General features: G+C 42.0%; 2 protein-coding genes across 3 annotated transcripts; both read left to right on the forward strand.

Annotated features, from left to right (window-relative positions):
* Positions 1–201: 201 nt before the first annotated feature.
* Positions 202–43,012, forward strand: BRWD1 (bromodomain and WD repeat domain containing 1). Of its 2 annotated transcripts, none has more exons than XM_039553357.1 (41): positions 202–305; positions 427–485; positions 631–660; positions 837–896; positions 3,970–4,120; positions 4,940–5,038; positions 5,251–5,411; positions 5,620–5,841; positions 7,215–7,315; positions 7,915–7,985; positions 9,049–9,149; positions 9,762–9,802; positions 10,525–10,623; positions 12,044–12,194; positions 12,647–12,781; positions 13,640–13,768; positions 14,943–15,168; positions 15,486–15,671; positions 16,582–16,765; positions 17,529–17,619; positions 18,558–18,698; positions 20,117–20,202; positions 21,093–21,288; positions 22,488–22,604; positions 22,704–22,811; positions 23,150–23,274; positions 23,382–23,464; positions 23,823–23,934; positions 26,929–26,990; positions 27,768–27,923; positions 28,524–28,644; positions 29,973–30,098; positions 30,645–30,720; positions 31,186–31,230; positions 31,328–31,474; positions 32,138–32,290; positions 32,563–32,732; positions 34,137–34,375; positions 35,140–35,331; positions 35,803–36,780; positions 39,276–43,012. In XM_039553357.1, exons 1-41 carry the CDS (start codon positions 248–250, stop codon positions 40,400–40,402), a joined length of 6,915 nt encoding a protein of 2,304 aa, XP_039409291.1. In that variant the 5' UTR covers positions 202–247; the 3' UTR covers positions 40,403–43,012. The 2 variants fall into 2 exon arrangements, with proteins under 2 accessions (XP_039409291.1, XP_039409295.1); XM_039553361.1 differs by having other exon boundaries at positions 35,143–35,331.
* A 626-nt stretch (positions 43,013–43,638) lies between these two features.
* PSMG1 (proteasome assembly chaperone 1) lies at positions 43,639–50,813 on the forward strand. The gene is made up of 7 exons (XM_039553372.1): positions 43,639–43,925; positions 44,185–44,282; positions 45,480–45,631; positions 45,982–46,044; positions 48,017–48,215; positions 49,075–49,211; positions 50,275–50,813. Exons 1-7 carry the CDS (start codon positions 43,654–43,656, stop codon positions 50,347–50,349), a joined length of 996 nt encoding a protein of 331 aa, XP_039409306.1. The 5' UTR covers positions 43,639–43,653; the 3' UTR covers positions 50,350–50,813.
* Positions 50,814–70,291: the final 19,478 nt, after the last annotated feature.

Below are 70,291 nucleotides of genomic sequence, written 5' to 3' on the forward strand. Positions count from 1 at the left end.
GCGCCCGGAGCGCTCGGTACAGTGGGCACTATTTTCCCCACCCCCCCGCGGGCACTCCCGGCGGAGGTGTCGCGGTGCCGTGGAGGGTGCTGCGGCGGCTATGGCGGCGGCGCCGCCGAGGCTGCGCTGAGGGGGGAGAGGGAGGGAGGGAGCGCTGAGGGGAGCGGGGGGGCGGCCGTGAGGGGAGGGAGGGAGGGGAGGCGCTGACAGCGCCGTGCCGAGCCGGGCCCGCCGCCCTCAGCCCGCCATGGCCGAGCCTGCGGCCTCTTCCAGCTCCGGCGCGTCTCTGCCGCTCATTGAATCAGGTAACACCGCGGGCTGGGGTGAGGAGGTGCCACCCGTGCCGCCATCTTCCTGCCCCCCCTCAGGATGGGTCACGGCCGCCCCCCGGCTCATGCCCCCTGTCTCTCCCCGTGTCTCTTACAGAGCTTTACTTTCTCATCGCCCGGTTCCTGAGCACCGGGCCCTGCAGGAGAGCACTGAAGGTGAGTCTGGGGCTCACCGGGGCGTGGGGACCCCGCGCTGCCCGCAGAGGGTCGGGGGAAGGTGGGAGCAGCCGCGCCCCCCGCTCTGGAGAAGCCAGATCGTGGCTTGTTCCTGACTCTTGTGTTTTTTCCCTTCCCTCTGCAGGTGCTGGTACAGGAGCTGGAGCAGCACCAGGTCTGTGTGAGCTCTGATGAAATCTTGCTATAGTCAAAAGTTTCCTTTGCAAGTCATTCAAGTTTCTGCCGCTGTCTCAACTTTTCCCCCCTCAACACACATTGTTTTGGATGTGGTCTGTAATCCCTCCTTTCCCCTTTAACCGCTCACGTTTTTTTTATTTTTCCTTTATTTAGTTGCTTCCTAAAAGGTTGGATTGGCAAGGAAAGGAGCATTATAGAAGTTATGAAGAATTGGTGAGACTTTTCTCTTTAAAAAAACCCCTTTTATTTACGGTGATAACACTGGTGTTGGACCCTCTACCTTTAAGAGTAGGCCCAAAGCTTCACCTTCCAGTACCATTCTGGCTCTGAACACTGGAGTTACTTCAGAAAGGGCCTTTAATTTCTTTACATTAGACTAACAAAAACACAAGCGGTGGTTTAAATTGAGGATATTGTTTACATAGCAGAGGTGGAGCTTGGCGTTGTGCAGTGGTACATGCCACTGCCTACATGCAGGCAGGAGCCAATCTCCAGCGAGGTTTCATTTCGGCGTCTCAGGGGCCAGGTTGTGAGGCACGTTGTGATTTGTCGGTATTTATTTTCTGGTTGGTTTCTTTCAGCCCCCTCCAACAGATTAGGAAATGAAATCGCTGTTCGGAAACCGAGGGTTGGCGGTTCTGGTGCCTGTGAATGTGCTCATATCGCCGGCTCCTCGCTGGTCATGGCTTTGTTTCTAACGTGCTGGAAAGATGGGGTTGATCTCTCCACAAAATGTACTTTCTGCCCTTCTGCGGCTGGCGTTTTATGTTCTGAGTTGTCTTTACAGGAGGCAGAGCTGTGTTTTGGGGCTTAAATTTTGCAGCTTCTTAAATGGCAAAGAGTTTGAATCCTAGGGAGTGATGGCCTGGTGGTGCCTGCCCTGCCCGGTGTGGTTTTTATCCTGCTTTATTGTAGTTGATACTTTTCCTTTAAAGAGGTGTTGATCTTTGCTTTTTCTCACCTAAGGTTCAGGCATTCCAGGTTAATTGACTGATTGTTGCAGTGAACTTCCTCTTGTGAAGCACTTAAAGATCTCAGGATCATGTTTGCATAGAGAAGGAATTAAATGTTGCTTAAAACAATTTCTTAGTTATTTAAGTGTTGCTTAAAATGATAAGTTTGATTTCATTTCCTCTACTTGTCGTTGTGGTCAGTTGAGCACGGAAGATTTAGGATTAGTTTTTCTTAAGTCACTAAGAAGCCTGGCCTTGCTAAACAGGAATATTTTCAAGCTCTGACTTGAATTTAGCAAAGGTGAAAGTAGGATTAAGCTTAAAAAGAATTGTTGGGAGTTTTTTTTTGTTGGTTCATTGTTGGTTTTTTACCCCATTTCTTCTGAGAAAAAGCAGGGTGTTGGGAGACACCGCATATGGATTCTTCTGATTTCAGAGCTGGATTTTAGCTGTGATTGTTCTGCATATACAATTGTCAGATTAATTCTTTAATATGTGCTGCTTCTACCTCTTTTTCCTGCACAATTTAAAGGAAATCTCTGCACAGGGTAGTACTGTTTCAGAATATCTAAATTAATCTTCTCAAGGTTTTAGTTTCTGCTTCTTGAGGGGCTCTGGGAACCTCTTGTCCCACTGCTCTCACTCTAAATTTGCAGAGACTGCAGACAAATGCAGTCATGTGGTGTAATTATTTCTATTCCACTTTGCTCATCATGGAATTGCAAATCTTTAAAATAACTGTTCCTTCCAAAATCTGAGAAAAACTACTTAAAAAGGAAAGGAGTTGCAAGGTTTTGTATGCGAGGGTTGCATTTGGAAAATATACTTATTGCTGATGGCATGCAAACAAAAAGAGTTCTAATGTTTGGCAGAAAGCACGCTGACCTTTCTGTCCTGAATGTTGTGGCTGGTACTGCTCTATACCAATTCAAGAGTCAAAATTGATAAGGAAATGATGTCAAACTGCATCTTGTAATCTTTGGGCTACCAGATAGGTTTCTTGTAATCAATCTGAAGCATCTGATGAACTGATTGCTTGGATAGATTTACCTGTGGGGTAATGGGAACTATTTTACTGGTGTATCACCTCCCACCCCACCAGGAATACAACCTGTGTCCCACAAGCTTTATACCTGGATTTTATTATTAAAAACAAGTGTAAGACTGTGACTTAAATTGCACCTTCTGAATTCTCAGTGTGCATTTGGGCAACTTTTTGGCAACGTGTGGTATTTTTATTCCCGCTGTTGTGATGAGGAGATCAGCCTTGTTAGGACACTTTGCTCATCCAAGCTCAGTCATTCGGCCAAGGGAGCAGCATCAGCAGCACAAGCTAGTTCTGCCTGTGTTCTCAGCTACCTGGGCAGGAGGCCACATACCTGAGCTGGTGTGGCCCTGTGCCTCTCCTGAATGGATTGGCTGGGAATGCTCTGGCTGCTGCAGGAGCGGTGTGGCTGCTGGAGCTGACTGGTTTGTTCATGGCCAGGTCACAGTGGAGGAAGCATGGGGTTCTTTATCCCAGCTGCTTCAGACCTCTGCAGTAGCTTCAGTTTGTGATTCTGATGGTTTGCTCTACTCAAGACTGTTTAAATTCTTACTTTGTGTCTTTAACTTCTGCGTTATTGTGGTTGTCTTTATAAGAATAAGGAATTTTTAGATTGAACTCCCAGAAAGAAGAGGGGGGAAAAATAATCAGAACTCGCACATATCTGTTCTTGTCTGAGACATCTGAGTGTGTGTGTGGGGGTGTATTTTTTAGGTTGCTTGATGCAGAGAGTGTGGGATCATTCCTGAGTGTAGGGATGACTGGTTTGATCCTCTGCTTTAAGGAAGTAGGGCAGACTTAGGCTATGTAGTACTGGTTCTTCAAGGAAACTGTTTCCAGAGAGATTGTACTCAAACCTGCTGGTTTGCAGTTCACTGAACAAGTACAAGTAGTAGCTGCATAAATTCTTGTGCTTGATTGCAACCACATTTTCCGTGATCTCGAGTTATGAGGGTTTGAATTTTACGTCTTATTTTTAATACAAATAGTAGGGCAAATTGGGCAAAGATGCTCAGTGCAGGGTGCCTCACAAGTGGGTGCCACAGGGGTGATTCCTGCAAACTTCCAGTAATAAAATACTGATGTGCAGTGAGTAACTTTACTCCAGTTATTTTTTTTTACTACAGCTACTCCCTAGCTTGCAGAGTACCCACTGAATTTACTAGATCAGAGCTTATCAGAATTGATTTTTCTCTGTAAGGTGAACTTAAAAAAAAACCTGATATACCTGTAGATTCATCTGTTCTGGATGTGCCATCCTTATTTTTAAACCTTAAATTTCTGTCAGGTGCTATCCAACAAACATGTGGCTCCAGATCATTTATTACAAATTTGCAAACGTCTTGGCCCTATCCTGGATAAGGAGATCCCACCCAGCATTTCCAGAGTGAATTCCTTACTTGGGGCAGGGAGACAGTCCTTGCTACGGACAGCAAAAGGTATGATTTGTTCTTTATTTGAAATGGGTGTGATACACTGTCGTGTGTGCAGAGTTAAAGTTTGGGGAATAGTGTAAGAAAGGCAGAACTGACTCTTTGCAAGTGACCTCTTGGAATCACAGAATGGTTTGGGTTGGAAGGGACCTTAAAGATCATCCAGTGCCACTCCTTGCCATGGGCAGGGACACCTTCTGCTGTCCCAGGCTGCTCCAAGCCCCATCCAGCCTGGACACTGCCAGGGATCCAGGGGCAGCCACAGCTTCTTTGGGCAACCTGTGCCAGGGCCTGCCCACTCTCACAGGGGAGAATTTTTTCCCAATATCCCACCTAAACCTGTCCTCCTTCAGCTCGAGGCAATTCCCTCTTGTCCTTTCACTCCAAGCCTTTGTGAAAAGTTCCTCTCCAGCTTTCTTGTAAACTCCCTGTAGGTACTGAAAGGGTCTTGAAATCATCTCATTAAATAACTTCATACCAATAAATACTCCTTACATTTCTGAATAAATATTCATGAAAATGTTAAAGTTCAGTTGAAATGTTGGTTTTGCGTCATGTGAACTGAAGGGGTACCATCATTTAGGAGTAATTTCAAAGTTTGGTGGTTGGTTGTGTTGGTTTTTCCTCCTTCTGTTACTATTAAATGGATTTTTCTCTTTGTGTCTGCACTGTTTGTGAGAAGTTTTGGGGCAGTTGGTGCCTGGTTTTTTTGGAGGATTCAATCCTGTGTTTGAGACCATCTTAGATGGGCTCTTTGCTTTGTTTTGGAACTGCAGCTCTCTTGGCATTTTTAACAAATACAATGAACTTCAACCGTTTTTACAGATTGCAGGAACACTGTTTGGAAGGGCTCTGCATTTGCTGCTCTTCATCGAGGCAGACCCCCTGAAATGCCTGTGAACTATGGCACCCCACCAAATCTTGGTAAGCTCCTCTCACCTCTCCCCACTGCTGCTGAGCACATCTAAAATACTGTTTTTACACACAGAAAAAAATTCAGTTACAAGGAAAATTTATGAAAATTTATGAAATCTCAAAGTAATTTCTAATAACTCTTTAATATTAATGGCAGTTGAATAAACCCAAGTTTTAGAGGAGACATGTTTGAAACATGATGTGATTTCTCTGTGTTCTAGTGGAGGTGCATCGAGCAAAGCAATTAACTGGGTATGCCAAGTTCAGCACCTCATTCCCAGGAAGTATGTACCAGCATGTCAAGATGCACCGAAGGATCCTTGGCCATCTCTCTTCTGTATATTGTGTTGCATTTGATAGGACTGGACACAGAATATTTACTGTAAGTTGATGAAATATATCCAACCCTGAATATAGTTTTAGATGATACAAGGAAAAGAGCTTGGAAATGGGTGTTAGGCTAAAACTTCTGGAGATAAATATCAGTGCTGTTAAATGTAGCTCCCTTGCTGTGCTTAAGTGGAACAATTTGCTGTAATTAAATGTCAGAAGCATGTCAGAAGCTGTCCTTAATGAATATTTCTCTCTAGGGCTCAGATGACTGTCTGGTGAAGATCTGGTCCACTCACAATGGCAGATTATTTGCCACTTTACGAGGACATTCAGCAGAGATTTCTGACATGGCTGTGAACTATGAGAACACCATGATTGCAGCTGGGAGCTGTGACAAGATGATCAGAGTGTGGTGTCTGAGGACTTGTGCACCGGTTGCTGTCCTCCACGGGCACACAGGGTCCATTACCTCATTGCAGGTATGGGGCTTTTTCAGTGTTTCTGCATATTAAAAACTGAAATTGTTTCTGTGTGGCTGCGTGTGGGAGTAGTGAAACCTGAATATGCAAATATTCGTGTCAAAAATTAATAAAATCACAGGATAAACCTATTTAAAAACAAATAAATTCCTTGTCTCTCTGGAATAACCAAAGATAATGCCAGGAGTTCTTCCCCTAAAGATCATTACCTATAATATTTGAGTTGTTGGAACCAAAGGGAGTTTCTGGGAAATACCATGTCCTCCTTTTGTATCTTACTGGAGACATGATATGCTGGTTTGTGTGGAGGAGTTCCTGATCCACTGTGTGATTGCTACAACTTCCATGATGTGGATATTTGTATTAATCTCAAAAATAGGAGTTATTTCAGAAGCACAAAGGTGTAACATGCAGTGTATTTAAATTTGAAGGTGGTTTGATACACCATGTGCTCTTGGTGGTCCTTTGGATTTGGTCTGGTTTTGGCCTTTGTAATTCCTTAATTAACACAGAAATTAGTAGCTCATTATCCAGGTTTGGGGTGTTTTCCAGTGAGACCAACAGCTTGTGTTGAGGGGTGAAGAGTGGCTTGTGAAGCTCAGTACAAACAAATAATTTTGCATTTTTCTCAATAATGCTGCCTCTGAGAGTAATCTTCATAGCTGCACTTTCTGTGGCATTCATAGTATTTTTAAATTTTGGTTGGTTTTTAATGCCAAAATATTTTTGGTGCTTCTTTTATTGTAGGGTGTGGGCTTTTTAATTTAAGCTTTCTTAATAATACCATAATGGCAAAATTTGCAATTTTTATGACTGCTTCCAGTGTTAGTAATTGATGAGCAGTTTAAACAAACTTGTGTCTGTAAAGTTTTCTGAAGTGTACCCCTGGGCATAGCAATAAATCCATGTCTTGAAGAAGTATTTCTGAGGAATCACTATAAAATTTCTATAAAATTACATGTGATGCTGAGTTACACATTCAAACTATCTCATATCTCATGCTCTGCTTAATTATGGATTTTTAAAGTACACCTGTCTAGTCATACTTCCCTTTTTTTCAGTCTGCTCTGCTCATTATTTCATTCATTGACAGGATTTTCAGTGAATGATTGTGGTTAGTGAATACATCAAGCCCAAACCACTGAAGGAATTGGTTTTTTTAATGCAGTAATTGAAACAGAGACCACAAACTTACCTTAGTGCAGGGGAGATATTACTTTGTAAACACTAAAAACGAGAATTACCAAGAACTGCTCCAGCAGTTTGGGGTGAAAATCCAAAGTAAATCAAGGTTTTACATTAACTTTCTGAGAATTTGGTGAATAGTTCTTAAATCTCTGTTTCTGTGTCTGGCTTTACTTTCCTCTCTGTAGTTCAGTCCCATGGTGAAAGGCTCCCTGCGATACATGGTCTCAACTGGTGCAGATGGAACTGTTTGCTTTTGGCAGTGGGATACAGATTCCATGAAATTCAAGTATGTGTATGGTTTGCTGATTAACCTTTATGCCATCCTAGGCTTGAGTAAAATAAGTGCTTTACACTCTGCTGGGTTTTTGTGCTAATGAAAATGCTGTGCAAATAACATACTCCATCATTATTTTAAAGCACCATCACTGGCTCTCCTTTATAGATTTATGTTGTTCCATTGACTTGGGAGATTTGTTGGGAAATACGTTTATTTCTTTCTTCACTAAAAGTACAAATGTAGTACAAGAGGAATGGCTGGAAATGTAAATAATGTTGGAAAGTATAATAAAGCTTGTTGTTGGTGTTGGTTTTCAACAGTCCTGTAGTTTTAGGATGTTTCTTACAGAACTTGCATGCAGGATACATATGTTCAGGATAGTTTTAAATGTTCAATATGTGATTACTCTTTGTTTGTACCAAAAAAAAAGAATTACTACCATAAAGAAGAGCTCTGGGATGATCTCTGTGTGTCTGGTGTTGTGCCACATCATGGTAGTTGGTAGAAAATGATCCATGTTTGAAGAAACATCTCTTTACATTTCAAATGTTGCTAAAAGGCCGAGTTTTGTGTGGTGCAGCCTATTTCAAACATCTTTTCTTTTTAAGCACCAAGCCAGTGAAGTTCACAGAGAAACCCAGACCAGGGGTTCAGATGCTTTGTTCTTCCTTCAGTGTGGGTAAGTCAGATGGAGTTTAGCACTGTGATTTCTCTCCTTTCCTCTAAAGTGTTCTTGTAATACTTGGTTGTGACAGCTTTACAATGGACAAAACTTGCAGCTCTGAGTAAAGAACTGCACAGATGTGTATTGTTAGCTGTGACAATTAAATCATGGGACTTCCTTAGCTAACAGTGAAAGGCTGTTGAAGAAATTGGTGATTTCACAGAAGTAAAAGTCACCTGATGCCTGTTTCCTTTTATCCATCTTTACTCGCCTCTTTAATCCCTTGGTGAGATCTCAAGGATTGGCAAAATGTGTTCTTCAAGATCCCACAGTCACCAGCAGTGGAAGTGGTTCCTGCCAGCAGGAGCTCCTGATCCAGTGCCAGTCATGGTCATGAGGATCCTTCTTTCTTGAGGATCCAGAAATGTGTCTTCAACATACTTCACTCCTGGCTTGTAGTTTTCCTTCACTCAATCCATGTGAATTTCAGAAATAAAAAGCAAATCAAAGTGTAGCTTGTTAACATTGTCAGGATAGAGCCTTGGTTTATGTTGGGAGGGTGTTTTTAGAGGTTTTGCTTGGTTGGTTTAGGGTTTTTTTGATAGCACTTAGAGGTGCCAAGAGGCAGATCTTGGATCAGCTAAATACTGGTGTGCTTATACTGGTTGTTCATCACTTAACTGGTTTACTCACATTTCAACCCAATTTTGATGCAGTTCACTTGCACAAATGAGGCAGAGGCTACAGGGAGAGTCATCTACATAATTCTGATTATCCAGAGCCATATTCCCCACCATTGAAGGCTTCTCTCTGCAATTTGATATTAAAAGTTCCAGTATTGCCCTAATTACGTATTTTAAAATCTTTGTAACACTAATTTATTTTTATTGTGGCTGAGAACACTTTCTGGGGCAAGAAAGGGATTTCCTTCCACATGTGTGTCAGTGGAAGAGCATAAAAAATGTGTCATTCTTCAAATAGTTGTGGAGGTTTTTTATTTAAACCAGGCCTCTGAGAAATGGTGGTGACCTGTTTTAATTTCTTCCACCGTAGGTTAATTATTGCTTGATTTTTACAGGTGGTATGTTTTTAGCAACTGGCAGCACTGACCATGTCATCAGGATGTATTTTTTTGGCTCTGAAACACCTGAGAAAATAGCTGAATTGGAAAGTCATGCTGTAAGTAATTAGTTAATTAGTGATTTGAAGCAGTATTGAAGTCATAAGGTGATAGTATGAGTGGGTTTTTAGCAGTGCTCTTAATTAAAAATTTCTTTCTCTAGTACTGAATCTGACTTTATTTTTGTTGCATTGATAAGGCTTGATCAGAAGACTTTAAGCTCTGAAGATAAAGTGTGTTACTTACTTCCCCTGCACTTTTTATTGTGATAAAAATGAATAATACTTTATTTCTTTAAGGAAAGTGTAAGTAAGAGTAGGAGCAACAGATTCCTCACCATTGTAGTTGACTTATTTACTGTTTTATTACTTATTCCATTGTACTGGGAATTTATTTAAATATGATTCAGTTGTCAACCAGGTTATTTAATCTGTTAATCCTTCATATTTAATTCAGGCAGTTTTTAAAAGATGCATTTTAAATGCATTAATGGTTAGGGAATTCTGGGAAGTGTTTGTTGGACTTGGTTTGCCTTGCAGTTAAAACTCTTAGAAATTATGCAGCATTTTATTTTTGCATTATTTCAGATTTTTCTAAACTCAGAATTGTCAACAAACATATTTCCTGTTTAAAAAAATAAAATTTCTAACAAACTGTACTTTTTCTTACAGGACAAAGTTGACAGCATTCAGTTTTCTAATGGTGGGGACAGGTATGTTGAAAGATGCTAAAATATGGACAAGAAAAATACTTGTTTTGGAATTAAGAATCTATTACTGGATGTTTCCAGTAAGAAAAATCTACTTATTTAGAAGGGAAATTTCAGAAGGGAAATTTGGACTGATGCAGGAGCATAATTAAGCTTCAGCTGTTCCAGCTTTCTGTTGATCTGTGTTAGATGATATTTTTGGCCTGGCTGGGGTTATATTTACCTGGAGGAATTGTTAACACTTTTTAATATACCCAGTGTGTTTGTGGCTTCATAAATCTCCTTTTCCCTCTCATTTCCTTTAATTGTCAGTAAGTTTTGTATAGGAAGTAGGAAAAATGCAGTGAAAATGGTTAAAAATCAATTACAGTCCTTTTCATCTGATTGGTTCTTCCCTTACTTCAGTATCTGAAACTCTGGAATTACTTAAAATACTGTGCTGAGGAGGAGTTGAGGATGGATTTGTGAATTGAGTTAAACTTTGGAACTTGCTTCTCTGTTCTTCATATTTTGACAACTTTATTCAGTTTTTCAGTTCAAAAAAATTCTTTCCTGATTTTCTGGAAAGAAAGCTAATGGACAGAATTCTCTTGAGCACAGACTGAAGATTTCACTTCTGTCAGTCTTCCACTGCAAAATTTATGTTGTGGTGGTGTGTAACTCTAAATATACTTTAAAGCAAATTTTTTTGAAGATAAATGAACTGATTTTTAATACTTGTTCAGGTTCATAAGTGGCAGCAGAGATGGGACAGCTCGGATCTGGCGTTTTGAGCAAGCAGAATGGAGGAGTATTTTGTTGGATATGTCTGATCGACTGCTGGGGTAGGTGAAATGTTCATTTCTTATTTCCTGTTGTGTAAATTCAGAAAGATTGAATAACTCAATTACTCAAATGAGAGTAAGCCTTAGCAACTTTCTGGTCAAGTTCTGTGGCCTTGGGAGGGGATGAAATGAGTGTTCTGGTGCTGTAATAATTGCTGAATTTGAGTCTGTGCCTTCATAAATTCATAAGTGTTCATAAAACTTTCAAATGTACTCAGTACCAAATTAATTTTATTGCCTCTTTTCAGGGAAGAAGGTGAACAGAAAGTGCAATCTACCTTCTCTCTCTGGGTTTTAGTCAGACACCTGGTGTGTCATGGGAGAAATATTTTTAGATAAGTAAAAATAAAGTAGGTGGTGACCTATTTGCAGGAGAGGTTATGACATGGAATAGGTGGCTTTCCTCAAGGACTGATCTTGCTGGCTGTTCCCATTTTCTACTTCTATATAAAGTGAATTAATGAAATGCGGGTGGCACCCACCCTACTCTGAATAATGTCATTAGAGATGAAAATCAGGATATTACTTGGTGTTGGGTAAACCTGAAGAGGGAGTGATTTACAGGAGTACCGAAGCTCAGACACCTTCCACAGAAACTGAACAGAAATTAATTTGTAGGTGATTAAACGAGATTTTAATTATATGATTTGTGGGTGATTAAATTAAAAGCCAAACTTTGGCTATACAACTTGATTGGAAGGTGGTTTCAGGCTTTTCCTGTGATGAAAGAGACCATGGAAAAAAACACGAAAAAACTCTGATTTTACAAAGAAAGGAGTTATTAATAATATTTGAGATTCGACTGTGGTTGTGTAGTTGAGAGCCTTTGTAAGAGGGGCCTCTGGTTGAAGTGGAACACATAATCCCATGTGAAGGTGTTTCAAGGAAAACTTACTCCTTCACTTGACTAAAATGCTGAGGGGGAGTGTTACAGTATCCTATAAAGGTATTTTGGGGAGAGAATGAGGAAGTAGATTGAGGTTAAAACAAAATATTATCTTTACTATATTTGTGTTGGAACTCATTAAAAAAAGCTTAGCTAATGTAGAGATTGGCTTGGGAATCAGTTAGTTGGAAAAGCTGACTGTAAAAAGTCCAAAATTTTAAAGGATTTGTATTAGGACTTTAATTGTAGAGGAGCCAAGATTCTATGAAAAAGGAAAGCCTTTTTGCCTTGCATCTCAAATGGGAAAGAGATTATCAAGTCCTTTAAAATTTAAAACTCCAGATTTGCTTTAAATGAAGAATTTTGTGGACAAAAGTTTCAACCCAAGTTTAATTCTTCACTTCCTTTCTGTTGTCTGATTATTAACACAGGAAAACAGGTTATTTTTCTGTATTTTGATATTGAAAAGGATTAATTAAAATACATGAATCTTTTTAAAATACGTTTCTGACCTGTTTGACTTTTTTAAAATAGTGACACTTGTGCAGAAGAAGACAAATTCATGAAGCCTAAAGTAACCATGATAGCTTGGAACCAAAATGACAACTATGTTGTTACGGCTGTGAATAATCATCTGCTCAAAGTTTGGAATTCCAGTACAGGGCAATTGCTCCATGACTTGCTGGTATGGAATTCTCCTTGCTTTTTTAATGTTTTCCTGGAATTGCAGTGACATGTGCATGCTGAATTGATAATTAGCACTGATTAGTCTTGAAAGCTTTGTGTGAATAATACAGCAAGTGTGGTGTTCCTGGAGTTCTTTTAACCAAAATTTGCTGCTTCCTCCTGCTTTGGGCTTTCCTCGTAAATAAAAGGAACAAATAAGTGTGGAATAAATAAAAGGTTTTGGGCAGTAACTTGCCCATTGAATAATTCACCATCCCTTGGCAAAAGCTTCGTATTACTACAGCTCTTGCTTGAATCTAGAAAATTATTACCTTTGGAATGCTCAAGTGTTTGTGGCTGCTTGGGGTTTAATTTTCCAGAGAGAACAGCACAGGCTTTGGGCTCTACTGTGAATATCCTGCTGATGTGGATTTTCCTTGTTTGCACCTGATGTGCAATTTTAAATTGCAGGGCCATGCAGATGAAGTGTTTGTCTTGGAGACCCATCCTTTTGATTCCAGGATAATGCTGTCTGCGGGTCACGATGGCAACATCTTCATATGGGACATCACCAAAGGCACAAAAACAAAGCATTATTTTAACATGGTAAGATCTTCTTTAAACACAATTTGTTCTCAACACATGAGCGTGTTCGCTACCAGCTTAAGAGCCACCAACACTCACACCCCCCTGCGCCTTTAGGAAAAAAATAACCAAACAGAGGAACCCTAAACCAGCAAAATTTATGAGTTCATTTTTCTTAGAGCTTTTTACCTTAGAATTTCCTGGTTATTGCAGTTTTTCCATCCTTTGTTACTAAAGATCATTGTTCACCTCAGTTATTTTCCTTGGCTGAGATGAGGTGCCTTCTGAAAGGCTCTGTTTTGGACCATTGTTTCAAGACTCTTGTGGACAGATACTTGCATTTTCCACTGTCTTAAAATTTACAATCTTATTATCCGTTGGCACAGTTGTGCTTGAGGGCTCCGTTTGACAGCTCATTGTTAACACTTTAAATTAGGTTATTTTCTCTGAGACTTTTTTAATCCCTTTTTTTTTCTGGTCAGTCAATAGCAAAGATTTTTTTTTTTTTTTTACATTTTAAGATTCTCTGAGTTTATCTTGAAAGCTGTTTAACAAAATCAATGTATATTAGCTCCAGTTTACTTCAAGCAGTGTGCTGACAGCTAAAAAGCCTCAGAAAAACACATTTATTTATTTATTTTATTCACTGAGCAGTAACTTTTCATACCCTCTAGTGCATCTTTTAAAATTGGTTCAGGACTTAAATTCACATGTCAAAGGGAAAAGAAATATACTGAAGTAAAAAAATTACTTGTGCCTTAATGGAGATATTTAGGGAGATGCATGATTGCTTTTGAGAGAGTAATTAGTTTTTGATGCTTACGGTTTGCTCTGAAAAAAATGGTCAAATAATCTTACATTATTTTTCCTTCAATCCAGATTGAAGGCCAAGGACATGGAGCTGTTTTTGACTGTAAATTTTCACCAGATGGCCAGCATTTTGCATGCACAGATTCTCATGGACATCTGTTGATATTTGGCTTTGGCTGTAGCAGGCCTTATGAAAAGGTAAGTTCAGCTGTTTCTGTGTCAAGTTTCAAACTGAAATTACATTAATTAGTTTAAAAGTTCATATGGAAGAAATATTTTGTGTGGTTACACACAAACATCTAAATATGATGGATTCCTTGATGTCTGTAAATTGTCTTGCTTGTATGATCCTGGCAGAGCAGGAAAAACTAATGTCTCAACATTCCCATGGGAGTAGCTCCTAAAAATGTTCCTAGAGTACAATTTTCATCTTGGAGACAGTGAATTCATGGTAATTGTTCAACCTCAAAAATGCTTCTAATTTCTGCTGGTTTATCTTGCAGTTCTTTAGCTTTTTCTCACTCAAGCCCAAATTCACTACAGTTGATTAAATTAAGCAAAAGTAAATTATTCATCCAACGCCGTGGATTTTGAAATACTAGAAAAATGTGCACAGGATAAATGTTTTGCTTTTTTCGATCTATCAGCCTGCTTCCTTTTTGTTTTGATAAATACACATTTCTTCTTTTCTTCACTTCCCCTCAATTTTTTTCAGGTTGCAATGGTAGTTCCACGTGTGTCATTTTAAAGAATTATTTTTTCCTTGCTCTACGTTCTTAGCTGAAATTGAAACTCGTTCTCTTCATCTTTCCCATCATTGCTGGAAGCAAACATTCTGACTGTGATCTAATATTTATGTAACCATTTTCCTTCAGCCTCATGGACGCTGCAGAAAAAACTTCAGGTGGACATAGATTAAGAAAGAATTCATGATTAAGAAAACTTTGAGAGCTGTTGATGAGCTTTAGCCAAAGATTTCCTTGCAAGGAAACTTCAGGGGCCACTCACGAGTTGGACTTGGTGATCCTTGTGGGTCCCTTTCAACTCTGAATATTCTGTGATTCTGGTAATTGTAGGGGAAAAAAGTAGAATGAGAGAGAAATACTTTGAAATGTAAAACAGTGCTTTCCCTTCAAGTTACTTCAGCTTTTTGTTTTCTGAAAGAATTTTGTTGCCTGCAAAAGCACTATCAGAAGTTGCAGTACTGCAGTGCCCATCCAGGTTAATTGAAGTTACACATAACTCTTCTCATTGGGAACTTGCCCTTTCTTTTACCTTTAAGGAGATTTTAGAGACTTTATTGCTTGTTCTTCTCTGTCCTCCAGCATTTTTTTTTTCAAATTGCTAACATAAGAATAAAATTCCATTTTAGATTCCTGATCAGATGTTCTTCCACACTGACTATCGGCCTCTGATCCGAGACTCCAACAACTATGTGCTGGATGAGCAGACTCAGCAGGCCCCTCACCTCATGCCCCCTCCCTTCTTAGTGGATGTGGATGGAAACCCTCATCCAACAAAATATCAAAGATTGGTGCCTGGAAGAGAGAACTGTGCAGATGAACATTTGATTCCTCAGCTTGGATATGTAGCAACAAGTAAGAACAGAATCATTAAAGCTCAACATTCAGAACTTCACAGTTATACACTAGTTCTTAAGAGGACATCAGCAATTTAAAAACGCTTTTTTTTCACTTGATATTTTGTATTTATGTTCACTAAAGATGCTGGAGGGTCCCACAGTGAATACAATTTAAACGAGCAAAAAGAATCAGTTGTTCAAATGGATGTTGCAGGTCTTTTCTGTGGGCAGTGGCATGCACAAGTTGTGTTTGATTGTACATTCCATAAATGTCTCATTTGGAATAAATAATTGGAATAACTTCATTCATTTGATCTGTTTTATACTTGCAAGGTGATGGAGAAGTTGTTGAGCAGGTGATTGGCCAGCAGACGGTTGACCAGGATGAGCCAGGCTTGGAGCCCAGCATTCTGGATGGGATGATCAGACAGCTACAGCTGGAACAGGATCAGAGAACTGGAGCTGATCAAGAATCTGCTCCAAGTGGCCCCCAAAATGGGGAGGGAACACCCAGGAGAGGTTAGGACTGCTGATAAATTGTTCAGTAATTGTTCTGTTTCCATTTTTATTGTGCTGTGTGAAATACTGAAATGGGTTTTAACTCTAATGTTGTTTAGGGGACTAAGATTCCTGTAACTTTGTGGTATCTTGTTAAGGTATTTTATTCATTAAAACACTCCTGCTCCTGTGATTAAATTAAAAAGTCTTTCACTTTAAGAGGAAAAGGGCATTAATAACATGCAAAATATATACAATAGAATTTTTTGCAAATATTTGCCAATACAAGTTATTTTTGCATTCCTTACTTTTTGCAAAGTGAGTATTGTGCCATTATTCAAACTGGTTCCCCCTCTTCCTTCTGTACAAATTTAAGCAAGACGCTTTCCTGAGCTGTGTCCTTGTAGGTTTAATTACATAATTATATAACATGGATGAAAAAATTTATATTTTATCCTATAATTAGGTAAATACGTAATATATATTTATTTATATGCTCTCAGCTCTTGGAAGAATGCTTTTTAGAGTCTCACTGGCATCAGAGCTCTCTGAAACAGTGCAGAAAAACCCTTCTGTCACACCACAATTCCTTTCACTGTGAAGTGTTTAGGAAACCACTGAATGTGGCACTCAGTGCTTTGGTCTGGTTGACAGGGTGATCACTGGTCAAATGCTGGATTTTGGAGGTCTTTTCCAGCCTAAATGACTCTGTGCTTCTGTGAAAGTAGTAGCAGAAATCACCATTTTGAAAGTCTCTGTGTAATCTGTGTTTTCTACAAGACAGATAATCCCCCGAAGACTCCAGTCACGTACTTACAACCGCAGAGATAAAAATACGGCAGTTACTCCTTTTTTTTATCTTTAGAGCAAGAAGCAATGAACTTCCAGTTCTCTGCAGCGTGGCAGAAATGTTTTTCTTTGTGTGTTTCAGCTTTCAGGAGGCCGAGTCTGGACATCCAGTCCCCGCCCAACATCGGGCTGCGGCGCAGCGGGCAGGTGGAGGGCGTGCGCCAGATGCACCAGAACGCCCCGCGCAGCCAGATGGCCACCGAGAGGGACCTGCAGGCCTGGAGGCGCAGGGTCGTGGTGCCAGAGATCCCCCCCAGCCTGCTCAGGTCTGTTAGCAGCCTGCAGGGACAGCGCAGCAGCTTGGTTTGTCTAAATTGAGGGCTGTTACACCAAAGGTAGAATGGATGCTGTTGGAACAGTTCAGCGTTGTGGGCAGATGTGCTTAAAAACCCTTAATTGTAAGGTCCGTTCAATGAGAAGAAACGGAAGTTGTCCAGTTAAATGATTCTCCCCTCTTTCAATATTTTAAATCATCTTCCAGGACAGCTAGATCACCTAGATTCTTGCGTTCTCCAAAATAAAAGATGCAGGTTAAATTCATTTCCGTGGAAGAGTTGGGTGAGATTGTGCTTTCTGTGAGACTTTTGGAGGTGATGAGTTACAGCCACTTGAATTGCTAAACCAGTTGCTTTCAAAAGTACTATCAGTATTCATTTGTGGAAAGTAGAATTAGTAACTAAACATCCCTTTTTAAAGGTACAACAATAAATGCTATCACATCTCTGAGGGTTTTAAGAAGCATTCCCAGTGTTGGGAGGTGGAGAGATTGCAAAGGGAAAAATGTGAAATAAAAAGGAGGTTGAAAATGTGGGTTATATTTTGATGTTTGGAAGGAAGACTTTCTTAGCATCCATATTTTTTACTCTTAACCTGGAAATGATAGGATGGTTTAGAATTATTTGAGCAACAATAACATCTGAAATTAGAAATGGAATGGAAGTAGGTGTAAGGAATTTTGAGAGAGATCCCTTAAAGAGACCAGCATTGTCAAAACAGGTGTAGAATGAGATTTTCATGGCTTTCTTGTAGGAAACAGGAAGAATACCGTATTGCAAAAGGGGAAGAAGAGAGAGATCTTTATGCAACAGAGAAGAAAAAGTCATTTGAGTCACTGGAAAAGGTATGTGGCAGCTTCTAGAAAAGTGAGCATTCTCAGGGACAAGTGGTGGTGTAGAAAATAAAAGCAGAGTTCTCTGATATAGTCTTCAAGGACCCTGTTGATTCTTGTGGGACAAGGTTTGATTTATTTTTATGGATACTTAGAATTCTTTTTGCTTTCAGTCTTGCCTGCTTCCATGTGAGGTATCTGACAGTAATTTTTAAAGGCAGGATGGCTTTCAGGCTGTTTTGGTTTGACTGCAGTTAGACACAGCTACTGCAGGTCCTGCTACAGCACTGAGGTGCAAGTGAGAGCATTCAAGGTCCTGCATTTGAGGAATCACAGGCTATAGTGCTGTTTGTTCCCTTGTCACTTTACTTCAGATGACATTGTTTTGTATGGGGAAACTTCTTCAGACTTCCCTCCTTTGAAATGCTTTTTTCATTACCTGTTTTGTGGGAGAGATTGGCAAGAAGCAAAACTTGGTTATTGTGCTGTTTTTATGAGATCGTGGCCTGATCCTCTGTGTCTTGTGGTACAAAACAATTTGATGCAAGAATTCTACTGCATGATCCCCTTTACTGAGGGGAGCTGGGGGATTGAAACGAGATGATCTTTAAGGTCCCTTCCAACTCGAGCCCTTCTCTGATTGTGTAATTGCACATTGTAGTCAGTTAATGTCTTGCTTCTGTAGATACATTCATTTATCAAGTCATGTGAGTGGAGCTGTCACTGTAATTTATAATGAGCAGTTTCTTACAACAACTAATTAATTTGGAACAGCAAATTTAAAACTATTGGCTTACATGGAACTTACTTCTTGTGAAAGGGGGTTTTAACATAATGAGGCTGTTTCAGATTTTGCATTCAGCAGTGCTTTTAGCCACCCTTTACCACTCATAAAAGTTTGCCACATAAATATTTTTATTTAGCCCCTGTTTCACTTCTTTATAAATTAGAGTGACTCTGAGTCTTCATTGATCCAATCGAAGCGTCGACTGCACAGACGGAAATATTCCAACTACCGAACACGGAATAACATTGAGCAGCTGGAGTCTTCTGAGGAGGAGAGGGACAACTGCTTTGGCTTGATAGAGCAGGTAAGTTCTCTTCTGAGTTTGGATTTTGAGCCTGAGCTGCTCAATAAATGAAATTTTGTGTAAATGTGTATTTTCTCTCTTAAAACATGCAAACAAAAAACCCCCACCCCTTCTTTTTCCAGAGAAAGTAATTCTGGAAGCACCATTATTGTTAGCATTTCTCAAACCTGTTATGTTGCTTTAATAAAGACAGTGTTTCCTGTCATTTATAAATGGCTGAACTGGTTTTGCTGAGAATCTTCTAAACCAAATGCACAGCCCAAGGCAATAATGGACAATGCTGAGATTGGTCAGGTGACATTTAGATTTTAGATGTGTTTTGATTTTTTTCTATGGAAATTTTGAAGGCTCTTGCTAACGTGATTCTTCCACAGGGTCTGTTTCTCTAGGCTCAGGGTGATACAGGACTCTGTGGCTAGCAGGAGCTTTTTTGTTGTGTCTGATGGGTTATCAGACTCTCTAAATGGTTGGTAGGACTGCTTGGACTGCCCTTGTCTTGCCTTGCCCACAAGGAAATAATTTTAAAGTGGGAAAGGGAGAAGCGGAAGGAGCAGAGAAGCTTAAGACTTGTTGGACCAGTAACTTTGTTAAGGAAGAATGGTCAACAAAAGGGAGGATGTTTAGGAGGAGATCTTGCAAGTAAGATGAGGAATGGTATTCCTTGGAAATTGGCTCTCCTTTTCTTGCCTCTTAATAAAGAATTTTAGTGTGGCTAAAAACAATCACTCTGATTGATTGAGAAGTTCAGTGAGTATTGTCCATCTGCACAGTGTATGAGCAGGTTTTCGTGAGAGGGCTGTGAGCTTTGTTACTCTGAAAATGACAGTCAGTTGGACTAATTCAAACATTTGAAGCTACAATTGAAATCTCATGGGATTTTCTATTCTTTTTCTTTTTTTTTGCTTGACAACATACAACTTGACACGTGAGCCATGCATCATATTGAGTCATTTCAGTTATGAAAAAACATGTAAAACATTATATTAATGCAAATAAGTTGATGAACAACAACTAAAGTCATAACATATTTTGGTGTATCTCTATTGTTTAGTGTTGCATTTAAATACGTGCATGAGTACTCCAATTAGTACTTGGTCAATCAGTTGATACTAAAGCAAGGGGAAAAAGCCCTCATCTGATTCTAACTTGCATAAGCAATAAAAAAAAAAATCATAGCAGTGACAGAACATCCCCTTGTTGTGTGTGGAGAGATGATGTGATTGTTTTTCTTGATCTATTCCTTTTGCAATGTAAATTCTTCCCTGTCAGTCAGATTTTATGATGTATATTACATGACCTTATTACTTTCATTTCCATTTTAACAACTTTTTACCAAACTTCTTTTTAGTTTGATTATGTGGACATCAGGTTTTTTAGTTTCAGACCCTTAAAAAATCACTGTGTAATTTTAAATTTAGGAAGCTGAAGAAAGTGAGGGCTCTGGTTCATCTGATGAAGAGGAAGAGTGGAGAAGTGACAAGAAAAGCAACAGTAATAGTTCTAGGTAAAGTGAAAAAACACATCCCATAATGATTTTTACTTGAATTTTGACAAAAGTTGTATGAAAGCTCTCTTGTGCTTCAGATGTGATCATATTATAATAATAACAATCATATAAATAATAATCATACAAGGTATAATTCATATCCTTTACTGACACATTGTATTGCTATTTACTGTTCCGTTTCACCAAAACATTCCTATTTTTTAATGTAACTCCAGTTCCCTCTGCTTGTTTTGCCAGATGGCAAAGAGAGATGAGAGTCTGGAATATTTCTGTAGTGTGTTTTGTTCTGGTTTTGGAGGGGTGAGAGATTTCATTTGGGAATTTTTTTTTCCAAAGTTGGTTTTTGGCAATTTTTTGGTTGGGTTTTTTTTTTTTTTTCCTTCCTCTTAGAAAAATTTTTGAAAAAATCTGAATTTTTGGAAGTTTATAGTTTTATGTAGAACTATTTTAGATATTCAGTATGGCTATTTTAGATATTCTTTCAGAATTCTGTAGTACTAGAAATAAAAAATACTCAGAGAGAGAAAGTGGATGTGTAGCCGAGATTTGTATAAGTGTGAAGAATTTAAGCTGTGTTTGGCTTGTGTGTTCCTTAGGGAGGGCTTCTAATGAGTCCAGAATTCCATTGCACAACTTTCTGGAATAAAATGATTGATTTTGGAATTCACCAGAGTTCAGTTGTTTGAAGAAATGTGCTTTGAATTACTGGATTCTCCCAAAAACTCATGTTAAGCTTCAAGTGAAGTAATGCTTACAACAGGTCAAAGTGATTTTGAAGTTACTTTCAAAAACATTTGCTATCTCCTGGTATTTTTCTGAGAGAGTTCAGAATTCTGAAATGGTGACAGCTTGGTTCTGTTTGTGTTTTCCCTGCCCTGTGTGGACAGTGACTCCTCAAGCAGATATTCCGACTGGATCGCGGATGCCGGGATCAACCTGCAGCCCCCCGTGCGGACCTCGCGGAGGAAAGCAGTCAGGTACTGCAGCACCTCCGAGGATGAGGTGTCAGCTGAGAAATCCTCTCCTCCCAAGAGAAGAAGGAGGAAAAGGAGGAAAAAACCCAAACCAAAAAAGCAGGAGGAGGTATAAATTTCATTTTTTTCTGCTCAATCTTTAAGGAATTTCTCTTAGGTTTTAGGTCTCTTCATTAGAAAATGTTAAAACAATAGTTACTCCCATTAGCCAAGGATCTTACTGTCACTACACACAGGGTACATGAAGTTAATTTGAGACCATTCCCAATGTGAGGGATCTGCTGATTTGTAGGGAGGAATCTGCGTTCCAAGTGAAAGCACTTTCATTTTCCAAATCAAATGGGTTCTCAAGGTTGATGATGTTAAAGGGGAAATGTGTTAAATATCAGTACAGAATATCAAACTTTTCCCAAGGGCATGGAGTGATAGGACAAGGGGTGGGAGATGGCTTTAAACTGAAGGAGGGCAGGGTTAGATTAGGTTAGATGAGGAAGGAATTCTTGACTCTGAGGATGGTGAGGCACTGGGACACATTGTCCTCAGAAGTTGTGGCTGCCCCATCCCTGGAAATGTCCAAGGCCGGGTTGGATGGAACTTAGAGCAATCTGGCCTAGTGGAAGGTGTCCCTGCCCGTGGCAGGGGGTAGAACTGGATGATCTTTAATGTCTCTTCCAACCCAAACCATTCTGTGACTCTATAACTTGGTTAAACTGTCTGGTTCTCTACCTGTTATAAATCTTCAGGGGCACAGTCACTGCACTCATGGTAGCCATTTATACTTCGGTTGAATTTTAAATTTTTTTATAAGTTACAATAATTTCTCTTTTTTAAGCTACTCAGTTTTTAAAGTTAATTTCATTATTACCCTTTTCAAGTTACAACAGCTACTGTGAGTTGTTTTCTACCATAAAGGAGCAAACAAATTCTCAAATTCTTTTTTTAAGCCTGGGGTTATTTTGATACATTTGGTATGTTCTTCTCTCCACCCTTTCACTTTCTTCCAAGTAGAATCAATAGTTTCTTGCAGCTTGATAAATTTTTAAGTGGGTATTGAGACTGTCATCTAAATTATAAAACTTTCTGCTGAGACCTGCATAATAATGACTTGCTCACTCAAATCTTCAGATAGGAAAGTTTAGTATTAGAATTACAAATACAGTTACAACTCAAGCAAAGCCTTGGAGGAATTTTGCTGCTACTGCTTGGAAATGCTCTAGATTAGTCCTTTATAAGTTATGCTGTTGTGTGCCAAATCAAAGTGGAATGATTTGTTTTGAATTCATGTGCATTATGTCTGATTTTGTGAAGGCTGATGCTGCAGCACAACCATTAAACTTGGAGCTGTCCTATGACTGGCACCCTCCAGTTTGGATCACGGACACGGCTCTCCGAAGGTCCCCATTTGTCCCTCAGATGGGTGATGAGGTAGGAACATGGATTAAAATCTTCCCGTGCTTGTGATTATTATAATTGCTAAATACAGGAAAACATTCACTGCTTGGGGCTTGCTGGGGTATTTTTTAGGTGATATATTTCCGACAAGGGCACGAAGCTTACATTGAAGCAGTGAGAAGAAATAACATTTATGAACTGAATCCACACAAGGAGCCATGGAGAAAAGTGGTGCTTAGGGTAGGTCTGCACTAAGGGTTCTGTGGGGTCAATACAGAGACTGTGACTGAGGACTTTTACTACACTGTTTGGAAAACATGGATTTGTGAGGTTACTACTATTTCCCTATGGGGAAAGTGTCTGCAATTACCAGATTGTCTTCAGAGTTTTCTGTGGGAGGACCAAATTAAATAGCTGTGTGAAAATCCTAAGGCTAACACAGTGTCTTCCATTGAAATCTCAAGTCTAATTCCAGTATTTTGCATGTGGGTACAATTGGTTAATTCATGTTAAACTCATAGTTCTGTGCATGGTCCCTGAGATAAAACCTGCTGAAGCTGTTTGTTCTTACCCTGTAGGATCAGGAATTGGTAAAAATTGTTGGAATTAGATATGAAGTTGGTCCTCCCACGTTGTGTTGCCTCAAGCTTGCCTTTATAGATCACGCCACTGGAAAACACACAGACAAATCATTTTCCATCAGGTATGTGCAGTTTTTTTAGTTTCTTGAAAAGTATTTAAGAATATACTTCTCTTTAATGTTCCTAAAGCCCTGAGGCACACGTGAATGATGATTTTTTTTTTATCCAGGTACCACGACATGCCCGATGTTATCGACTTCCTTATCTTACGCCAGTTCTATGATGAAGCGCGGCAGAGGAACTGGCAGGCCTGTAAGTGTTTGCTGAGTGTTGAACTGAACAGTTTTGAAATCACAAGTGTGTCCTTGTTTGTCCTAATTGCTACATGTGCTGTTTGTAGGGTCAGAGAGTTCTCTGGTAGGCAAGAGGTAGAAGTTTGAACCGTGGAGGGACTGCAGTAGATGTAAATACAGTCACCAAAATACGTGTCAAGACTGTTCTGTTCCCTTTTTTAATTTTAAAACTAAATAACAGACTTACATGTCAGTAGGTCTAGAACTTTAATTATGGAGAGAAATCAAGCAGTACATTTATCAGAAGTTTTTCTGATTTCCTGTGGCAGCCCCACGGTTAAATACTTCTCTCAGCAGAATGTCTGTGTTTGCTGCAGCTGACAGGTTCCGCTCCATTATTGATGATGCCTGGTGGTTTGGGACAGTGCTGGGTCAGGAACCTTATCAGCCTCAGTATCCAGACAGTCACTTCCAGTGTTACAGTGTCAAGTAAGTACAAAAAGATTTTATTTCCAATGTTATTAGTGTGTCTCTGCTCTCACACAACTGCCTTATTGCTATGAGAATGTATAAATTGTGCACTTAAATTATTTTACTGGTTGTGGTGTCACTTACTGCTTTTAATTTGCTCTTGTAGCACAGTGTGAATGTAATAACTTGTGGCAACTTGTTAATGAGTGGTAATATGGTAAAAGAAGTTGACCTCTTCACATTTCCTGTACTGACTAATGCTGGGTCTTTCACACAAAGCAAGCAATGTAGATTTCTGTGAACATTAATTATCGGTCTGCACTGATATTTGGTTTGGGAATGTTGAATCTCCTCTGTGGTTGCTGACATCAAGGTCCTTATGCCTCAAGTCCTCACACTTTGGTCTTGCACATTGTGCACCCTTTTTGATACCAACAAAGAGGCCTTCACACAAAGGAGAGGAATGGTAAGCAAAGATATCTCTGAACTTCAGTGTTCAGACTCAGGGTATTGACCTTGTCCTGCCCTGTCCAAGCTGTCTGGAATAGAACCACAGAATAGTTTGGGTTGGAAGGGACATTGAAGGTCACCCAGTGCCACCCTCTGCAGTAGGCAGGGATACATTCCACTATCCCAGTGTGCTCCAAGCCCTGTCTAACCTGGCCTTGGACACTTCCAGGGATCCAGGGACAGCCACAGCTTCTCTGGGCAACTTGTGCCAGAGCCTTACCACCCTCAGAGTCAAGAATTCCTTCCTAGTATCTAATCTAACCCTTCCCTCCTGCAGCTTAAGGCCATTCCCCCTTGTCCTTCACTCCATGCCCTTGTGAAGGTCCCTCTCCAGCCTTCTTGTCACCTCCTTTAGGCCCTGAAAGGACACTTTCGGAATTTTGCTTGGTTTGGATTCCCCCAGTGAGGGAGGACTGTAAGGAGAATAAACAGTGAATATTTAATATTCCTCTTCCCGTCATGCCCAGAGATAGTTCCCATGTCTTTTATGGTACATTTAATAGTCACAGTTTTATTGTTGGAGGACTTTGTAATTTCTTTTTCACTCAAAGGCTTTTGAACCTGTTGCTCACCACAAAGAAGGGAAATTTTATAGCTACTAGACAATCCAGTGAGACTGCCAAGATTGTGTTATGTTTTAGTTCCTTGTCTCATCTACTTGTCTTTTCTCTCAATGATTTTCCTTGGTGGGAAGGTGGAAGTTAACTCCCAGATTGAAATTCTTGCCTGTTACCTTCCCTTCCATATTCCATCCATTCCATGTGTTTTGTTGTGTACAGTTGTTCCTTAGGAGCAAGTTCAGATGGGCTTTGGTTTTTTCTTGGCCAGTTCCAAATCAAGTTTTCAGTTAGGAATAAAAGCCTGGTGCCAATTTCCTGGGCTCCTTTCTTCTGTAAGACCTAAAGGATATTTCAATATTTAAGTGCACGAGCCTTTAACAGAAAAGTCTAGAGCTGCTTTGAAGTGAGCAGGGAGGGAATGCTGTGTTCCTTAAGATCCCTCTCCAAAGGGACTTAATTCTACCTGGCCTCAAAACAGCTCTTGTAGAGCAGAGTCTTCAGATATGTGTATAAAAACATCCGGAGTGTTTGGCAGCTGTATTTAGGTTTTGTGACTTGGCTGGGTCTGTTGCTCTTCTTGTCACATTTACCTCAATTTATCACTGTTACTGTTGTATAGAAAATAAATGAGTTGAAGATAATTTTCATTTTTTTTGTTATTTTATTGGCCAGAAAATAACAGGTGTTTGTGTAGAAGCAGCTTGATGTATTATGAAATTGTATTACCTGGATGAATGGTCCTTAAGCAGAACCAAGTTGGCCTTAAGCTGTACTAAACTCTTGATAAAGTCTTACATGCAAAATTATGAATTAGTATATCTATTTGTGAATATCAACAACTTGGGAAGTATTGTAGAATAACTGGGGAGGAGAGCTGAACAGATGAACCTCTAGGACTCTCTTTGTTCATAAAGATGAAATAGGCTTGAATGATCAAAGTTTTCCTAAGTCATTTAGAAATCCAAAACAATGGAGAGCTGCTCTTGCCAGAGCAGAGGTTTAGTTTTAAAATACTCTGAGCATGATCATTTCAGTTACCAGTTGGTTTGAAATAAACACACAGGAAGCATTAGCCCAAGTATCTGAGTTTATTAAGGCATCAGAAGTAGACCCAGGAATTTGGGGAACTCTGACAGGAAACTGCTGGCAAAGCTCTGGAGGGAAATGGGTGAACTGCAGCCTGATCTATTTGTTTCTGGTATGTGCCTCTAATAAAGAACAATAATAAAATAATGATCAGCTGTTCCAGTCAGACATATCTTACCTTGGAAATAGAGAAATTCATTTGTGTTTTATGGGTTTTTAAAAACATGTAAAAATCTGCCCAAATGTGGTGGGTTTTGGAGGTATCTCAAAATGATGTTTACACCTAATAATTAAGTATCAGAGGGAATATAGAGATATATCAATAGCAAACTTGTGTTTGCTTTTGCTTTGTCCTGGACCTTAATTAACTGCAGTTTCTTCATTTTATATTTATCCTTTTCTTTGTCTTAATGTCCTCTGCTTTATAAATTGAAATGCTAACGTATGAAATGCCTCACTTATGTTTTCCCTTAAGCCATGGACTTGCAGAACTCCTGTTGTGATTAGCAAAAAAATCTCCTATATTCTTCTCTAATCTTCCCCTTGATGTTATCTCGCTTTTCCAAGTGTGCATCTTATTTTTCTTCTTCATCTTGATACAGGCTTTGTAAAATTGATCTATGTATTGGGTAAGTTGCATACAGCCAAAATCAGGAGCACAATTTTAATCTGAAATTGATTATGAAGAATGTTTCCATTTTGCTGATGGCAAAGCAGTGCTTTTGTTCATGTACATGTTTATACAGTGTATTTTGTCAATACCTACAAATAGCTGCAGTTTAAATGTGCTTGGAGGGAGCACTTGTGAGTCAAGGAACTTTAAATTATTCTTTCATTTTTTTACTTGGTGAATCAGATGGGACAATGGTGAAATTGAAAAGCTGAGCCCGTGGGACATGGAACCAGTCCCTGATAATGGTAGGTAGAAACCCTTTAATAAAACAGCTGAATGTGCTTTTCCCTCTTTCCAGTTCCTTTGTTTCATGCAGGTAGTGGACCTCAGGTGATTCCTGTCTTAAGGACAGTATTGAATCAGATTTAGTAAAATAGTTTGAATATACCTGTATTTTTTCCTTTTGCATCTTCCAGAGCAATTTGGGGAAAAAAAAACAAACAAACAAAACTTTCAATGTGTAACTCTGATTTACGGAATAAAATCTGCTACTTCCAAATGTCAGCTTTCAAAAATAATCTCAATTTTCAAACTATGAATTTGTTGTAGTACATTATAATACAAGGGGGTGCAAGAAGAATATATATAAAATAATTTCCAGTCAGCAAATCCTTACTGCACATCATTTAAAACCAACAATTATAAAGTTTCCTGGTCAAATCCAAATTATCTGTAAATGAAACAGCTGGATTCCTGGTTTGTCTTACCAATTCACTTTTCCAGTGCTTGTCGGTACTAGCTGGGAGGGGGGAAGGAAATTCTGGGAGATACTGAGAGAGCAGTTACTGAATAAGCTGTCAAAAAGATAATAGATTTAATTCAAAAGTGCAGAAAAGCAGAATTTAGAAAAATTTGCTGTTTGTATCCATTTTGTGTAATATTTTGTTCCCACAGCCTTAGCGTTAAACTGTACTTCAAGGCAAGGATTACTTTTGTCAGTTACCAGCATAGAATTATGTAAAAAGTGTGAGTGCTCAACAATTCATCTTGTTTTCACTTCTTCCCCAATTTGTCCTCTTCAGTTGATCAACCTGAAGAATTAGGAGCGAGTGTCTCTGTGACTTTGGAAGAGGTGGAGAAGCTCCTGTACAAACCCCAGGAAGGGGAGTGGGGGATGAAATCCCGTGATGAGGCCTGTGAACGGATTATCCGTGGGATTGATCAGCTCATGACTCTTGGTGAGTGTGATTTGAGCATCAGGTAGTTTCCTCCTGGTGTTACATTTATAAACGGATCCTGGAATATCGCTGGCATCCTTTAAAAAATTCCCTGTGATAAAGTACCAAAGCAGTTATATGTTATTCTGTGCAGTTCTTTGTGGTGAGATCTTTATAATTTTATTTATGATTGGTTTTATAACACTCAGCTCATTTGTCATGTGCCTGCAAGCTTTGAAATAGAATCACAGAAGGGGTTGGGTTGGAGGGACCTTAAAGCTCATCCAGTGCCACCCCTGCCATGGCAGGGACACCTCCCACTGTCCCAGGCTGCTCCAAGCCCCAATGTCCAGCCTGGCCTTGGGCACTGCCAGGGATCCAGGGGCAGCCCCAGCTGCTCTGGGCACCCTGTGCCAGGGCCTGCCCACCCTGCCAGGGAACAATTCCTGCCCAAGATCCCATCCAGCCCTGCTCACTGTCTGTTTGAAGCCATTCCCTGGCTCCTGTCCCTCCAGCCCTTGGGAATTCTCTTTCCATGTTTCCTGTCAGCTCCTTCAGGCACTGGAAGACCAAAAATAAGGTCAAACAGTAAAATTTTGTTCTTCTTGCTGTTTTTGCCAGACATGTCAGCAGCTTTTGCTGGCCCAGTGGACCTGTGCACGTACCCCAAGTACTGCACGGTGATCGCGTATCCCACGGACCTCAACACCATCCGCACCAGGCTGGCCAACAGATTCTACAGGTCAGTGCTGCCTCAGGAGCAAGGCAGAAACTCATTTTGGCACTCTTTTCAGAATTACAGTAAGCCCTGACATTCTTTCTTTGAGAAATCTGCTGTTTGAAATCACCAAATATTAAAAAAAATAGTCTGAAGTCACTTCAGTGCTGATGACAATTCAGATTTTGAAGGGCTGTCCTTCAGTTACTTTGAACTTGAAGAAGGTTAAGCTCTTGCTGTTTTCAGAAATGAGCTTAAACAGGAGAGGTGAAATGTTAAGTATTAGGAGTAGCATTTATTAAATGATAAAAACTTATAGAAGAGAAAGAGGGAGGAGTGTAGTGATGACAGAGTTCTGGTTTGCTGGGTGTGCTGGTCATCCATAGCTTGAAAATATATTTAAGTATATTCTTCATCTGGACTTGCATTCACTGTGTCTGTAAATACAGTGAAGAGTCATTAACAGTGATTTTTCTCCTGTATAAGATGGAAAAAATGTCTTGGGAAACAATTGGAAATTCTGTAGGTGAAGAACTGCAGACTTGGGGCATCCCTACTTCACAGGTATAAGGAATTGGAAAAATGAATTGTAAAAAAAAGACCCCAAAATTACATGTTTGTGCCTGCTCATTTCTATCAAGTTATCATTTCAGTTTGTAGCTGTTCCTCAAATCTTGTCATTTTACAGAGGGCACTGCTTTGAGTAGTTAGTTGGCCTCAAAGCAGGGTCTGAGGGAAGACAGAAAGGGACATCGTAGCTGATATGTCTTTAAAAATGTAATTACACAAAGCTTCTTGTCACTCCTTTTTAATTGCTTGTGCTTTGTATTTATTAATTAAAAGTTCCTCAGATATGACTCGTGTTCCATTTCTCAGGGCTTTGCAACAAGCAGCTTCTGATATTTCCAGAAGAAATGTGATAATTTAGAGTAGTGGTTAAATAATACTTCCCCCCCCTTTTGAATAAGTCAAATATAAGCTTTTTAAAAATGCTTGTGTTCTTAAAGATTCCAGGAAATCTATGCTCCCTGGGATAATTTCAGTGGTATTTTATGATTTAGTGGTAACAGGTGCTAGTGCTTGCTTGGCCAGCTGTATTAACTGAGTTTATATCACAAGCTGTCTGAGGATGAATTATCAAAAATGAATTTGGAAATTAGTGATGAAAGATGTGCATTGTTGGGTTTGCTTCCTTGGAGTTTCCATGTGAAGGAAAAGTTTGAGACTGCTCTAAAGGGACATAAAACAAAAGACATCTAAATCTAATATGGACAGAAAATTACGAAGATAAAATTTTTGCTAGTTTTCAGCTTTTCTTTAGTATTAAAGATGCAATGTTTTCTAATTTGAAGGAGAATCTCAGCATTGGTTTGGGAAGTCAGATACATTGAAAGCAATGCCAGAACCTTCAATGAGCCTGGGAGTGCTATTGCCAGAGCTGCAAAAAAAATCACCACCCAGCTCTTAAAGTTTATCAAGTAAGTGGCATTTTAATCTAAATAGTGCTTGAATCCTTGTGCTTTTGCACAGTGGGAGAGTAAAAACAGCTCAATATCCCTTTGTGGCGAGCCCTGCTTTGACTGTTTTCAGTGCACTGTAAGGACAGGTGTAGAATTCTAGCTGAGTGTTACCTTGAAAACTGAAATGTTCAGCTTAGAGGCATTTTGACTTTTTCCCTGGTATTTTTTTGTCCCAAAATACCACTTGATATTGAGCATGTTGAGTAGCTCAGCCTGTAAAAAGTAACTTCTGTCCTGTCCTGTGTAGAAGTTCTTGTTGTAGCTTCTCTGACTGAATTGAAAGGTTAAAATAAACTGAGAGGTTTATTTTGAAAGTGAGTGTGAGCAGCCTTCCTGCACCTGGGTAGCCCCTTTCAAATCCCTAATCCTGATTTTTATATTCCATTTCATACTTAGTTACTGTCTTCCCTTTTATATGTAGCACTTGGTTGTGGCTGAGTTTAATTTAGGAAACAACAGCTCTGCTTTTGCTATTCCAGTAACAGAGATTTAATTGCATTGCAGTGACCAGGACTGTACAAACATTTTTGAATTATGTAGCACAACAGATGATGAACAAGATTGTCATGATGCTGATCTGGTAAGTTGGGGTTTTTTGTAAAAAATTCCAGTAATTTATGGTGGTAAGAAGATACCACCAAACTTCAAATATTGTTGGTAAAATTGCTGAGTTATTTACATAGCTAGTACAAACATGGACTATATTAAGAAGCTTTTATGAACGTTTTATGTCATTTATTATCAGTGAATTGCATTACTGATAATATTTAGTCACTGAAGTTGAAAGCTGTTGGGTAATTGCAATTCTGATTGTGGTTTTTCCTTTTCTCAAACCACTGAACATTCCAGACTCCCAACTCTTGTCCTTCTCTAGGATATTGCTTGCCAAGTCTCCCAGATGCTGTGTTATATTTTTTCTATGCTCATCTTCTGTCTTATTGAAAGAATTGAGCAGAAAATGTAATTTTACCAGTGTTAAATCTAAGGATACTTTTAGCCCCCATCACCTGTTTTTTTTAAGATCATTGGTTTTTATTTTGTGCAGGATGATGAAAAATGTGTTCCAAGAACATCATACAGAAGAAGAAAAGTGAGTTGGCCAGTCTTTACTTTATAACCCAAATTAGGTGGAATTTTTTCTTGCTGTATTTCAGGAATGCTTTTCCTAACTTTTTTTTTCCCCCAAGGGACGGGGCTTTAAAAGAGGAAAAAGCCTGAAAAGTGGCTATGATGAAAACTGTTGGAAGAAGCAGTGCATGGAACTGGTGAATTTAATTTTCCAGTGTGAGGATTCTGAACCTTTCAGGCAGCCAGTTGATTTGGATCAATATCCGGTAAGTTCTTCTTAGTAACATTGATAGATTCTTTTTTCTTGCTGTCTTACTGTGCCTTGTAGGGAAATAATTTTACATAAATCTGTATTTTCTTAATTAAAGTTTCTTTAAATATGTTTACTGAGCCTGAGCTATGAGTTAGATTTATTTCCCTCTCTTTCAGTTGTTCATGGTATTCTTCCTTCTCTTTTTTTCTCTAAAACCCCAACAAACTTAATTTAAAGGAAAAAAAACTTCTTTACAGCGCATAACTTTTCCTGGTGACTTCACATTTTGAGTCTCACTTCAGGCTTTAAAAACATCTTGAGGTTCTCTAAAAAAAAAAAAAAACCATGAACAGGAGAGAAAAAAAGATCAAGGTGTTTTGATGGGGTTTGATTTGGGGTTTTTTTTGTGGTTGTTGTGTTTTGGGGTTTTTTTGGCTGTTTTTTATACCAGGTCTGTTGTTTCTCTTGATAAAATCCATGGGATAATGAAAAGGAGATTTTAAATCAACCAGTGTCAGCAAAAGTGTTGCTTTCTGCCGTGGTGCTTCTCTTTCCACTGCCGGTGAAGATAATTTGTGTAATTTTAGCTATTCCTAAATGACAGAAATAAAATTCAGAAGTGTTTTTTTGCTTTATACTTTTCACAGAAGTCTTTTTTTCATATGTTTTTTTATAGGATTACAGGCATATTATAGACACTCCAATGGATTTTGGTACAGTGAAGGAAACTCTGGAAGCTGGAAACTATGACACTCCAATGGAACTGTGCAAAGATATAAGATTGATATTTAGCAATGCAAAATCTTACACTCCAAACAAAAAGTCAAAGGTAGCTGTTAATAGTTGGGGGTTTATGAATGTCTTAATGAAATTAAATTTTACTTTGCAATTTGTTTATCAGTACTTTTGGTAAAGCTGCTGGTTCGGTAGATAGTGAGGAGAAATATGACAAAAATATTTAGTATGATCATTTCCTGTTTATTTAGTGTGCCATAGGACTGCCTGTCTTTTCCTATTGCTTTTCTGTACAGTTTTTAATATTACAACTGTTAGTCTTGGCTCAAAGGCTCTGTTTTTAATATAAACCACTTCATTACCTAGATTTATAGTATGACCTTGAGATTGTCAGCCCTGTTTGAAGAGAAAATCAGAAGAATTGTTTCAGATTTCAAAAATGGTCAGAAACAGAATGAAAAGCTACGGAGAAACCAGAGGTACACGAGAAGATTTAATAATCAAAGCTCAGTGCAGCAGCCCACCAAAATGCTCAGGTAACTAAATTAGGAATGTATAAAGATCTATCTCAGCTGACTGATACTCATATTGACTCTCACAGTAGGTCTGTGAAGAGGGGAACAATTGGTTTTTTAAATGGTTTGTAACCCCAGTGAGACTTTATAATTCTCATGCTGTAGGAACAATATGTTAAAAAAAAAATAGGGGCTTTTTTGTAGTATAAAACTGAGAAATAGGAAGAGACAGAAGAGTAGAAAAGGTTGGGGTTTTTTTAATAGTTGAGTCAGAAAATAAATGTTTAACTGAAATAATGAGGAATGAAACAAAGATTTACTTGCTGGATATATCACAAAGATGAAAATCTGCATAAAATACATATTTTGTCACATACAGAATAAAGTCAGTCTGTGGAATTTCTAGAAATTGTCACTTGCTGGAGCTTTCAGTTGGGATCTAGATTTGCCTTTTCTCTTTGGAAGGCAAACACTTTTGACACAATTGTTGTTTGGCACGATTAACTCTTGTTCTTAATTTGCATGTGGGACAAAGTGAGACAAAATACAAAAGCTAAATGTGGTAAATTACTGAAACTGAGCTTCTTCCCTTCTGCTGCTGTCCAGTCTTCTTTCTCTGGCAGGGAAAGAATAGGAATAAGAGTTTTAAGAAAAAATATCTAATTTCAGGGGATTACCACACACCAGGATAGGCAGAAATTGTCTTTTTGAACCTCACTTGTGCTCCTGTCTGGAGAATTGTGTGTGACTGCTTACAAGGCAGTGGGCACAGCAGAAGGGAGGTTTGGGATAACAGAAATAGCATTATACACTTTGTACACCTGGATGAATGTCTGAAAACCTGCAATGTAAGGAAAAAACTGACAAAACAGTTCTGTAGGTGAAAATAATTGACACAGCAGGATGGCAGGTAGCACTCAGGTGTGTGTAGTAAGGAAGAATCAAATTAGTGAGGTTTTCTTTATTTTAACCAGTGAACTGTCTGTAAGGTTCCACCTTCTGTGTGTGTTGGGAGCTCAAGTTTATTGTGGAATAATGTTAGTCTGGAGAGCACTTCGTTTGGAGCTTATGTGCAATTATCCAGAGGCTGGGAACCCAACAGGAATTGAGGCGGCTGCTGCAGCTTCCTGGTGAAAATAAGACAACAAGATTGTCTAGAGGACATCCACCATTAAATTCTCTGTTTTTCAGAGCAGAGAAAGATTGTCTCCTCTTGTGTAGCTTCAGTAGGAGTGCAGACTGTTACTTTAATGAAAGCATTTCATGTTTATCCTTGTCAGAGTTGAAATTGTCCTACACCACATTAGCTCATAAATTACCCTCCCAGAAATATAAAATCCTATTAAATGTTGTTAAAATACATGATTGCCTTATCTCACCTAGTTTTACAACCTGTGTTGCTCTTACTACTTTTGCTCTCACTAGAAATTTGAAACAGAAACCATTGAAGTCTCAGGCCAAACTTGAATCTGAGCAAGAAGATCCTTTTCCTCAGCCTACCTCAAGCAGAGCCGCCTGTGTCTCAAGCCATAAACCCAACACTGGCTCCTACAACCAGAGTTCCTCGGGAGAATCCTCGGATTCCGCCTGCCTGGCATCCTTTGAGAGAAATGGAAAAGCCAGATCAACAACACTAACCACTAATTGTTCTGCTTTATCATCAGGTCAGAGTTTGTAGTTGCTGCAGTTTGCATTCTGAGTTGTTAAATGAGCTTTGCATTCCTAACGTGGAATTTTTTACACAAGGTTTGGGGTTTTTGTGTGATGATGCAGAGTTTTGTATATTTTACTGGATTTTGGACACTTTTGTTATTTACAGTGGTTGTTATAAAATTTCTTTGAAATCATGTAGGACACAGTCAATTGACTTCTGTTAATCAAAAAATCTGTCAACAGGAAAGCGTAGAATATTTAATAATTGATACTGTATAAAATACAGGTTATATGCCCATATGTGTGTGTGTATATATATATGTTATATAAAACTTGGCACCCACAATTAGCAAGTGACAGAAGTTTCTGAGACTTAAAAACTTCCCTGTTTTTTCCCTTAAATCTCACCTTGATAAAAATTCAGCTTATTTCAAAGGATAAAAATGCAAGTCCTGGTAAAATCTGTTCGAAAATATTCTCTATTTGGGGTTTTTTTTTAAACATGCTTTTTACTTTAATCTGGTGTTTGAAAAGAGCTGGTTTACTTTATTTGAAACTTAAATACAGGTTAAAGAGGCTTCCTGTCATTGAACACTGCATGAATATGGATTTTGATGAGACATCACTTTGATCCCTGTAAGATATTCAGGCATGAGAATATATTTCAAGATAATGTGAGGAAACTGAAGATTTCCAGGATCAGCAAAATGTATCTCTTAACTGGAATCTGTTTAGAATTCTAATTACCAATTACTGCCTTTTTTTTTTTTTTTAGCAGAGAGTGAAATAGAAGGTTCTGGGGTTTCTTCATCTACTTCCTCATCATCTTCATCCTCCTCAAGCAGCTCAGAAGACAGCAAAGGCTGTTCTGGGGCTGCTGTGTCCCCTCCACTGCACAACGGGGTGTGCAGGAGGAACAGCAATCGCAGGCTGACTCGGAATCGAGCTGCTCAGAGGAAACAGACAGGTATGGTGGGAGGAGTTTCTTGTGAACAGCAAGACACATCCATATTTATATGTATTTTTATATATATTTATAAAAATAACTAAGTGTAGTTAGTTTTTTTTTTTTAATTGTTGCATATGTAAGATACACATTTTTTTATTGGTGCTAATTTTGAAGCTCTCAAATACTACACTCAACTTTAAAAGGATTTTTTTTTTTCATGACTTAAGGGAGAAGGGTGGAAACCAAGAGCCTGGTGAGAGGGAATGTCTTGCAATATTTTATATTTTAAGAAAAAAAGCAGCAATTCATAAAGAAGTTCTAATTGTCACAAAACCAGCATGCATCTGAAACTTGTGACAGCAAAAGCACGACTGTCACGAGGAATATATTACATGCATCATGTCTGTGGGCTGAACCTCTCCCAGTTTTGACAAGACTTCAAAGCTGCTATTATATATTTAAGATATTAATCTCTGCTTTCCTTTACAGGAACACTTCTTCAGGAGAATGGGAATACGAGGAAAACGGTCAGGAAGAAGTTATATGGAAGTGACTCTGAAAACACTTCGGTGGTGACATCCGAGTCCCTCGGCAACAGCACGGGCAGGCACAGGAAAACGCCCCGCAGGAGCGCTGCTGTGGCTGCCAATAAACTGAGGCTGATGAGTGACGTGGAGGAAGAGGTGTCGAGCTCGGAAAGTATCGGAATATGCAGGAACAGGAAGCTGCCCCACCGGAACGCCTCGGCCGCCGCCAGGAGGATGCTGCTGGAGGGATCCGAGGATGAGGCAGGCCTAAAGTCTGAGAGTGACAAAGAAATAGAAGAGCAGCTCACCAAGAGGAAAAGTCTGTCTCAGCCTGGCTCCTCTGCTCCACGAAGGAAATTCGTCAGTGAGTCTGAGAATGGAACCTCGGATTCTGAGCCAGACACGCAGACGAAGCAGAGGAGCTGGCAGAGCAATGGTCACAGACAGCTCCGGGGCCCCATCTGCTCTCTGTCTCCCAAAGTGAAAAGTCCCACCTTAGACTTTTCAGAGGAGGACTCCAAAAGCCATAATTCTGAGGATGGGAGCAGTCAAAAAGTTTCTGATCAGTCAACATCTGCACATGCTAAGGCTGCAGTCAGCAACTCTGAGGATGAGGCGGACTCTGAGTTGGACAGGTGGAATGGCAGGAAAGTCTCTGGGCTGCAGCTTGCTCCTCCTTTAAAAAAAGCAAAAGTCTTGAGTGATTTAGAGGACACAGCAGAATCTGAAGCAGAAGCCAGAGGGGAGGGGGAGAGTTTTGTGTGGGAGAGCTTGGTGCCCACTAGGATTATAAGGAGTTCCAAACCTGGAGCTGCCTCCAGCTTCCATCGCTCTTCTGATTCGGACTCAGAGAGTGACTCCAATAACAGCAATTACTGTGAAACTTCTGCAAAAGCAAAGATGAGGAAGAGGAAAGGAAAAACAAAAATCGTTAGAAAAGGTAATGTTTTTAAAGTTAATTCTTCTGTTTCTTAATACTGAGTAGATGACAGAGAAAATCTCCAAGAGAGCAGAGTGTTCTCTCCCTTTGTCCTGCTCCTTGTTTTGAGGATTTTGGTAACCAAAACCCTCTAGTTTGAAGTTCTGTTAACTTACCTTAATTTTCTGTTGAGATTTTCTGTGCTAGATTTACAGCTGATTTACAACAGCTATTTTCAGTTTAAAGTAACTTTATTGATAAGTTTTTCAAAATCAGATTGATGGAAAGGTGTTTTTATTACATTCTCACGTCCATGGTGTGCACCAGAACCTGAAACGTGATTTGACTTCCAGATTTTATTCTGTCAATGATGTGTAGAGTCCTTAAGACAGAGGGGCACTTGGCTGAAGTAAAATTCATCATTCCACTTGTTTCAGAAAGTTAAATTCTTTGATTTTTGGGTTTTATTCCATAATTTTATCTGTCACTCAGATCTTTGTGTGCTGGCTGATCATGATTTAGACAGTTGTTTTGGTTTGGGTCTTTTTTAAGCCTGTGAGAATGCTGCTGATGTTTATTAAACTGGGTAATGTACATTGTGCCTCCGTATAATCAGGGAATTAGTCCTGATTTGGAATTTGAAAGACTATTCAGAGGTTGGGGTTTGGTTTTATCCTTCCAAACCTGTCACTGGGCTTTGAAGAATCTTAAGAAAATTGTTGTCTCTTATGGTGACTTTGTGTTGACAGTTTTCCCCAAGGAATATATACTTGTTTTTTACCAAGATCTTAGTTTTTAATACATATGTAGGGACATATTTATAGAGTTTCTATTTTCAAATATAAGTATGTGTTTTATATATATATAACTGTATATATGTATATGCACACTGCCCAATTAGCCAGCTAAATCATTTACGTGGAAGCTTTGCTTTGGTTATTTTTTAAATATATTTGATATAAATAACATATAATCTATTTTGATATAAAACGAAGTCTTTATATAGTTCTTTAGTGTATATTATATAATCTATATTATAGATATGTAGTGTTTAGCATGGGATTTGATATATTTGAAAAGATTGAAAGCAAAGTTTTCAGATAAATTGTGTCAATACTTTGTGGGCTGTAGTGCCCCCTGCAGCTGAGCTGATTGGAGCTAAGGCTGGATTTTCCTACCCAGTATTCCAGGTTTGGAGTATGGCCTGAACCCCAGGACACCTTGCTGAACCAGACTTTTGCATCTTTGTGTCTTTGTGGGTAGTTGGTTTAATGCTCCCTCTCTCTGCCTGTGCCACCTGGCTGTCCCTTTGCAGCTTTTAATTCTGGATGTTCAGTGGGGAATTCCCATACATTTCATTATGGATTTGTTCCAAAGTTAAGATCTCGTATGCCAAATATAATTTTAATATTCTGGCAGTGTTGCAGAAAGGCTGGACTGTTTCATTCTTTAGCCTTGTGTTCCAGCTACTTAAAATAGTATTGGAGGACAGTGCATAAGATAAAATTTAACTCTTCTTCTTCTTAGTCTGTGGATTAATTCACCTTTTATACAGTATTTTGCAGTGTTCAGCAGAAATGTGTTGTGCTTTGGCCATAAAATCACACAGTACAACTACTACAAGTAGTAATATTTATCTGTCATTTCTGGAAACTCTTAACAAATAAAGGAAATTAATTTTGAAAGCATAAAAATAGGAATATACTGGAGTAGTACATAAAATTATTTATATTGCAATAAGGACCAAATCTGGTATATGAAGAGATTGTTAATACTGGTACTCAGCTGGACATTGGAATTTGTCTCATGATTTTTCCCTGTTAGTATTTTTTTTTTAATTTACTTCGAGAACTTCTGCTTTTGATTTTTTAAATTCATATGTATGAATAATTGTTTTATTTAGAAGGGAAACACTGATCTTCATAGCACCATTCACGTGATTTACAGACTGAATATCTGTTTTAAAACCCAACATAAGAAGCAAGTTATGTATTAAATAAGAAACTACTAACAGAATTGCTAAAGTCACTAAGGAGCTAAAAGGTTTCAGTGTTCTCCACCTGAAGCCATCTAAAATTGTGAAACTTGCATCTACATGAAATATTATAGTTTCCTTTTTAGATTAAAAAGGTCTAAAAGTCTAACTAGTGTTGTAAATTTTATTCTAGTAAGAAAAATACAACTGTTAATGATGTAAGTATTAATAATATGAAGGCATGTGTTTGCTAAGCTAGGTAAGTTGTAATTTCTGAGCTAATTAACAGGGTGATGCTAAAGAATGCACTTTTGAGACAATGAAATGGTTTGAAAGTGACCATCTCAAGAGTTAAAGGTATCCCTGGGATACTGATGGAATTTTTATTAAAGAATTGAGATAAATTGCACTTAACAGGTGAAATCAAAATAAAATTCAGTATTTGTGTATTTCATTAAAGGTCGCACCATTTGGGCATAATAAACTAATGCTTTCAGGAATGTAAGACATTAAAAAGAACTTTTTCATCTTCTTTTTGTAGAACCAGCATCAGAGGAGGCTGGCCAGAGTGCCAAAGTGCTGCGGAGCAGGACGTGCATCATCAACTACAAGAAACACATCAAGGTGTCCAACGTGGCGGAGAAGAAGAACCCCCGCAGATGTGCCACGCTGGCAGCCAATAAGATCAAGATCATGAGCGATGCAAAGGAGGAATTATCAAGCTCAGAAAGTGTTTACCCAGTCAGAAAGAACCGCAAGCAGCTCCAGGGCAGTGTGTCTTCAGCCTGCAGGAAGAAGCTGTTCGACAGCTCGGAGGTGGAGGCTTGTTCCAAGTCTGAAAATGAGAGAGAACAGGTTTCTGGCAGGAAAAAGCCTTCCTGCCCTGAGTCTTCTGTTTCTAAAAGGAAATATATTATTGAGTCTGAGAATGAAAGGACTGACTCGGAGACAGAGACTCAGAAGCAGAGCGATAACCACAAGCAGCCACACAAACCCCTCTGTGCTGCAGCTCTGAACAGTTTTGACTACGACTCCTCAGAGGAGAATTCCACAAACCACAGGGTAGAAAATGGGGGAAACTGGGGAGTTTCTAGGCAGGCAGCTTCAGCCCACAACCATTGTACGAGTAACTCTGAAGAGGAGGTAGATTCTGACTTAGCTAAACTTGAAACTAAAAATACCAGAGTAGCAGCAAATAAAAAATCCAGAGCTTCTTTCAAGAGATCAAAACTGGTGGATGACTTCAAAGAAACAGCAGAATCCGACACTGGAGGGAAGAAAGAGGAGAAAAGCTCTGTCTCCGAGGATGTGGAAGCACCCGGGACTGCAGGAAGCTCCAAAGCCAACTTCAACTGTTTCTCCTCGGACTCTGGAACTGATAACACCATCTGCAGCGACGCCACGGAAACGAGGAAGCGCAAGAGGAAATCAAAAACCACCAGGAAAGAAATCCCCAACCTCAACTCGCTGAAGCCTTCCAGGAGGCCGCAGCGGAGGAAACGCTGGAAAGGCAGCCAGGAGCAGGACTCGGAGGACGTGGAGTACGGCGAGTGCAGGCGGGCCCAGCGGCGCTCCAAGATCCGCACGCGCAACGGCGGCCGGCGGACTGTGCGCTACAACGACGACGACGACGACAGAGCCCTCGAGGACGCCGAGTGCGAAACGTAACCTTAACAAAAGGAAAGCCAGCCCATCTCTTCTTTTTTTTCTTTTTTTCTTTTTTTCTTTTTTTCTTTTTTTTTTTTTTTTTTTTTTTAAATGGTAATAGCACTAGAACTCCTGATGGATGCTGGCTCTTCTTTGTCCTACATTTCAGGGAATATATTTATATTTTTCTATGAAAAAGTTATGAATGTGATTAGACGATGACTTTCTCCTTTTCATATTTTGACTTGCACTTGCCTGCCCATGTAGCAGCATTTAGCACAGATGCCAAAATGTGCCTCATTATAGGGGCAATTTTTTGTCTTTACTGGTATTTTATTACATATAAACAAGAGTTAAAAAATGTTAAAACACTGCAAACAGGTTAATAGCAGTATGTTGAGTATTATCATTATGGGTGCTGCAATGAAATACTACCTAGGTCATGCAACATTCAAGAACAGATTTCAAACATCTCTAATGCTGTATGAAATCATCTACAATAGAAACAGGCTTCTAAATAATAGTACACACTCTAAAAACCTGGTGGATGCAAGCATTGCATCAAAAGAGGAATGAAAAGGCTGTAACTTCACAACTTGATTCAGTGCAGGTGTGAAATGTTCTGTACTGGCATTGCTGATAAGCAGTTACCAGTGAAGAGGTTTATTTGCCAATTCCAGAGGCTTTGGTGAAGAGAGGGTTCTGCTGACAGGTAGTACATCATTCATGTGACTTCTATACTGTAAACTTTAAGATTATGAAATGCAGGTGAACTCTTGGGCCTAAGGGTTTTTGTGTGTTTTCTTTATAAAATAGAAAAACAAACAAAACACTTGTTCTGTTTTCTTTATCCGTGGAAAGCTTGAGGTGCAGGATTCCGACATTCCAGACCTGTTTTTGCTACGTTTCTGTTGTTTCTCCATATTTAAAGTGTTTGAATGTTGGATTTCCCATTGATTAAACCTTACCAGTTTCTGAGCGTTGCAGTGCATCTCCTGTTTTCACAGTGTTTGAGGTGGCTCTTCTTGACAAGAAAGAAAATTTCTTCAGGAAAATATGTGGAAGTTCCTGATTGAACACATCTCAACGACAAATACACACAGCAACTCTAAATTCTTAGTTTTCCCTGGAATTGTGCTGCTGGGAGCCCCACAACAGCTGCCCTCAGCCCAACACCAGGGAATCTCTGCTCCTTCCCCACTCCGGGGTTCCTCCTCTGCTCTGCAGCTTCCCTTTCTCACCCTTGGGAGAACTTGGTGATTCCTGATTACATCATTCAATAGAAGATGTGGCAGAATATCAGATTTATCCTAACCCAGCTCATTTGAACAGAAATAACAAGTTTGGGAATTGTTTTGCCAGCAGATTGGACTGGTAGTGGGATCTGGAAGAGTTAGGAGGTACAAAAATGCAGCGTGGCTGTACAATCCCAGTGGATAATGGCAGAACTCCTTGTACAAACGGAAATGCATCATGGAAAAGGGAGCTGGTATCAGTGAGAGCCACTTCTCCATCCCCCACACTGACATTGTCTGTATTTGCCATCACTTTGCTATCCAGGATATTACTTTGCCTTAGAGAAACACCTTTTTTTTTTTTTCCCCCCTTAAAGCTTCCATGTGAAGTCCAAATATAAGTTTAAATCATTCTTGCCCCAGGAAATTTTATTTAGAGGATAGTCTTTAATAGGATGCAGCAGAATTTTGTAAATTCAAGATAAATGTTTGTCTGGATTCTTTATTTGGTTTCTGAAATACGAACACAGTTATGTTTAGCGATGAAATTTGAGAATGGCTTTGTGTTTTCTTTGAGGGGCAACCTTAGTTACAAGGTAGTAAGTCCACTGTTCTTTTATATTTTCCACAAGTTTCATTGTTTAGCAGCTGCTTGTTCTCAGTGTTCTCTGGAGCACAACCTCCAATTTGGGAATAACTGAACGTCAGAGTTTTTATTAATTTTCAGTTTGAACAGCTAAAATTTGGCTGGTCAGTTTGTATTTCTAATCTAGGCTTAGATTTACAAAGCTGGTTTTCCTTCAGGTGCTGTATTCTGTCATAGTGCACCCACATGTTCATGGTGATCCCTGAAAGCTGGAGAAGGTTCTGGCCTCTGGATCTGTAGATCCTAGAGGGTACCACTGCCTTGGGGTCCCTAAACACTTTTATTTTCTAAGCAAAGCATGTGCTGGTCTGTATTTCCTAATTCTATACACCTAGACAGTGGGAAGAGAAATTACTAAACTGGAAAGGTATTTTGACTCTTTCACCCTTTAAGAGTTTATTTGCTTTTAATTTATTTAAAGGAGCATGACGACTGTTAGAGAACTGGTTCTTTTCAGCCTTGGCAGAAGGGAGTCCCTTCACCTTCCTTTAAGTGAGCATTCTTGGTTTGGTCTAGCTGTACTCAGGGAAGTAAAGTAGTAGACCTGTAAAAAGTAGATCTTTATTTAATGTGACTTTGGGGGAGTGTTTTGGTTTGTTTAAAAGCAGGACGTGCATCTGTGATCAGGCAGCATGAACGGAGGGAAGCATTTAAAGTACAGGACAGAACTGTAAGGGAATCAGATTCTTTAGTGTTAAAGGCTTTGATGATGTACATGTGTTAGTGGACCAAAGTAAAGCTGTACATACACCTGGAATGTCACTGTGCTCTTATTTGGTTCAACCAGGCCAAGGGCCAGGTCCTGCCCTTGGGTCACAGCAACCCCGTGGAGCTCCAGGCTGGGCAGAGGGGCTGGAAAGCTGGGAAAGGCCCTGGGGGTGCTGGTGCCAGCGGCTGGACACGAGCCCAGGGGTGCCCAGGTGAGCGAGAGGCCACTGGCCCCTGGGCTGGGTCAGGAATTGTGTGTCCAGCAGGAGCAGGGCAGGGATTGTCCCTCTGTGCTGGGCACTGAGAGGCCCCTCGAGGGCTGTGCCCAGTTCTGGCTCCTGCAGGAGAGCCCTGGAGGGGCTGGAGCGTGTCCAGGGCAGGGAAGGGAGCTGGGAAGGGGCTGGAGCCCCAGGAGCGGCTGAGGGAGCTGGGAAAGGGGCTCAGGCTGGAGCAAAGGAGGCTCAGGGGGGACCTTGTGGCTCTGCACAAGTCCCTGACAGGAGGGGGCAGCCGGGGGGGTCGGGCTCTGCTCCCAGGGAGCAGGGACAGGACAAAACGGCATCGCGTTCAGCCAGGGGAGGTTTAAATGGGCTATTTGGAAGATAGGCTGGTTAATCCTTGGAAGAAGTTGCCCAGGGAGGCGATGGAGTCACCATCTCTGCGAGCGTTCCAGAGGCGTCGGGATGGGGCCTTTGGGGCCGCGGTTCCGCGCTGAGGGGCGGTGCTGGTGCCGTGGCCCCCGGAGCTGCCGCCGTCTCTCCGCCCGCGGTGACCCCGGAGCCGCCCGGGCTCTGTTCCGGCGGGGCGGGGCCGCGCAGGCGCGGGCGGCGGCCATGGCGACCTTCTTCGGGGAGGTGGTGGTGGCCCCGTCCCGGGCCGGCCTGGACGAGGAGGAGGAGGCGCGGGAGGAGACGCCCGAGGACCGGGAGATCCGCAGGGAGATCGAGAAGAAAAGGTACCGGCGGGGGCTGTTCGGGGGTGGTCAGGCTGGAGAGCAGGGAAAGGTTCTTCCCCCAGAGGCTGCTGGGCACTGCCCAGGCTCCCCAGGGAATGGGCACGGCCCCGAGGCTGCCAGAGCTCCAGGAGCGTTTGGACAGCGCTGCCAGGGATGCCCAGGCTGGGATTGCTGGGGGGTCTGGGCAGGGCCAGGGGTGGGACTGGGTGATCCCTGTGGGTCCCTTCCAGCTCGGGCTGTTCTGTGGTTCTTTTCCCAGGGAGGTCGATGTCCTGTGGACCTGGAAGTCGCGCGGCTGTGCCGAGGAGCCCTTGGTGTGCTCCAGGTTCCTTGTGGCCATAGGAAGGAACGCTGCGGGTGCGTGCAGAACCAGATGCTGCTGGGGTTTGGGGGGCAAATTTGAGGAGGCAGAAGGTGGGAGGGAGGTGTAGGTGTGCCAGGACATTCCCTTCTTCAAGCCCCAATGTCCAGCGTGGCCTTGGGCACTGCCAGGGATCCAGGGGCAGCCCCAGCTGCTCTGGGCACCCTGTGCCAGGGCCTGCCCACCCTGCCAGGGAACAATTCCTGCCCAAGATCCCATCTAACCCTGCCCTCCTTGAGTTGAGGTCATTCCCCCTTGTCTTGTCATCCCAACGCCTTGTGAAAAATCCTTTTCCAGCTTTCTTTAAGCTCCTCTATTTACTGATTGTGCAGCTCCTCCTTTAGGAGCAGAGGTTAAACCTGGAGGCAGGTGAGTTTTCCAGAGAAAGCTGAAAGTCCTCTGTACATGTAAAACGTGGTTTTTGTTACAGCTGTTTATTCCTCCTGAAAATTGATGTATTTTCAGTTGAACGGGAAAAATGAAGTATGTTTTAATTTGGGGTTTTAGTTGGGGCAATCCCCCTTTTCCTTTACCTGGCTTTTGTTTGGTAAACTCTCCGGGATTGTTTGTTAATTGGTAAAAGTTTTGTTCTAATAGCACTGGGAAGTCTTGCTTGCAATTAAGTTGCATTTAGATGGCATTTAGATTTTATCTAAGTTAACTTTGCTAATTTGTTTGCTTTTGGTTCAGGTTTTTCCTTTGAAAATAGTAATAGAAATTTTGGATATGTCTTCTGTAGTTTTTGACCGGAATCTGATTTATGAACATTTTTGCAACACTCTTGCCTTGCTTAGAATCAATGTAATAGTTCTGCCTTGCTGCTTCTGTGATTTTTGTGTCTAATCTGTTGTATCTGCTATGTCAAAAAGTATTAGTGACTTACTATTTCACATCCTTAATTAATATAAAAGAAATTGAAGTTGATTGTAATGATATAATTCTTAAGAACAAGTGATTTTTATGTTAGGGACCTGTATATGTTGAGCAGCTCTTCATCTTTTTGAATTTGGATGCAGTGGGGCTACTCACATTGCTGATGTTTCCTGGATTTGGACAATAAATTGAAGTGGATAAAAATGAGTTATTCTTCCTTCAAATTGCAGAAGAAAAATCTATTTTAGTCCAGCTATTTATCTGTGAGAGAGAGGTTTTATTCTTCATAAATTAACAGTATTTTTTTTGGATTTTTGCAGCTTTCCTGTCGTCTTTCATCCTGGATTCTGTGTGCTGGGAAGTGGTTGGAGTTGTGAAGCTGTGGAATGAGTGGTGCAGGACATCCAGCACCACAAACGTCCTCCCCACAGACTCTTTCTGTTTGTTCTACAGATTAATATCAGATCCCACAGTAAGTGACTTGAGCATTAATTCCTCTGAGTTTTGGCTTTCTGAAGAAGAGAGCTTTCATCCACCCCCAGACAAGGCACTGTAGGATCATGGAACAATCTCATAAATCATCTGAAGGGTTAATGCTCACTAAAACTCTCTGCAGTTCTGGTGTGTGAAGCTCAGCACAAAGATGTCACAGCCTGATGGCTTCAGTGCATTCGTGAGCAAAAAATCCTCATTGAAACAGAGTTAAAGAAACCCAAAATAACTGATCAAGTTGTCTGCAGCCATATCATCCTTACAGGTGATTTTGAGCTGCTGTTGTGCTCTTTAAGCCACTTGCTAACATGACTTTTTACTTTTTTTAAGGTTTTATTGTGCCAGTGTAGTTGCTACGTTGCTGAGGATCAGCAGTTCCAGTGGCTTGAGAAGGTAAAACTGGCAGGGAAATAAATTGAGTAGTAAAATCTGACGGATGGGGATCTTCTTCTCTGGTACTTTAAACATGACAGTGTTAAATAACTTTCCCCTGTGGTTTTCTTTCATGCAATATTCAAAACCAGATAAATTTACTCTCTGCAGAGTCTCTGAAATCCCTTTCTAGATGCTGCCAGTTGTATCTGCTGTAGCCTCCCAGCTGAGTGCAGTCACTCCTTTTGGACAGTGTCAGTTTTGTTGGCCCTTAACCACTTCCCAGACCTTTTTCCTGCTTGGTTTTCATTTCCTATGGCTTATTTCAGCTGCATTTTAGCTCTGGGAGAATTCTTCCTTAAAAAAAAACCAGCAGCAATTTGTACAGCTGCCAAAGGATCACCAGACAAACCAGTTGTGGAACTCGTGGTGGATGGTGTCAGCTGCTGGGTGTGTTCTGTGCCTTTCCCAAGGGAGAGCTGTAGGGGAAGGTGCCTCCCAGGCAGCATTTGTGCCATTTGTTCCCAGATTTAACATTCCCAGTGCCTCACCCCAGCATCATCCAGGTACAGCAGCACTGCTGGCTCAGTGAAGTCCCTCCAAATATCATCATTTTGACTTTAATAAGATAAAGCCGGGGGCGAATGTTCCGCCTCTTGATTTTCCTGATGGATTTGGGTCACTGCTTTGCCTCGAGGGAAGTGTGGCTTATTTTGTCTTGCTGTCTGTCTGCTCCCTCCCTCCCTGCCTTGAAACCTCTGCTGAGCTGATGGACAAGCAGGGGTTCTAAAGCTGTGGTTAGAGATAAGTACAGCTTTGGTGGGGGATCGTGGCTCATTTTGAAGTGCAGAAACCCTGAGACCTCAGACATTTTGCTTTTGCTGTATTCCACACATTCCTGCACTTCATTTAAACTGGGATTGCAGAAGAAAGCTGACTGGGGGGTTGTTGTCTTCCCCATTTGTTTGTGGCTATGTGTGATTTCAAGTGTGGGTGTTCATGAACAGCAGGAGTGTGGTTGTACCAAGGCAATGTTCCTGAGTATTTTTAGGCTTTGTGGTTATTGGTATTTTTAAATGTGCAGCAGAAACCTTGTGCTGGCAATCTTTTGCTTTTAATGTGGATTGCAGACCTGTTCTTTGTGTAGTAAATCCTGATTTCCTGAGCATCTCCACGAGTCAGATCCTTGCACCTGGGTGTGTTTTCTCAGTAAGGGATCACTGACAAACAAGAACACACAGGCTGAAGTTTTGCAGCCAGGCATTCCAGCCAGTGTTCCCAGCAAAGCAAGTGGAAAATATGTGGGCTTCTGAGTATTTCTGTCAGATGTCTATCAACAGTGGTGACACGGTGATGGGAGGGAACAGGCAGCTTCCCTTCTGGGATTGGTACACAGACAGAAACAAGCAAGTTTCTGTCACAGTTTCCAAATTCTCTATTTCCTTTAGTTCTGTTGGTGTTTTGTGATGGCCAGAATGTTTTGTACTTCAGAACTCTGTTCTTTGAATTTGAGAAAGAGAACCTTAAACTTTCTTTCTCAATTCAACTTGAACAGAATTAACTAAAATCAGAGTATTTAAAATAAAGACTCTTAAATTATTGTAGAACATCCAGGGAGCACAATTTTCATTTCAAATGTTTTGCAGCTCAGTGAGCTCCCTGTTTCTATTTGCAATCCTTTTTGTTTCTGTAATCACCATTAATTAAAGCAGTAAATCATAATATATTGAATGGAAAGTGCTGAAGACCTAAAACCTCTCCAGAAGATCACTAGACTTGGAAAACATGTCAGCTGTTGTTTTGGGGCTTTTTATCTCCATCCCAAGAGCAATACCTGGGAAATTTCTACCTGAAGGCTGTGAATCAAACCTTAGTAGTCTTGCAGACCTGAGTTGAAGTGCCCTTTGCACTGAAATTGAAATGAATCTTTGAGGTTTCTCTGCTTTTATTGTGAAAAGAGAAACTTTGCTGATGTATTTTTTTTTAATTTCAGGTTTTTGGCTCCATGCAGAAGAAAGGCTTGCAAGTAACCATCCTTTCCACATGTCCTGTAGCTGATTATAAAACTCAGGAATCCACTCTAACACTTGCATCTCCATTCCTGAAAGCCTTGAAGACCAAAGAATTCCAAGACCAGGTCTGCTGCCCGCTGCTGGAGCAGCCCAACATTGTGAGGGATCTTCCTGCTGCTGGTACTTTGCAGTTCCAATTATTTACAGGGCTGCTGGTGGTAACACAAAATGCCCTTTGAGGAGCATCCCACTGCAATTAGAATTTTTGCTTGATTGTGGGAACTGGCTGACAAGTGAGCTCTTTAAAAATTATTTCCTAATAGTTTCCCTTCTTACATTTTACCCTGGAAAATAAGGATGAGTTTCCAAACAAATCCTTTTACCCTTTGTGTGTGGGACAGAAGTAGTGGAAAATTATTTAGTGTAGCCTTACAAAGCGTATTGTACAGTGAGTTTTTTTTTAATTTTACTTATGAATTAAGTAAGGTTTATTAAGAATTGTTTTCATCTGAGCATCCAAAGTAAAGGCTCATAAAATCCTTTCTGTATATTACAGGTAGGGAAAGTTGCACAGTGCTGCTGATCAACCTCATGGGAAAGTTAGATTCAGTTTTATTATCTAATTTAATAAAATCCTCGAGCTTTTCATTTTCCAATCCCAAATGGTAGCAGCATGAGGAAAAACTTGGCTGGCAGGAGCTAAAAGTGGATGATTTTCTCTTGTTCACAATTTTTATGTTTGTTTTTTTGTTTGGGTTTCTTTTTTGGGTTTTTTGCAGCTGTTGATAGTATTTTTATTTACCAACAGTACAGTTTCCGGTTAAAGTATTTGCCAGGAAGAAATACCTGCATTTAACTAATTTTTGGTGGTTTTATTTCCTTGTCTATCTAGAGGACGAGGGGTGGCTGCTCCAGCAGTCAGGATTCTGAGCAGTTAATTTAGAAACTTCCATGGGTTTAAAGTTCTGATTTTTGTACCCAGAACTGAGATTCCTTTTCTGCTGAATATAACACAAATTTTCCTTTGACTTGTGCTTAGTCCTGAGTTACTGTCAGGTGTGGCAGATCCCTGCAGTGCTGTATCAGTGTTACACTGATGTCATCAAGCTGGACACGGTTACCATTGAAGCCTTCAAGCCTCTGCTTTCTTCTGAACTCCTGAAGAGTTTAGCCAAGGTAAAATTTCCTATTTAAAATTAATGGGAGCTGTGGGCTTGTTTTGTCTGTTTTCATCTCTTGCATTCTGCTGTTCCTGTGCCTCTGAGGGGATTTCATCTGAAGAGGCAGAAAAATACAGATTTTAATGGCAGTGCTTGCACCTGCTGTAACATCTGTGTGGCTTAGAAAGAATGAATCCACAGCTTCCCTCAAAACTTCATTCTGATTTTTTGGGCTCTTCCAGTGGTATATCAGGGAGGGATTTCTTGTGCTTGTGTAAGCTGCAGTTTCCTTTGGAGCTGTCTCATTTAAAACTTCTAAGCTTTTTGTTGTGTGGTTTTTTTTAAATTTTACAGTCATATACCAGATCGCTCCGTTCTAGTTGTGTATCTGCCTGTTTTCTGGCATACAGGAAAGCTTCTTAAAATACCCATTTTGATCTATAACTTTTTTGCCACTAAAAGACCAAACTTCTGAAGATGATTTTTAACATTTTTGCACTAATCCAGCAGCTGTGAAATCCAGCCTGGCCTTGGACACTTCCAGGGATGGGGCAGCCACAATTTCTCTGTGCCAAGGCCTCACAGTAAATCCCATTACTCCCATAAATTCCCATTGCAGCTCCTGAAATGAATGTTTTGCTCTTTCTGAAATGTTTTAAATTGAATTTTAGTTGGTTGAGAACACTTTGAACCCAGATTTCAATGCCAAAGAGCTCTGTGTGTACTGAGGTGTTTATTTCAGCTCCAAAGTCAGTTTTCAGTAGACCTCATTCTGTTCTGCTGAATAAGTCTGACTAAAACATTAAGTATTTAAACTCTGCAGGAGAACAATGACAAATACAGAGACTTTCCCCTTCATATCCAGGTTAGGAGGAATGCAAAATAATAAATCCCACTTTATTGCTGAACTGCAGATTCCTGTGGATAACTTCATTCAGAAAACCTGAGTTTTGCTCACAGTTAATACTTTAAGAAAAGTGATGTTCAGAATAATAAAAAGGGGAGCAGAGGCCAGTGGAGGAGCTCTTGTTTCGTTCCCAGCAGTGTGGGTGATGCTGATCCTCTCTTCCTTTCCCCAGGATGCCTCTGAGAGCACAAAGGTTTTGAAGAAGTTCCTGACAAGCAGTGAAACTCACAATAATATCTACATCTGACAAGGACATTTATGCTGCACTTTTGTAGACTCCAGTTTCTTCTCTAGAGGACTTCTGGGAACTTTTTTTTTTTTGTCCCTTAAAAGTAGAATAAATTCCAGTAGATTCTTAACTTTTCCACTCATTTTTGTTGCTTTTAACTTCATCACTGTAAACACCCTCCTGCATGGCTTGGGAGACTTTCTTCCAGAGTGATTTTAGGAAAGACATCTTGGGCATGAAAAGCAACTCCTTTTTCTCCTCCTGAAGGGATTGTCTTACCTAAAAGTATTCCTTTTATATGTAAAAGAGGAAATGCAGTTAAGGAATTCTGTCTGTATCTAACAAGAACTCTCCTTTTTTACTTTATTTTGAGACCTGAAGGTTTTTCTAATATTTGATGCTCTTCAAAGATTTTTCTGTGATGGAGAAAATACACTCTGTCCTTTTACATCCACAAATACAGAGAATTTTGTTTGCATTTACTTATGGCTCCACATGCCCTTTTTAATGTATTCATTGATACAAAATACAGTAATTCAAGTGTGGTAAATGCCTTTAAAACTTGCTAGTGGAAAACAATCTCCTGCACAAAGGGGCTGGCAGGATCACAAGCTGCTTCAGCTGGATTTGCCAGGGCCAACTGATTTAATCCACTTTAAAAACACCAAAATTTGGGCAATGGTAGGAAAAATAAAAGATCTCTTAGGCAGAGTGTGTGAATTTTAGAGGAAAGTAAAAGTTTTTGAAGTGTCTCAAAAAATTCTCTGGAAGTTGGTAACAATTTCAGCAGTTTATTTAAAGTATTAACTAGGACTGAGGTGCAGCTCTGAGTGGTACTCTCTGTTTAATTTAACATTTTGTTGAAGAAAATGCTGTTAAAGAAGGTATTAATTTGCTCCCAGGTAATTCTGTTCTCTGCTGAGTGTAACTTTGACTTACACTGGATGCTCAGTGGATATCTTTGAACAGTGTTTTCCTTCACAGAACTGTCATGGATTTAAATTTCACTTCAGGTAACAGATAAGCAGATCTTGCCTGAAGTGCTGGATTTTGGAACTGGATTTTGGAACAAATTCTGAAGCTTTCTTGGGGTTTTTTTCCCCATTTCTGTCCATCCTTTTGATTCAAAAATTGGTTTCATGTGTGAGCTGAGAATTCTGTTGCTCTGAAAGTTGGCTGCACCATTTTCTTACTTTTACGTGTTTGATTCATAATAAATAAAGCAGATAACAAGAAATACCTTTAACAGTAAATTATGCAGACCCTCAGAGGAACTGTGAATTTCTTGTATTGGTGTGATCACCCAGGCAGTTTACAATGTTTCAAAACAGTTATTATATTACATTTAATTCAGTTTTTACTACCTGGGTTTATGCTGAGGTGTGAGAATGCTCCTAAACACCTTGAATAAAAGTGGCAAACAAAACCCTGGCAGCTTGGGAGATGAAATCAGACTGAAACTTGGTGTTTTGGCAGAATTCTTCAAGGGTTCACTCTTTGTGCTTGGAAGCTCTCCATAGCAGGAAATGTTTATGTAGGATGTGGTAGGGAAGTACTGTAGGGCAGTGAAATAAGAGATTTTAATTTAAAATTCTGTCTTTTCCCATAGTTTGATGTAGGAAGCAGCTCAGATTCACCCCTTAAATATTGTGGAAGCCTCAGAACTAATGATGAACTGTGTCTCTCATAAGATGTGAGTGTTGACTGAAGATTTTTTTCCATATTTGAATGTTGCTGCCTTTTTTATTTTCCCTTCTGTGCTCTCCAGTATCTACCAAGAGCCTGCAGTGAGGCTTTCTGGTTTCCTAACAGCTGCTGGGTTTAATCCTTGTAGGAGTTCACAAACTTCAGACTTGTCAAATGTGGCAGATGGCTTCAAAGCTTTGGGGGAAGAAGTTTGAAATGTGGTTGTGTAAGACTTCGTTTCTTGAGGTGTTTGCTAAATGCAAATTGTGAAACCAGAGTAAGCTGTGAGACTGGAAGAGAGGGGGTTTTTTTTCCCACTTTTTAAAACCATTTAAGCCACTTTTTACCTTTTTTTCAATTACACTGATCTGTCTTCTCCTGAATGTCTTCCAAACCAAGGGCTCTTCTTAAGTCCACTCTCCTTTGTCACACTGCAGAATTTGTTTGGTAGGCAGAGGTGTTTTCCCATTCCTGAAGGCTCTGACTCCCATGGTGATGTGCCTGACCTAAAAGTCCTGGATTCAAGGTGCATTTTATGGAGGCTCCGTTGCTTTTGCCTTGGAACCTGTTGGAGTCTGTGCAGTGCAGGCCACAGGTGTGAGAGCAGGGCTGTACAGACAAAGGTCAATTCCAAGCCAGGAAATCTGGGACTTACTTGAATTTCTTACAAAATGGCCACATTTGGATGCCAAAACAATGGTACTGCTGCTGCTCTGCTTTCATTTTCCCTGTGGTTGTGGTCACACACAGCTCTGATGCTCCAGTTGTAGAATTCTTGCAGTCTGTTGAAAATGCAGCATGAAAACAGGCCCTGCTCTGCTTCCCGAGTGCTCCTCTATCCCATTATGTTCCCTCTGGATTTCACCAGTGTTGTACCAGTTCTTTCTGTTCCATTTCTCCTGCTGTGAGCCACCAGCAGAAGCAGCGGTGCTGTGCACAGAAAAATGAGCCTGAATGTTCTTGTTGGAGCCCAAACCTTGTGGCACTAAAACAGGGAATGATGGAGCTCAGATCCTGAGGGTTGCTTTGGGTGATTGCCTCCTACCTGGCAAGGTGCTCCCTGAACTTCTGTGTTCCCCCTGCACAGCAGAAATGAGGGAGAAAAGAGATTGGTTCTTTTGTTAGTCCATCCTTGATGTTACACAGAGAATCATGGAATGGTTTGGGTTGGAAGGGACCTTAAAGAGCATCCAATCCCACCCCTGCCATGGGCAGGGACACCTCCCACTGTCCCAGGCTGCTCCCAGGCCCAATGTCCAGCCTGGCCTTGGACACTGCCAGGGATCCAGGGGCAGCCCCAGCTGCTCTGGGCACCCTGTGCCAGGGCCTGCCCACCCTGCCAGGGAACAATTCCTGCCCAATCTCCCATCCAGCCCTGCCCTCTGGCACTGGGAAGCCATTCCCTGGCTCCTGGCCCTCCATGCCTTGGGAATTGTCTCTCTCCAGGTTTCCTGCAGCTCCTTCAGGCCCTGCAAGGCCACACTGAGCTCAGCCCAAAGCTTCTCCTCTCCAGGCTGAACAATCCCAGCTCTCGCAGCCTTTCCTCCCAGCAGAGCTGCTCCATCCCTCTGCTCATCCTGGTGCCTCCTCTGGCCTCTCTCCAGCAGCTCCACGTCCTCCCTGTGCTGGTCCCAGGGCTGGGGCAGCTCTGCAGGTGGGCTCTCACCTGAGCACAGGGACACCATCCCAATCCCTTTCCTGCTGCCCACCCTGCCGTGGATGCAGAGACAGGATTCACATCATTCCCATTCCTGGGAAAGGTCTCATCTCACTGCACAGCTCCAGCAAACAATTCAAGTCTTCCTAGATTCCATCCTCACATTGGCTCTACCCTGAAAAGTGCTTTGTTGCCGAAGCTTCAGAGGAAGAACATCACTTCTGACATTCTGACTGTAATTCTACAGTTTTTATGCCAAAAAACTGAGAAAGGCAAGCATTTTGTTCTATCTCGTTCCTTCTGATTTTTTTTTTAATGTTCTGTGTCTAAAATGCTGACAGATCTAAATGAGCTAAAAATAAAATGAAAGTAAAAGAGATTAATGATTTTACTCTTTTTTGGTGCCATCAGATCTGCACTTTTTCTTCCCCTTTAAATATTTTGGACTGAAAGTTTTGACAGCAGCTGCACATTGCAGCAACCAGCACCTACAGGCACCTCCTCGAGCCAAGTGAGATCACAGCTCTGAGGTCAGGCTTCTTTCCTTTAGAGAAAACACTGAGATCCTGTTGAGAGATCTCCCAGAATAGCTGATGAGCAGAGGTACTTGAGAATGCCATGCAGTAAGTACTGTGGGAAACCATTAACTCACAGGGATAAAAATGCAAAGCACTCGTTTCACTTTGATACCAAGGCTTCCTGAGGTGAGGGAAGGCCACAGACCCCAAACTGTGTGTGTGGAAGGTTAAAAGTTTTTTCCTTTCAAACCATTGTATAACCAAATGCTTAAAAGTTCTTTGTATAGGAAATTTGGGCCATTGCTTTAAAGTGGGAAATGTTTCATGAGAGTGGTGATGTGCCTTCAAAGGACAATTAACATAAAGCATTTATTGAGAAGACCTTGGGTTCTTCCTCTTGTGTTTGAATCAGAGAATTCCAACATGCTTTCATACACTGAAAACTCCATATTTCATGTTCAGCAGTGATATTTTAATTCTTATTTTAGGTTTGACTTGGATCCCTTTTCATGAAATAAAAGCAGCCTTTTTTTCTGTCAGGTCCAGAGACTTTAAAGCTGCTTCATGGGGAATTAAAAAAGGGGAGATTAATAATAATAATAATAATAGAATCACGATCACTGAAGGCAGCAGTTTGATTACTGAACAGATGAACAGAGAATGTACAGCCTCATTTAATTTAAAGAACTAAAACCCCAAAGCAAACGTGGGGGAGGAAAGGTTGTATGAGAACAGAGGCAGCCACTGTGGAAAGGTGAGAGCACAGCAGAGAAAACCTCAGCATCCATCATCCTATAAAATTAGAGTTTGAAAGGGTTGTGGTGGAGCCAAAGCAGGTTCTGGGGTGGGTTTGCTGCTCCCTGCTGCCCTCAGAAGCATTCCCAGAGAATGCCTTTGTGCTGCCCCACTGAAGTCGCTTCCAGAGTGGGATTATAAAGATATTTTTGTGCAGAATAAGCACAGTGAGAAGTACAAAAAATGCTCTGCCTGGCTATTTCCACCCTTAAACCCTGGAGGCCACTTGCAAGAATGCCTGTGGATGCTGTCAGAAACAAGCCAGTCTTTTGTCCATTCCTTAGAAAGTGCTGGTGCAGAGCTGTTCAACCTGAGTCCAGAACTAAGAGAGCCCAGTGTGGCTCCAGCAGGTTGCTGTGGGGTTTTTTACAGCTGGGGGGAAATAATTTGGGATAACCTGGTAGTGCCATGTCTGAGGAGATGCTCTCCAACAGTGGATTCTGCACCTGCCCTTAGAATTTCCACTTTTTTATGTTCTTCCACTTCCCCGTGAGAGTGTGTGTATAGAGGAATATTTACTTTTAACAACTATTAAAGTCTAGAAGGGTTTTTTAACAAAAAAATAGTCTGTGGGGTTTTTATGAATAACCTTATTCCCAGGTGTTGTGGGAAGCACATTTCCTATTTTTCTGGACATGAACTTCATCTCCTGCAAGGCTTGTGGTAGAGATCTTATGATTTGAACCCAAATAAGAGTCCCCACAGTGCCCAGCTGACACCCCGCCTGGCAAGGAAAGGAATTCTGGATGGTGCAGGTTTGTGTGAGCATAAAGTTCAGTGAAGAATTTGTTGGCTCTAACTGAATTCTTTCAGGCATTTCTTCACAGAAAGGGTTGTTAAATACTGGCAGGGGCTGCCCAGGGAGGTTTGGAGTGCCCATCCCTGGAGGTGTCCCAGGAAGGGCTGGAGGTGGCACTCAGTGCTCTGGGCTGGTGACAAGGTGGGCATCGGGCACAGCTGGGACTGGATGGGCTGGGAGGGTTTTTCCAGCCTCAGGGATTCTGTGAATGCTCTACTTTGTGTCCTACTGGACAATAATCCTATTTTTTGCTTTCCTGAGCATCCCAGTATGGAGCTGACTGAGGTCAGGTACTCAAAGCTGCAGGTTGGTTTGCCCTATGGTACCCATTTGTGGCAATGCTGCTTTCTAAGGCTCATGTAAATTTTAGTTTTTCACTAACTTTTTCAGTTTAATAATTGTCTGAGAAATATCTGGGCAAAAATATTTCCTCAAGTCCATGCTGGAGATCAAATTTAGTATCAGGTCAGTTTTGAGGTGGTTTTTAGCTCTATTCTGGTTCAGGCTCAGCTGTCTCTGATTTTTTTGAGGTAAAGCAGTAAATCCTCTTTTTCATAGAACTATAGAATCAGAGAATGGTTTGGGTTGGAAGGGTCTTTAAATGTCATCCATTTCCACTCCCTGCCATGGGCAGGGACACCTTCCACTGTCCCAGGCTGCTCCAAGCCCCAATGTCCAGCCTGGCCTTGGGCACTGCCAGGGATCCAGGGGCAGCCCCAGCTGCTCTGGGCACCCTGTGCCAGGGCCTGCCCACCCTGCCAGGGAACAATTCCTGCCCAATCTCCCATCCAGCCCTGCCCTCTGGCACTGGGAAGCCATTCCCTGGCTCCTGGCCCTCCATGCCTTGGGAATTGTCTCTCTCCAGCTTTCCTGCAGCTCCTTCAGGCCCTGCAAGGCCACACTGAGCTCAGCCCAAAGCTTCTCCTCTCCAGGCTGAACAATCCCAGCTCTCGCAGCCTTTCCTCCCAGCAGAGCTGCTCCATCCCTCTGCTCATCCTGGTGCCTCCTCAGACCTGAGGAGCTCAGGGGTGCTTTGGGTGCTTCTTGAGGTAGTGGCATCCACCTCTGCACCATGGGACAGACAGAATTACTACGGGAACTTCTCCCTTGCAGCAATACAGCGAGTGCTTCCCTTAAATAAGAGTTTTTGCATGAAACTCCACTTTCTGTGGTCTTCAGAGCAGCTCAGCAAAAGCACAGGCTGCAGAAGGGGGTTCTCATGCTGCACATGCTGGTGTGAATTGTGTCCATGTCCTTCCTCCCAGCTGGGACCCAAATTCCCAGAGCTCTGCACCACTGAGCACGGCAGGTGAGAGGCTCCCGGGCATTCCTGACAAAGCACCTCAAAACAGGAATAAATACTGAGTGTTACCAGTGAAGAGCGAGCTGGGCTTTTTAATATCACGTTTATTTAGTTTTCCGTCATTTCATGTTCACTTTTTGAACAAAGACACAGGACCAGCAGAAGCTCTCTGGCTCTGTGTGCCTCAGCCTTCACTCTGCATTGTGGTGTGTGCTCCGAGTCAGATGTTAAAATTCAGCTCACTTGGAGGAGGTCTTGACTTCATCAGCGTGGTGTAGAGAAAGTAATGCTGTAATGCTGATAGGAAAGGTCACTTGTCTGAAAGGAGAGCAGCTTGCCCTGGCTTTTCCATCCCCTCCACCCCGGGGGTGCCGCTGCCGCAGCTGCGGTGCTGCGGAGCCCAGCTGTAAGGTTTGGGAAGTAGCTTTGATTTTGGGACTTCCAGGGAGCCAGCCTGGTGTTTTCTGGTGTTGACATGTGGCTTCCAGACCCTCAAATCCAATACACATTATGAAAATGCATAAGTGTTGGATTTAAACCATATTTTAATAATTTGGCCACCTGTACAATATCCTAATAACCTTAGGAGAACTCGAGATCCTCTGTAAAATTATTTGTAGCAGATGTTAAATCTTTGGTGTATTCTACACATTTACACACTGGGGGACAGATACTAAACATTGCCCTTACAAAAATAACCTGAAACATATTTATTTCAAAGAATTAGAGTGGGTCATAGCAGGAAGTGGATGCAGGAAGCTCCGTCCATTGTTGTGGTTTGTTTTAAAGGTGTGCTCCAAGTGAGAGGATTAAAAAAAGTTCTGGTCTTTACTACAGTTGGACAAAATTATTTGAGTGTTTAAAAGATAAAAAGCCTTTTATTATATACATTTTGTTCCAGTAAGTTTCTCAGCTGTTATTTTTCTGGCCCAGCTTTCTTTTTTTGTTTTGGTTTTTTTTTTAGTACACTGCAACTCTCCAACTTTAAAGATGTTATTATGGGGCACTAAATCCTAAGCGCCAAACCTGTTCTCTAATGTTTGAAAAATTATCCTTATGGTTGGAGCTTGAGAGCCAGAAATGGAAAACCTGCTGGAAAGAGACAAAAGTCCTACTCTGATGTAACTGGGCAACAAATCTCTTTAAGTAGCCAAGAGAATTAGCTTTTCAAGAGCTTTTAAAGATGAAAACATTGCTGGCAAGCAAATGCATGTATAAATATATATATTCTCCATTGGTGTAGGTAGCTCTGAGTTGATTTTAGAATCAGCTTTTAAAAACTGTGTATGTTTTGGGGTGTTTTTAGTTGCCTCCTGAGGTTTTTATTTACCCTGTAACTAGGAGGACTGGAGTTTCTTTGTGAAAAAAGGCTTTGGGATGACCTAATTGCAGCCTTCCAGTATCTGAAGGGAACCTATAAGAAAGCTGGAGAGAGACAATTTACAAGGGATGGAGTGACAGGACAAGGGGGAATGTGTTCCCACTGAAAAGAGGACAGGATTGAATTAAATGTTAGGAAGGAATTCCTGTCTATGAGGATGGGGAGGCCCTGGCACAGGGTGCCCAGAGCAGCTGGGGCTGCCCCTGGATCCCTGGCAGTGCCCAAGGCCAGGCTGGACATTGGGGCTTTGAGCAGCCTGGGATAGTGGAAGGTATCCCTGCCCATGGGTGGAGCTGGATGATCTTTAAAGTCATTCCAACCCAAACCATTCCATGACTCCAAAGACATTCCATGACCCTAGAGCCCCTTGGCTTCTGCCTGCTTCTGTCAGCATTCAGGAGTTACTCCATCTCTGATGGGTGTGTGGCTTGTTTGGGTTTCTCTGCCTATCTCTCTTATCCCTTCTACTCTGATTTCCCTTAAACATTCTGGATTTGGTGCTCAAACCCTCTGAGCAGGACACTCACAGGCACCTGTGTCCAGACAATCATGGAACCAAAAGGACAGGGCATGAAATTCTCCGAGAGTCAGCTCTGGGTTAGTATGGTGTTTTAGGAACTTTGTATTTCCAGCAGCATCAGTGGCAGCAGGAAGGACCTGGGGTAGGAGCACCCTGGAGTGTTCCAGGGAGACTGACCCAGGTCTCAGTTTTGGGGCTGCTCAAAGCTGTCATTAAATATATTCCTGTCCCAAGAGGGTTTTCCTCAGCGTCTCTGTAAATGCTGCTGGGCTTTGGAATGGCCTCCCTTGTGCATAAATCAAACATGAATTTAATAAACACAAAATCACTGCTTTGGTCTGAATATGGCTGAGGACACGAAGGGAATGTGTAGAACTGCAACGAACCGGCGAAACATTTCCCGGACTGTCACCAGCAAACGGGAGAGCTGTAAATCCTGAGCAGTTAATGTGGAAAAGCTGATGCCTTTTTCATGGACAACGGCTTAAAAAAACCCTGTTCCCTGTATCTTTCAAGTCATAAAATCAAGAAATGAAAAGTTCGTGGCTCATGAGGTGAGAAAACAGAGCATAGCAGCATAACCTTTATTTAGTCATGGGCTCTGACTCTCTGGATGCTGCTTTTCCACAAAATGCTCCTGTCCTGGAAGCATTTCAGCAGCTAATGAGCAATGGGGAACGTGGCCGTGGTGACTGTCAGGTTGCTGGATGGACCGTGCTTTGACATGGTCAATTATTTCCTTCTTTTTCTGCCCTCAGAGTTGAAACAGTGTGGATAGTTCTTATTTTCCCCTTCACTGACTGAAGCAAAAAAACCTTGGAGAAGCAGCTCTTCTGGGTCTGGGAAACATGACAAAAAATCTCAACAAAATGAAAAGGAAAAATAGAATTTTAAGGGTTTGTGTTGGTTTTTTTTTTAATTGACTGAGGCGTTTACCTTGTTTTGAGACTAAGTGTTCATTTTCAAAATTGGTTGGGTTTTTTTTTTAATTTTGTTTTTTAAATCCAGACAAACTTGTCCTTATTTTTTGTATGCCATCATGAAAATACTGTTTAGAAAAATAGAAATATAAAGGTGTGAGAGCATTCCAGTCTAAAACATCCAAAAAGTGGGGGGAGAAGGTTGATATCTCCTCATTCTTCTGTCAAGACGATGGATGAATTTGTGCTAAATTCAGGAATTCAGGGAATTCTGTTGACTTCATTCCTGTGCCATTTTGTGCCACAGCCTCCCCTGGGTGGTGTCGCTTGTGGGCAGGGTGGGGCTGGGTGGGAGGAGCTCTGAGGGGCGTGGCACTGGGGGATTTGGTTTCCCTTTTCCAGGGTTTTATAGCCCCTCCGATCTGTAGGATCTGCTGCCATGACGATCTGGAAGAGCTCTGCCCATGACTGACGGCAACGATGACCATCACCCCTCTCTTGCCTTTCCTGTCTCCAGGGGTGTTTTCCCTCCCCACCTCCCACATCATCCCGACCCCTCTGGAATGTTCTCCGTGGCAGTCCTTTATCAGCACTTTGCTGTTGTGGTTGGCCCAGGTTTCTCAGGGCTCTGCTTTCCCCGTTGCCGCGATAACGCCGCTCGTGCCGCGCTCCCAGATCCCGCCCGATCCCACCATCTGGTTTCCATATGGGAACATGCTGCTCTCGTTAGCCACCTTCGGAGCCGCCCGGCAGCCAGGTCCCTTCTCAGAAACAAATAAATTGTCTGGTGTCTACTGTATTTCCTTTCAGGCCGCACTCCCCACTTTAAACTTGGCAGCGTTTCAGAGCAATCAAAATCCAATCAGCGGCCGTGCTAACTCCATATGTTTTATTTCCAGCGGGGTGGAGGAAGCTGGGATTATTTTGGGCGTGTGGCGATGCTGAGGGTGACACGCCACAGATCGTGTGTGTGCTTCCCTCTGCCTGGTACCCAGAGCCCTGCTTGGGTTTCCTGCAGAAAATTCTGGCTGGCCAAGCGCTGCTTTCCTGGAAAGTGGAGCAGCTGTAATGGAGAGTGGAGCGAATGTAAACTACAGTTAGTTCAATGTGTTGGAAATTCGCCGGAGTCCTCCAGGGCTGAGCCTCAAACTATAAGCAAACTTGACAGGTTGCCTTTCTTTAAATGGTGTCTGGGACGTGGTGATTACCCCTGTCACGGGGCTGCTGGCACGTTCTGCTTGCTGGAGTCCATCAGTCAGGCTCCTTCTGCCTCTGAGAATGCTGCAGCCCGTGTCTGTGTGTAAAGTACGAGTCGGGAGGAATGTGTATGAAGGAATTTCTCCAGCAGAGCTGCCTGGCATCCTCTGGGATCGGACTTCTCCCCATGCCTTTCATAGAAACATAGAATCCCAGAATGGTTTGGGTTGGAAAGGACCTTAAGGATCATCTCATTCCACCCCCTGCTATAGGCAGGGAACCTTCCACTATCCTTCCACTTCCACAGGTTGCTCAGAGCCCCATCCAACCTCGCCTTGAGCACCTCCAGGGATGGAGCAGCTCCTTTGGGTCTATTTATTTTGCCCTGATCTGTGCTAACAGTTGGCAGATGACAACTGCAGTGCCTGAGGTGTCTTGGCAGGATTGTCACATTAATGGCAGCTCCTCTGCCTGTGCCCTACGGAGGTGAAGCTGTAACAAGGTCCCGTTGGTGCCTGTGGTCTTGCAGCTCCTCTCCACAGAGACAGCTTTGGCCCTACACAAGGCTCCTGACCCTGCAGAGCTGAGGAAATTCCTTGGTGAAAAGCTGGCAGGAGGTATAAGGTGATGTTTGGACTTGTGCTTGAATCTCTGGAGTGCAGAGACCAGCAGCCACCTCTCAGGGGAAATTATTCCTGCTTGGAGAAGCACTCACATTATGGGAGAGAAGGTCAAGCAAGGGTAAGGCAGACTCGCCTTGCACACAGGAAAACCACGCCTGATCCCAAAGGGATCACAGCTCTCACTCAGGGGAGTGCAGGGAGGAGAGGGAACCAAAACTCATGAGAGAGTAGGTTTGGGTTGGTAGTAACTTGAGCACACGTTTTTCCCTGGGCCAGCCATGCAAGTCAAGAGTTACAGAGCAATTTCACAGAGGTTGAAAAGCAGCAGCAGCCTCATCTCCCAGCCTGTGATCCTGTTGTGCTGCTCCATTTCCCTCTGGCTGCGTGTTGAGAGTAGAACAAACAAAGGGCTCCATTGCCAGATTTTTGAGTGAGAGTTGTAGCCCATTCCACAAGCATTCCTTGGTGGAGAGAGCTCTCTGCCAAAGTGCAGGAAGCACCAGCAGAGCTGCTGAAGGTTAATCCAATATTTAATGTTCAGTGGGTTGCCAGGAGTTATAAAACCCTTCATATGGTTTGATGGCTGTGTACAGCTTTCCATGGTTACTTTACATCCGGCTTGGAGAGTGATGGATTTGAAAGCACCACTAGGATGTCTTAGGGAATACTGTCAGGCCTTAGGAAAGGCAATAAACTGAGATTTGTCATTGTCAGGGAGCTGGCTTGAAGGATGCTTTGAAAAAAGCTCTCTGCGTGACCTTGGAGCGCGGAACAAAGCCAAGCTCCTGGGCATCAAAGCAATGCCACGTGTCACGAAAACCCAACAGGTATGGGAAGCCTGGAAGGTGACAGCCAGCATGGGGCAGGAGTGCAGATCAATGCTGATTGAGTGAGCAGGAATATTCCAGTGAAAAGAGATGTCGGACGGTTCCGCTGCGGAGTTGGCACAAAACTCCACCGAGTGTGGGGGAAGCGACACACAAGTGAAACTCCCACATCTCCCTGATCCTGCTCCTCTTCCCTGGTGCCTCTGGAAGGGAAATACGGTGCTGCACACACACAGCTCTCCTCATGGGAGGTGGGAGGTGGACACGGGGATGGTGCTGGGAGGTATTGGTGGTGACACACCTGGAAGGTGTGCGAGGAAGAGCCCATGGGCTGCGCCAGTGAAAATTGATTCCTGAGTGTGTTCCCGACCAAAAAAAGCTCTGGGTCAGGTCAGAGATGAGGGAGAGTGAAGGAGATATGAGGTGGAGTTGTCAGTGTGGGGATCCACAAATTGGTAATGATTTGGGTTCAAATCAGAAAGCCATAAGGCTTTGGGGCTAGTGCCTATAGCTGCTTTTTATAATTATTTTTCTTCCTTTGGAAGAGGAAATATCTTTCCTAGGGGATCAGCACACAGCCAGTTTTTACCAGATAAACTGTTACCTTTGAAATGTAAATATGGATGTGACAGCTTTCAAAGGAGGACAGAATTCCAGGGAAGTTTGGGTCACACGAACACCTGGGACTTGTGTTTGTCAGCAGCACTACCCAAAGCCTGATTCATGGGAACTTGGAAACAAAGGGATTTATTTCCTTGTAAACCTCTTTTTTTCTCATTTTGTTACTCAGTCTTGTTCACCTCCTGGGTTCAATCAGCCTTTTCAAGTTTTTTTCCCCTGCACCTTTTGAGTCTTTCTAGTCTTTTCTAAATCCTGACCCACGTCCTCTCTTTGTGGAGATTTTTTCTGTTCCTTCCTCGTTACCACTGTTACTTGTTTTTCACAATTGCCTTGCAAGCTGCTCCTTCCTTCCCTCCAGTTTTCCTGGTTTATTTGCACATCTCAGATTGTTTTTCTTTCTGGAATGAAAAAAACCACAGAGGCTCAGGTAAAGTATCACACGGAGTCAAAGGTTTCCATCATCGTCTTTGCAGCATCATAAATCACAGAACCACAGAATGGTTTGGGTTAGAAGGGACCTTAAAGATCATCTGATTCCACCCCCAGCCATGGGCAGGGACACGTCCCATTAGACCAGGTAAATGAGTAATTACCTTCTTCATCAGATGCTTAAATTAACACTCTGAGTCAGCTGTGCCTGGCTGCAGGGCCTGGACTGTGCAGGAAGCAGGACATGTCCTCTTCTCACTTTCCTCAGGAGCTTTGTTGGCCCAGGACAGGTATTTCAATAGGAGCAGGTAGGAACAGGTCACAGGGATTAATAATATAATCTACATTTAATTTATTTTTTAATTTACATTAATTTTAATTTATATTTTAATCTGGCCAGAGTTAGAATATTGCATCTTTCCCTCTGTGCCATCCCCCAAAACCGGAGTGCCGAAAGAACAGAATTAGTTTAATCCAACAATCCATTTTCCCCTTTTTTTTTTTTATATTTTCCATTATGTTTAACCTAATGAAAAGAACAGATAGCAACCATTTTTATTTGTGGTGGAAGAGCAGTGTCAATCTCTTCTGCAATGTCTCAAGTGAAAGGAGGAGAGGAAATGGCCTTAAATTGCACCAGGGGAGGTTCAGATTGGACATTAGAAAAGACTTTTCACTGAAAGGGTGGTGAGGCCTTGGGATGAGCTGCCCAGGGAGTGCTGGAGTCACTGTCTCTGGGAGTGCTCAGGAGGAGTCTGGATGTGGCCCTTGGGGACAGGGTTTGGGGTGATGCTGGTGCTGCTGGGGTGGCACTGGGTGATCCTGGAGGGCTCTGCCAACCTTGATTATTCTGTGATTCTGTGCTGAATTATTATTATTTTATTTTAGTTATTATTTGTTGCCAATTCACTTATAAAGTGCTAAGCTCAGTTATAAAGCCTGAAGCTGAACCCAGAAATCAAACAGTGGAATTCGAGGTGATTTTTATAGCTTTTACAGCTTTTTATAGTGTTTTCCCCCTGAAAAAAACCACGAAATTAAAGGTTTGGGCTTTTATCATCCTCTTTTCCCTACGGAGCCGTGTCTTTGCTGCCCGCACAGGGAGACTTGAATAGATTGAAGGAAACACAGAGCAAGCCCCGGACACTGTGGTGGGGGGAGCTGCTGGGGCATCCTTCAGCATCCGCGTGTTGAGCGGAGCGGAGGGCAGGGATCTCTCGGAAGCAGGAGGGCAGTGTTGCCACGCTGTTCGAGTTTCAGCGCTCTGCATTTGCGGCTTCGCTTTAAACCAAGCCCTGTGCTGGGGAAACCACCCTGCGGAGCACAGCCCCAGTGCTCCCAGTTCAGCCTCGGGTCCCCGCTGGGGCGGCTTCTTTGTGACATGAAATCGTGGTTTGCGACTCACGTCCACGACTCGAAGTTTTTCTGATGATGCTTTTGAGCAACAGTGCTGTTACCATGAGTGTGCTCTTTCCTACTGTTCCCAAAATGAATTCCATAGAAACCCGGAATGGTTTAGTTTGGAATGAACCTTAAAAATCATCTCATTCCAACGCCCTGCCATGGACAGGGACTCTTTCCACTAGACCAGGTTGCTCAGAGCCCCATCCAGCCTGGCCTTGGACACTTCCAGGGATGATTTCATGCAGAAATTACATGTGAAATAGAATAGGATCTACTTCATTTATATGCTTTTGCCAGAGGCTTCATTTGGGGAGAAAAAATAAATAACCTGCTGTTCAGTGACAACATTTTAGCTCACTTTAAAAACAATATATGAATTCAACTAGCAGACCTCCAGCCTGTGTGCAGACACATAGCTAAGCACATACCTGCTATGCCAAGGCATATTAGGCTGATTTATTGAATTATTTTGTCATTTTTTTGCTGGCTGCAAAGTGTCAATTTTAAAATGATTCACTTCCTAGAGAAACAGAAAGCCAATATTTGAAATTATTGTTGCTGTCTTTCTGCTTCAATTCCCTTCAGTGCTGGCAAAATCAGGAAGAATGTATGTTTGCCCAAATGACCTGGGGTTGGGCACTCAGGGATCCCATGAACCTGGCTATAATTCCCTCACACCACACAGGGAGACCAGTCCTGCACTTGGTGAGTGAATTTTGAGGTGGGCACGAAGAATGAGCTCCGAGTTGAAGTGGCAAAAGGTGGTTTTTAGCACCAGCTTTCATCCTTCTGGGCTTGGATGGGGTGTTGGCACCTCGAGACGTTTCCTGAGTTCAGGACTTCTGGCTGTTGCTTTTCCAGGTGTGGTGAGAAGTTTGGAGTGACGGGCCTGGCGGCCAGGGGTTGTGAGCAGAGACCACTGGAGGCTGTGGCAGAATAAAGCTGCCTGGGGAACTGGGAAATTTATACACGGGATATAGAGAGAGACCAGGAGTCCATTAAAATCCCAGGGTGCAGACAGAGCAGGGGAGAGAGGGGGAGAGGCAGCACAGCAGTTGGATTTTCTGGGCAGGGCATTTCAAGCCAGGAGAAGGTCTAGTGGGAAGGGCAGGATCCACAGCAGTGCTGGAGCGTGTCCAGAGAAGGGCAATGGAGCTGGGGAAGGCTCTTGAATATCTGAGTTATGAGGACTGGCTGAGGGAGCTGGGAAAGGGGCTCAGCCTGGAGCAGAGGAGGCTCAGGGGGGACCTCACGGCTCCCCACAAGTCCCTGCCAGGAGGGGCAGTGAGGGGGGGTCGGGCTCTGCTGCCGTGTGCCAAGGGAAAGGAGGAGAGGAAATGGCCTCAAATGGCACCAGGGGAGGCTCAGGTTGGAGATTAGAAAATTCCCTGGAGTCACTGTCTCTGGGAGTGCTCAGGAGGAGTCTGGATGTGGCCCTTGGGGACAGGGTTTGGGATAATGCTGGGGGTGCTGGGTGATGGGGGACTGGATGAGCTTGAAGGTCTTTTCCAACCTAGATGATTCTGGGATGCTGTGATTCACTATTTGTGCTGTAGGCACAGCCTTTCCCCAGAGACCCTCAGACAAGATTGTTCATTTTCCTCGGATTGTGTCCCACAGTTTTTAAGGCCACAGTGTCTGTGGTAACCCCACCAATCCCTGTTCCCCGAGGGTTCCCCCTTCCCCCTTGGCTGCCTTTTGATGTAAGCACGGTCTGAACACTTCCCTGAGCTGGGACCTTGCTGTGCTGGAGATGATGGGTGGCTCCAGAGAGCTGAAGGAGCAACTCTTGACGGAAAACATCTGGCCTAGTGTGGTGGGTGGCACTTGGTGTTTGTGTAGCTTTTCCTTATTCTGCACCCTGGAGTAAAACACAAATTCTGTGTCTCCTTTCCATGAAGGCCCTGCCAACAATAAATGCCCAGAGAAGCTATGGCTGCTCCTGGATCCCTGGCAGTGTCCAAGGCCAGGTTGGACATTGGGGCTTAGAGCAGCCTGGGACAGTGGAAGGTGTCCCTGCCCACGGCAGGGGGGTTGGAGCCCTGGCTCCCCTGTAGGGCTGCTGGAGTTGATGGCCTCTCTGAGGGCTTTGCTGTATTTTTGTGTGTGTTCTTTTTGACCAGCACTGGGCCCCTGGGCTGTAAAAAAATAGCATGGAAATAATGTGTTCCACACTGTTGGTTATTATTTGTTGGTGCCCAGCATCCACTACTTTGAACAGCAGCAGTATTTTTGAAAGTGTGTGTAAAGGAGGGTGGGGAGACACCTTGTTTTAGTGCTGTAAATTTGACTTTCTGTATAGAAAGAAGAACAAACAGCTCCACCTTGCAGCTGTGGAGGATGGAGGAGGTGGCAGCCCTGGAGCAGGAGGAGGATGGGATTGGCTTTGCAGTGAGGTTTGGACTGATGGGATGTGGATGGACAGGAGGACGTGGGGAAGGGAGCTGGGAGAGTTTGTGGGTGCTGCTGCTGGCCAAAACCCAGTTTAAGGACTCTGCACAGTGTTTTGCTGCCCCATTGTTCCCAGTGAGTGTGGTGGAGCTGGTCATGCAGATCACTACTCCTCTGTGACCAGATTTCTCACCTTTTGGGTACTTTCCCAGGAAAATTGTGGATGCCCCATCCCTGAAAGTGTCCAATGCCAGGCTGGATGAGGCTCTGAGCAGCCTGGCATAGTGGAAGATGTCCCTGTCTGTGGGAGGGGGTTGGAATTTTAAGATCCCTTCCAACCCAAACCATTCTGGGACTCTGGGGAATGGACAAGATCTCCAAAGGGCTTCATCACTCAGAAATAGGAAAAGCATGCCATAAGAAAGTGAAAGAGGAAGCCAAGTTGTTGATTTGTTTAATGAATGTAAAATATTCTCTATGAAATCACAGAATCACAGAATGGTTTCTTGGAGGCTGATGGATGGTTTTTAAATGCAGATTCATCATCCTAAAATTCAGTATGTGCTTCCAAAGGCGAAGTTTTACATTTTACTGATAGATCTTGTCAGTCAAGGATTCCAAAGGCCCTACACTGAACCCAGGTAAGGGGTGGAGTTACTTCTTTTCATGCTTGCCACTCTTCTCAGTTATGTAGTATTTTATTGGACTTTGTTAAAACTCCAGTTCTTATTCTCAATTCTTCTAAGGCCTGACCTTATCTCATGCTCCTGCAAAGTCATAGAACATCATAAAATTCACAAAATCCCAGAATCCTTGAGGTTGGAAAAGCCCTCACAGCCCATTGAGTCCAAGCTGTGCTTGATGCCCACCTTGTCCCCAGCCCAGAGCACTGAGTGCCACCTCCAGGCCTTCCTTGGGCACCTCCAGGGATGGGGACCCCAAACCTCCCTGGGCAGCCCCTGCCAATGCTTGACCGCCCTCAAATTGTTCCCAGTTCTGTCGAAATCAGTCTCCAAAATGGAGAGGTTGTGCCACCTGCCCTCCTGCCTTATAATTGTTAACAAATTACTTTTTTGGAGGTCATTTTAGAGAACTCAATATTTGGGTACGCGACGGAAGAACAGAATTTGCCGTGCAAGCACAAACGCTGAGGGAGAGAAAATAACGTGCTGCAGACTGGCTGATTATTTGTCACACAAGCAAATCTGTATTTAGAGAGCTCCATAAAAAAAATAGTTTCCATAGTGAAAAGTGAGAACACCCACCAGCATTCGGCAGTTGGGAACAACCAGTTTGTGTGCAAGGAGGAGAAACATAAAGAATACCCTTCAGTTTTCCCACTGTTTTCCTTGGACCGTGAGGCATGCTGAATGTTCCTGGGAAAAGTGGAAACCTTCTCCAGTGCTGCGAAGAATTCAGATCCACGTCTTTCATTGTCACTGGCTGAGTGCACGTATTTACTCGCAGGGCACTTTTATGCAGTGTGATGGAGACATCAAGCTGGAGCCTGGGCCAGTATTCTCGAAATAACTCACCATTTGGGAGGAGAATAAAGGGTGTTAATCTCAGCTCCTTGGCTGGAACTCCCAGTAAAGTTTTTACTTCTCCACTCCCCAAGAATAGGCGCAGTGTTCCACAAGAAATAATTCATATTCAGAGTGTTACTCCGTATATAAAATTTCAGTGCACCAGCGCACAACTAATCCTTAGAAGGGAAAGTTGCCCTCAAAAATCCAGCCAGCTCCGCAACGCTTAATGTACATGGACTTGAATGATAGGCAAAATGTTGAAAGAATTAAGTTAAATGTATTTCGGGGTGGGGCGGGGGGAGGAAGAAAACATTAGGAAAACTCTTGGGCAAATCTTTTGCAGATGGCAGACGGCTTAATTGCTGTGGTAAACTTGTCTGAGATTCCTGGAAGAATTTGGGTGCTGGAGTAATCCGTGGAACCCAACAGAGCCGGGTTTTAGCGGCTCAAAGCGAAGGCGTGCACGTCTTCGTCGTAGCTGGGTTGCTAAAGTTTCACCCAGGGTTTTGGGAGTGGGTTTTCCCTGCCTTTATTTTTTTCCATTTAACTCCTTTTAACCAATTAAAAAGTTGTGCACGTGTTATTTGGGCAGGGAAGCGACAGAGGCCTTGAATGAAGCAAACGAGGTTACAGGATTCCTTTCTCCCAAATGTCTCCCTGGAAAGTTTTGTGCTGTCCACAGCTGGACAAAAATAGGGAAAAATTTATATTTTTTTCATGGACTATTGTGCAGGACACAGCACCAACCAGAGAAGCACACTGGGGGAAGTGGAAGGGCTCTTGTGTGACTTCTTAGTCCACACTCATCAGTTTGGAGACCAAATTGGCATCAAATGCCATTCATGTAATTCCCATAATATCAACACAGGGCAGTGGTCACGGCCCCAAGGCTGCCAGAGCTCAAGGAGAGTTTGGACAATGCTTTCAGGCACATGGTGGGATTTTTGGGGTGTCCTGTGCAGTGCCAGGGGTTGGACTCAATGATCCTTGTGGGTCCCTAGCTCTTAAAAAAAGAAATCTCTCTTATTTTTTGTTTCTCTCAGACGTGTGTTGCTGTTAAAAGCTGATAAAGTGGTGGGGATGATGTTCTTTTACAGGTGGGTCCTGGTCTGGTGTCTCTCATTGCACATTTTTCCCCTTTCAGGACAATATTCCTGGAAGTGAGCAATTCCCCAAAGGATAATATGATTTCAAGACAAAAATAAACCTGCCAGGGAGGTTGGGACAGGGTTATAGAGCAGTGTTATTCCTCAAAGTATTAAAAAAACCCCAATCCTTGAACATTTCATGAGCTATCCAGGTAGACCCCCTAAGAGGTGGCATTTTTAGGACTTTCCTCTGCAGGATGAGCATCTGGCAC

Source organism: Corvus cornix, chromosome 1, assembly GCF_000738735.6.
Source record: "Corvus cornix cornix isolate S_Up_H32 chromosome 1, ASM73873v5, whole genome shotgun sequence".
Taxonomy (NCBI): domain Eukaryota; kingdom Metazoa; phylum Chordata; class Aves; order Passeriformes; family Corvidae; genus Corvus; species Corvus cornix.

Coding starts and splice junctions, on each gene's coding strand:
- BRWD1 (XM_039553357.1), top strand. CDS start 248: ATGGCCGAGCCTGCGGCCTCTTCCAGCTCCGGCGCGTCTCTGCCGCTC. Junction 28,645..29,972: donor CTGGCCAACAGATTCTACAG/GTCAGTGCTGCC, acceptor TCTAATTTGAAG/GAGAATCTCAGCATTGGTTT. Junction 32,733..34,136: donor CAGCCCACCAAAATGCTCAG/GTAACTAAATTA, acceptor TGCTCTCACTAG/AAATTTGAAACAGAAACCAT.
- PSMG1 (XM_039553372.1), top strand. CDS start 43,654: ATGGGGCCTTTGGGGCCGCGGTTCCGCGCTGAGGGGCGGTGCTGGTGC. Junction 43,926..44,184: donor AGGGAGATCGAGAAGAAAAG/GTACCGGCGGGG, acceptor TTCTTTTCCCAG/GGAGGTCGATGTCCTGTGGA. Junction 49,212..50,274: donor TCCTGAAGAGTTTAGCCAAG/GTAAAATTTCCT, acceptor TCCTTTCCCCAG/GATGCCTCTGAGAGCACAAA.